The following is a 70,612-nucleotide window of genomic DNA, read 5'->3' on the forward strand; positions in this document are numbered from 1 at the left end:
GCTGGAAAGTATGCGCTCTGTGGAACACCCCTTGTGGAAGACTAGTGTCAACGATTCCCTCTGAGGTGACACAGAACCCTGGCTTCTAAAGGGTACAGGAGGGGACAACTAGGACAAGGGTGCTGCTCCACTCTGAGAAAGGAGTCTTGGCACAAGGCTCTTGTGTTCTGTGTACACCTGAACGCCAGAGCAAAAGGACAGACCCTGGTTATGCCAGGTGTTGGTAGTCTACACAGAGTGCATTCCTGTGCGACGCACGCTGCTGCGAGGTGGTGGCTGTGTCTGCTGTCATTTGAAAGGCACTGTGAACCCAGGACGCAAGTCTTGTGCCCCGGAATGCAAGGCCCAAGAGGCAGCAACTCTCTTGCAAGTCTTCTTCCCTCATGCAGGAGAGCAAACTTCTAAAGCTTTGCTGTGGATGCAGCAGCAAAGTGCTGTTCGCCCCAAGCAGAAAACCTCTGGAAAAGCTCAGCATTCACTGGGAAATCAAGGTCAGTTCTGTGGCCAAGCCAGGCTTGTCTCAGCATAGTCTCCACAGTCTGGACGGTGAAACCCGCATACAGCGAAACCCTCTTACCCAGACTTTCCTTCTGCTCGAGAGATAAGCATGGTTGTGCTTATTGAAAGAGCAATAAGGAGAGGGACTCACCCGTTCACACGCTCCCAAGGAGAAGGTATGGGGAAGGCGCAATACCCGCTTCGGGAGTAGGGAGGAGACTTTCGCTTTGGTGTTGGCAAACAGAAGTATGCTGGAAAGTATGCGCTCTGAGGAACACCCCTTGTGGAAGACTAGTGTCAACGACTCCCTCTGAGGTGACACAGAACCCTGGCTTCTAAAGGGTACAGGAGGGGACAACTAGGACTAGGGTGCTGCTCCACTCTGAGAAAGGAGTCTTGGCAGAAGGCTTTTGTGTTCTGTGTACACCTGAACGCCAGAGCAAAAGGACAGACCCTGGTTAAGCCAGGTGTTGGTAGTCTACACAAAGTGCATTCCTGTGCGACGCACGCTGCTACAGGGTCGTGGCTTTGTCTGCTGTCATTTCAAAGGCACTGTGAACCCAGGACGCGAGTCTTGTGCCCCGGAATGCAAGGCCCAAGAGGCAGCAACTCTCTTGCAAGTCTTCTTCCCTCATGCAGGAGAGCAAACTTCTAAAGCTTTGCTGTGGATGCAGCAGCAAAGTGCTGTTCGCCCCAAGCAGAAAACCTCCGGAAAAGCTCAGCATTCACTGGGAAATCAATGTCAGTTCTGTGGCCAAGCCAGGCTTGTCTCAGCATAGTCTCCACAGTCTGGAGGGTGAAACCCGCATACAGCGAAACCCTCTTTACCCAGACTTTCCTTCTGCTCGAGAGATAAGCATGGTTGTGCTTATGGAAAGAGCAATAAGGAGAGGGACTCACCCGTTCACACGCTCCCAAGGAGAAGGTATGGGGAAGGCGCAATACCCGATTCGGGAGTAGAGAGGAGACTTTGGCTTTGGTGTTAGCAAACAGAAGTGATGCTGGAAAGTATGCGCTCTGAGGATCACCCTTTGTGGAAGACTAGTGTCAACGACTCCCTCTGAGGTGACACAGAACCCTGGCTTCTAAAGGGTACAGGAGGGGACAACTAGGACAAGGGAGCTGCTCCACTCTGAGAAAGGAGTCTTGGGAAAAGGCTCTTGTGTTCTGTGTACACCTGAACGCCAGAGCAAAAGGACAGACCCTGGTTATGCCAGGTGTTGGTAGTCTACACAGAGTGCATTCCTGTGCGACGCACGCTGCTGCAGGGTCGTGGCTGTGTCTGCTGTCATTTGAAAGGCACTGTGAACCCAGTACGCGAGTCTTGTGCCCCGGAATGCAAGGCCCAAGAGGCAGCAACTCTCTTGCATGTCTTCTTCCCTCATGCAGGAGAGCAAACTTCTAAAGCTTTGCTGTGGATGCAGCAGCAAAGTGCTGTTCGCCCCAAGCAGAAAACCTCTGGAAAAGCTCAGCATTCACTGGGAAATCAATGTCAGTTCTGTGACCAAGCCAGGCTTGTCTCAGCATAGTCTCCACAGTCTGGAGGGTGAAACCCGCATACAGCGAAACCCTCTTTACCCAGACTTTCCTTCTTCTCGAGAGATAAGCATGGTTGTGCTTATGGAAAGAGCAATAAGGAGAGGGACTCACCCGTTCACACGCTCCCAAGGAGAAGGTATGGGGAAGGCGCAATACCCGCTTCGGGTGTAGAGAGAGACGGTGGCTTTGGTGTTGGCAAACAGAAGTGATGCTGGAAAGTATGCGCTCTGAGGAAAACCCCTTGTGGAAGACTAGTGTCAACGACTCCATCTGAGGTGACACAGAACCCTGGCTTCTAAAGGGTACAGGAGGGGACAACTAGGACAAGGGAGCTGCTCCACTCTGAGAAAGGTGTCTTGGCACAAGGCTCTTGTGTTCTGTGTACACCTGAACGCCAGAGCAAAGGACAGACCCTGGTTATGCCAGGTGTTGTTAGTCTACACAGAGAGCATTCTTTTGCGACGAACGCTGCTACAGGGTCGTGGCTGTGTCTGCTGTCATTTGAAAGGCACTGTGAACCCAGGACGCGAGTCTTATGCCCCGGAATGCAAGGCCCAAGAGGCAGCAACTCTCTTGCAAGTCTTCTTCCCTCATGCAGGAGAGCAAACTTCTAAAGCATGCTGTGGATGCAGCAGCAAAGTGCTGTTCGCCCCAAGCAGAAAACCTCTGGAAAAGCTCAGCATTCACTGGGAAATCAATGTCAGTTCTGTGGCCAAGCCAGGCTTGTCTCAGCATAGTCTCCACAGTCTGGAGGGTAAAACCCGCATACAGCGAAACCCTCTTTACCCAGACTTTCCTTCTGCTCGAGAGATAAGCATGGTTGTGCTTATGGAAAGAGCAATAAGGAGAGGGACTCACCCGTTCACACGCTCCCAAGGAGAAGGTATGGGGAAGGCGCAATACACGCTTCGGGAGTAGAGAGCAGACGGTGGCTTTGGTGTTGGCAAACAGAAGTGATGCTGGAAAGTATGCGCTCTGTGGAACACCCCTTGTGGAAGACTAGTGTCAACGATTCCCTCTGAGGTGACACAGAACCCTGGCTTCTAAAGGGTACAGGAGGGGACAACTAGGACAAGGGTGCTGCTCCACTCTGAGAAAGGAGTCTTGGCATAAGGCTCTTGTGTTCTGTGTACACCTGAACGCCAGAGCAAAAGGACAGACCCTGGTTATGCCAGGTGTTGGTAGTCTACACAGAGTGCATTCCTGTGCGACGCACGCTGCTGCGAGGTGGTGGCTGTGTCTGCTGTCATTTGAAAGGCACTGTGAACCCAGGACGCAAGTCTTGTGCCCCGGAATGCAAGGCCCAAGAGGCAGCAACTCTCTTACAAGTCTTCTTCCCTCATGCAGGAGAGCAAACTTCTAAAGCTTTGCTGTGGATGCAGCAGCAAAGTGCTGTTCGCCCCAAGCAGAAAACCTCTGGAAAAGCTCAGCATTCACTGGGAAATCAAGGTCAGTTCTGTGGCCAAGCCAGGCTTGTCTCAGCATAGTCTCCACAGTCTGGACGGTGAAACCCGCATACAGCGAAACCCTCTTACCCAGACTTTCCTTCTGCTCGAGAGATAAGCATGGTTGTGCTTATTGAAAGAGCAATAAGGAGAGGGACTCACCCGTTCACACGCTCCCAAGGAGAAGGTATGGGGAAGGCGCAATACCCGCTTCGGGAGTAGGGAGGAGACTTTCGCTTTGGTGTTGGCAAACAGAAGTATGCTGGAAAGTATGCGCTCTGAGGAACACCCCTTGTGGAAGACTAGTGTCAACGACTCCCTCTGAGGTGACACAGAACCCTGGCTTCTAAAGGGTACAGGAGGGGACAACTAGGACTAGGGTGCTGCTCCACTCTGAGAAAGGAGTCTTGGCAGAAGGCTTTTGTGTTCTGTGTACACCTGAACGCCAGAGCAAAAGGACAGACCCTGGTTAAGCCAGGTGTTGGTAGTCTACACAAAGTGCATTCCTGTGCGACGCACGCTGCTACAGGGTCGTGGCTTTGTCTGCTGTCATTTCAAAGGCACTGTGAACCCAGGACGCGAGTCTTGTGCCCCGGAATGCAAGGCCCAAGAGGCAGCAACTCTCTTGCAAGTCTTCTTCCCTCATGCAGGAGAGCAAACTTCTAAAGCTTTGCTGTGGATGCAGCAGCAAAGTGCTGTTCGCCCCAAGCAGAAAACCTCCGGAAAAGCTCAGCATTCACTGGGAAATCAATGTCAGTTCTGTGGCCAAGCCAGGCTTGTCTCAGCATAGTCTCCACAGTCTGGAGGGTGAAACCCGCATACAGCGAAACCCTCTTTACCCAGACTTTCCTTCTGCTCGAGAGATAAGCATGGTTGTGCTTATGGAAAGAGCAATAAGGAGAGGGACTCACCCGTTCACACGCTCCCAAGGAGAAGGTATGGGGAAGGCGCAATACCCGATTCGGGAGTAGAGAGGAGACTTTGGCTTTGGTGTTAGCAAACAGAAGTGATGCTGGAAAGTATGCGCTCTGAGGATCACCCTTTGTGGAAGACTAGTGTCAACGACTCCCTCTGAGGTGACACAGAACCCTGGCTTCTAAAGGGTACAGGAGGGGACAACTAGGACAAGGGAGCTGCTCCACTCTGAGAAAGGAGTCTTGGGAAAAGGCTCTTGTGTTCTGTGTACACCTGAACGCCAGAGCAAAAGGACAGACCCTGGTTATGCCAGGTGTTGGTAGTCTACACAGAGTGCATTCCTGTGCGACGCACGCTGCTGCAGGGTCGTGGCTGTGTCTGCTGTCATTTGAAAGGCACTGTGAACCCAGTACGCGAGTCTTGTGCCCCGGAATGCAAGGCCCAAGAGGCAGCAACTCTCTTGCATGTCTTCTTCCCTCATGCAGGAGAGCAAACTTCTAAAGCTTTGCTGTGGATGCAGCAGCAAAGTGCTGTTCGCCCCAAGCAGAAAACCTCTGGAAAAGCTCAGCATTCACTGGGAAATCAATGTCAGTTCTGTGACCAAGCCAGGCTTGTCTCAGCATAGTCTCCACAGTCTGGAGGGTGAAACCCGCATACAGCGAAACCCTCTTTACCCAGACTTTCCTTCTGCTCGAGAGATAAGCATGGTTGTGCTTATGGAAAGAGCAATAAGGAGAGGGACTCACCCGTTCACACGCTCCCAAGGAGAAGGTATGGGGAAGGCGCAATACCCGCTTCGGGAGTAGAGAGAGACGGTGGCTTTGGTGTTGGCATACAGAAGTGATGCTGGAAAGTATGCGCTCTGAGGAACACCCTTTGTGGAAGACTAGTGTCAACGACTCCCTCTGAGGTGACACAGAACCCTGGCTTCTAAAGGGTACAGGGGGGACAACTAGGAAAAGGGAGCTGCTCCACTCTGAGAAAGGTGTCTTGGCACAAGGCTCTTGTGTTCTGTGTACACCTGAACGCCAGAGCAAAAGGACAGACCCTGGTTATGCCAGGTGTTGTTAGTCTACACAGAGAGCATTCTTGTGCGACGCACGCTGCTACAGGGTCGTGGCTGTGTCTGCTGTCATTTGAAAGGCACTGTGAACCCAGGACGCGAGTCTTGTGCCCCGGAATGCAAGGCCCAAGAGGCAACAACTCTCTTGCAAGTCTTCTTCCCTCATGCAGGAGAGCACACTTCTAAAGCTTTGCTGTGGATGCAGCAGCAAAGTGCTGTTCGCCCCAAGCTGAAAACCTCTGGAAAAGCTCAGCATTCACTGGGAAATCAAAGTCAGTTCGGTGGCCAAGCCAGGCTTGTCTCAGCATAGTCTCCACAGTCTGGAGGGTGAAACCCGCATACAGCGAAACCCTCTTTGCCCAGACTTTCCTTCTACTCCTGAGATAAGCATGATTGTGCTTATGGAAAGAGCAATAAGGAGAAGGGCTTTGCTGTGGATGCAGAAGCAAAGTGCTGTTCGCCCCAAGCAGAAAACCTCTGGAAAAGCTCAGCATTCACTGGGAAATCAATGTCAGTTCTGTGGCCAAGCCAGGCTTGTCTCAGCATAGTCTCCACAGTCTGGAGGGTGAAACACACATACAGCGAAACCCTCTTTACCCAGACTTTCCTTCTGCTCGAGAGTTAAGCATGGTTGTGCTTATGGAAAGAGCAATAAGGAGAGGGACTCACCCGTTCACACGCTCCTTAGGAGAAGGTATGGGGAAGGCGCAATACCCGCTTCGGGAGTAGAGAGGAGACTTTGGCTTTGGTGTTGGCAAACAGAAGTATGCTGGAAAGTATGCGCTCTGAGGAACAACCCTTGTGGATTACTAGTGTAAACGACTCCCTCTGAGGTGACACAGAACCCTGGCTTCTAAAGGGTACAGGAGGGGACAACTAGGACAAGGGAGCTGCTCCACTCTGAGAAAGGTGTCTTGGCACAAGGCTCTTGTGTTCTGTGTACACCTGAACGCCAGAGCACAAGGACAGACCCTGGTTATGCCAGGTGTTGTTAGTCTACACAGAGAGCATTCTTGTGCGACGCACGTTGTTACAGGGTGGTGGCTGTGTCTGCTGTCATTTGAAAGGCACTGTGAACCCAGGAAGCGAGTCTTGTGCCCCGGAATGCAAGGCCCAAGAGGCAGCAACTCTCTTGCAAGTCTTCTTCCCTCATGCAGGAGAGCAAACTTCTAAAGCTTTGCTGTGGATGCAGCAGCAAAGTGCTGTTCGCCCCAAGCAGAAAACCTCTGGAAAAGCTCAGCATTCACTGGGAAATCAATGTCAGTTCTGTGGCCAAGCCAGGCTTGTCTCAGCATAGTCTCCACAGTCTGGAGGGTGAAACCCGCATACAGCGAAATCCTCTTTACCCAGACTTTCCTTCTGCTCGAGAGATAAGCATGGTTGTGCTTATGGAAAGAGCAATAAGGAGAGGGACTCACCCGTTCACACGCTCCCAAGGAGAAGGTATGGGGAAGGCGCAATACCCGCTTCGGGAGTAGAGAGAGACGGTGGCTTTGGTGTTGGCAAACAGAAGTGATGCTGGAAAGTATGCGCTCTGAGGAAAACCCCTTGTGGAAGACTAGTGTCAACGACTCCCTCTGAGGTGACATAGAACCCTGGCTTCTAAAGGGTACAGGAGGGGACAACTAGGACAAGGGAGCTGCTCCACTCTGAGAAAGGTGTCTTGGCACAAGGCTCTTGTGTTCTGTGTACACCTGAACGCCAGAGCAAAAGGACAGACCCTGGTTATGCCAGGTGTTGTTAGTCTACACAGAGAGCATGCTTGTGCGACGCACGCTGCTACAGGGTCGTGGCTGTGTCTGCTGTCATTTGAAAGGCATTGTGAACCCAGGACGCGAGTCTTGTGCCCCGGAATGCAAGGCCCAAGAGGCAGCAACTCTCTTGCAAGTCTTCTTCCCTCATGCAGGAGAGCAAACTTCTAAAGCTTTGCTGTGGATGCAGCAGCAAAGTGCTGTTCGCCCCAAGCAGAAAACCTCTGGAAAAGCTCAGCATTCACTGGGAAATCAAAGTCAGTTCTGTGCCAAGCCAGGCTTGTCTCAGCATAGTCTCCACAGTCTGGAGGGTGAAACCCGCATACAGCGAAACCCTCTTTACCCAGACTTTCCTTCTACTCCTGAGATAAGCATGATTGTGCTTATGGAAAGAGCAATAAGGAGAGGGACTCACCCGTTCACACGCTCCCAAGGAGAAGGTATGGGGAAGGCGCAATACACGCTTCGGGAGTAGAGAGCAGACGGTGGCTTTGGTGTTGGCAAACAGAAGTGATGCTGGAAAGTATGCGCTCTGTGGAACACCCCTTGTGGAAGACTAGTGTCAACGATTCCCTCTGAGGTGACACAGAACCCTGGCTTCTAAAGGGTACAGGAGGGGACAACTAGGACAAGGGTGCTGCTCCACTCTGAGAAAGGAGTCTTGGCACAAGGCTCTTGTGTTCTGTGTACACCTGAACGCCAGAGCAAAAGGACAGACCCTGGTTATGCCAGGTGTTGGTAGTCTACACAGAGTGCATTCCTGTGCGACGCACGCTGCTGCGAGGTGGTGGCTGTGTCTGCTGTCATTTGAAAGGCACTGTGAACCCAGGACGCAAGTCTTGTGCCCCGGAATGCAAGGCCCAAGAGGCAGCAACTCTCTTGCAAGTCTTCTTCCCTCATGCAGGAGAGCAAACTTCTAAAGCTTTGCTGTGGATGCAGCAGCAAAGTGCTGTTCGCCCCAAGCAGAAAACCTCTGGAAAAGCTCAGCATTCACTGGGAAATCAAGGTCAGTTCTGTGGCCAAGCCAGGCTTGTCTCAGCATAGTCTCCACAGTCTGGACGGTGAAACCCGCATACAGCGAAACCCTCTTACCCAGACTTTCCTTCTGCTCGAGAGATAAGCATGGTTGTGCTTATTGAAAGAGCAATAAGGAGAGGGACTCACCCGTTCACACGCTCCCAAGGAGAAGGTATGGGGAAGGCGCAATACCCGCTTCGGGAGTAGGGAGGAGACTTTCGCTTTGGTGTTGGCAAACAGAAGTATGCTGGAAAGTATGCGCTCTGAGGAACACCCCTTGTGGAAGACTAGTGTCAACGACTCCCTCTGAGGTGACACAGAACCCTGGCTTCTAAAGGGTACAGGAGGGGACAACTAGGACTAGGGTGCTGCTCCACTCTGAGAAAGGAGTCTTGGCAGAAGGCTTTTGTGTTCTGTGTACACCTGAACGCCAGAGCAAAAGGACAGACCCTGGTTAAGCCAGGTGTTGGTAGTCTACACAAAGTGCATTCCTGTGCGACGCACGCTGCTACAGGGTCGTGGCTTTGTCTGCTGTCATTTCAAAGGCACTGTGAACCCAGGACGCGAGTCTTGTGCCCCGGAATGCAAGGCCCAAGAGGCAGCAACTCTCTTGCAAGTCTTCTTCCCTCATGCAGGAGAGCAAACTTCTAAAGCTTTGCTGTGGATGCAGCAGCAAAGTGCTGTTCGCCCCAAGCAGAAAACCTCCGGAAAAGCTCAGCATTCACTGGGAAATCAATGTCAGTTCTGTGGCCAAGCCAGGCTTGTCTCAGCATAGTCTCCACAGTCTGGAGGGTGAAACCCGCATACAGCGAAACCCTCTTTACCCAGACTTTCCTTCTGCTCGAGAGATAAGCATGGTTGTGCTTATGGAAAGAGCAATAAGGAGAGGGACTCACCCGTTCACACGCTCCCAAGGAGAAGGTATGGGGAAGGCGCAATACCCGATTCGGGAGTAGAGAGGAGACTTTGGCTTTGGTGTTAGCAAACAGAAGTGATGCTGGAAAGTATGCGCTCTGAGGATCACCCTTTGTGGAAGACTAGTGTCAACGACTCCCTCTGAGGTGACACAGAACCCTGGCTTCTAAAGGGTACAGGAGGGGACAACTAGGACAAGGGAGCTGCTCCACTCTGAGAAAGGAGTCTTGGGAAAAGGCTCTTGTGTTCTGTGTACACCTGAACGCCAGAGCAAAAGGACAGACCCTGGTTATGCCAGGTGTTGGTAGTCTACACAGAGTGCATTCCTGTGCGACGCACGCTGCTGCAGGGTCGTGGCTGTGTCTGCTGTCATTTGAAAGGCACTGTGAACCCAGTACGCGAGTCTTGTGCCCCGGAATGCAAGGCCCAAGAGGCAGCAACTCTCTTGCATGTCTTCTTCCCTCATGCAGGAGAGCAAACTTCTAAAGCTTTGCTGTGGATGCAGCAGCAAAGTGCTGTTCGCCCCAAGCAGAAAACCTCTGGAAAAGCTCAGCATTCACTGGGAAATCAATGTCAGTTCTGTGACCAAGCCAGGCTTGTCTCAGCATAGTCTCCACAGTCTGGAGGGTGAAACCCGCATACAGCGAAACCCTCTTTACCCAGACTTTCCTTCTTCTCGAGAGATAAGCATGGTTGTGCTTATGGAAAGAGCAATAAGGAGAGGGACTCACCCGTTCACACGCTCCCAAGGAGAAGGTATGGGGAAGGCGCAATACCCGCTTCGGGTGTAGAGAGAGACGGTGGCTTTGGTGTTGGCAAACAGAAGTGATGCTGGAAAGTATGCGCTCTGAGGAAAACCCCTTGTGGAAGACTAGTGTCAACGACTCCATCTGAGGTGACACAGAACCCTGGCTTCTAAAGGGTACAGGAGGGGACAACTAGGACAAGGGAGCTGCTCCACTCTGAGAAAGGTGTCTTGGCACAAGGCTCTTGTGTTCTGTGTACACCTGAACGCCAGAGCAAAGGACAGACCCTGGTTATGCCAGGTGTTGTTAGTCTACACAGAGAGCATTCTTTTGCGACGAACGCTGCTACAGGGTCGTGGCTGTGTCTGCTGTCATTTGAAAGGCACTGTGAACCCAGGACGCGAGTCTTATGCCCCGGAATGCAAGGCCCAAGAGGCAGCAACTCTCTTGCAAGTCTTCTTCCCTCATGCAGGAGAGCAAACTTCTAAAGCATGCTGTGGATGCAGCAGCAAAGTGCTGTTCGCCCCAAGCAGAAAACCTCTGGAAAAGCTCAGCATTCACTGGGAAATCAATGTCAGTTCTGTGGCCAAGCCAGGCTTGTCTCAGCATAGTCTCCACAGTCTGGAGGGTAAAACCCGCATACAGCGAAACCCTCTTTACCCAGACTTTCCTTCTGCTCGAGAGATAAGCATGGTTGTGCTTATGGAAAGAGCAATAAGGAGAGGGACTCACCCGTTCACACGCTCCCAAGGAGAAGGTATGGGGAAGGCGCAATACACGCTTCGGGAGTAGAGAGCAGACGGTGGCTTTGGTGTTGGCAAACAGAAGTGATGCTGGAAAGTATGCGCTCTGTGGAACACCCCTTGTGGAAGACTAGTGTCAACGATTCCCTCTGAGGTGACACAGAACCCTGGCTTCTAAAGGGTACAGGAGGGGACAACTAGGACAAGGGTGCTGCTCCACTCTGAGAAAGGAGTCTTGGCATAAGGCTCTTGTGTTCTGTGTACACCTGAACGCCAGAGCAAAAGGACAGACCCTGGTTATGCCAGGTGTTGGTAGTCTACACAGAGTGCATTCCTGTGCGACGCACGCTGCTGCGAGGTGGTGGCTGTGTCTGCTGTCATTTGAAAGGCACTGTGAACCCAGGACGCAAGTCTTGTGCCCCGGAATGCAAGGCCCAAGAGGCAGCAACTCTCTTACAAGTCTTCTTCCCTCATGCAGGAGAGCAAACTTCTAAAGCTTTGCTGTGGATGCAGCAGCAAAGTGCTGTTCGCCCCAAGCAGAAAACCTCTGGAAAAGCTCAGCATTCACTGGGAAATCAAGGTCAGTTCTGTGGCCAAGCCAGGCTTGTCTCAGCATAGTCTCCACAGTCTGGACGGTGAAACCCGCATACAGCGAAACCCTCTTACCCAGACTTTCCTTCTGCTCGAGAGATAAGCATGGTTGTGCTTATTGAAAGAGCAATAAGGAGAGGGACTCACCCGTTCACACGCTCCCAAGGAGAAGGTATGGGGAAGGCGCAATACCCGCTTCGGGAGTAGGGAGGAGACTTTCGCTTTGGTGTTGGCAAACAGAAGTATGCTGGAAAGTATGCGCTCTGAGGAACACCCCTTGTGGAAGACTAGTGTCAACGACTCCCTCTGAGGTGACACAGAACCCTGGCTTCTAAAGGGTACAGGAGGGGACAACTAGGACTAGGGTGCTGCTCCACTCTGAGAAAGGAGTCTTGGCAGAAGGCTTTTGTGTTCTGTGTACACCTGAACGCCAGAGCAAAAGGACAGACCCTGGTTAAGCCAGGTGTTGGTAGTCTACACAAAGTGCATTCCTGTGCGACGCACGCTGCTACAGGGTCGTGGCTTTGTCTGCTGTCATTTCAAAGGCACTGTGAACCCAGGACGCGAGTCTTGTGCCCCGGAATGCAAGGCCCAAGAGGCAGCAACTCTCTTGCAAGTCTTCTTCCCTCATGCAGGAGAGCAAACTTCTAAAGCTTTGCTGTGGATGCAGCAGCAAAGTGCTGTTCGCCCCAAGCAGAAAACCTCCGGAAAAGCTCAGCATTCACTGGGAAATCAATGTCAGTTCTGTGGCCAAGCCAGGCTTGTCTCAGCATAGTCTCCACAGTCTGGAGGGTGAAACCCGCATACAGCGAAACCCTCTTTACCCAGACTTTCCTTCTGCTCGAGAGATAAGCATGGTTGTGCTTATGGAAAGAGCAATAAGGAGAGGGACTCACCCGTTCACACGCTCCCAAGGAGAAGGTATGGGGAAGGCGCAATACCCGATTCGGGAGTAGAGAGGAGACTTTGGCTTTGGTGTTAGCAAACAGAAGTGATGCTGGAAAGTATGCGCTCTGAGGATCACCCTTTGTGGAAGACTAGTGTCAACGACTCCCTCTGAGGTGACACAGAACCCTGGCTTCTAAAGGGTACAGGAGGGGACAACTAGGACAAGGGAGCTGCTCCACTCTGAGAAAGGAGTCTTGGGAAAAGGCTCTTGTGTTCTGTGTACACCTGAACGCCAGAGCAAAAGGACAGACCCTGGTTATGCCAGGTGTTGGTAGTCTACACAGAGTGCATTCCTGTGCGACGCACGCTGCTGCAGGGTCGTGGCTGTGTCTGCTGTCATTTGAAAGGCACTGTGAACCCAGTACGCGAGTCTTGTGCCCCGGAATGCAAGGCCCAAGAGGCAGCAACTCTCTTGCATGTCTTCTTCCCTCATGCAGGAGAGCAAACTTCTAAAGCTTTGCTGTGGATGCAGCAGCAAAGTGCTGTTCGCCCCAAGCAGAAAACCTCTGGAAAAGCTCAGCATTCACTGGGAAATCAATGTCAGTTCTGTGACCAAGCCAGGCTTGTCTCAGCATAGTCTCCACAGTCTGGAGGGTGAAACCCGCATACAGCGAAACCCTCTTTACCCAGACTTTCCTTCTTCTCGAGAGATAAGCATGGTTGTGCTTATGGAAAGAGCAATAAGGAGAGGGACTCACCCGTTCACACGCTCCCAAGGAGAAGGTATGGGGAAGGCGCAATACCCGCTTCGGGTGTAGAGAGAGACGGTGGCTTTGGTGTTGGCAAACAGAAGTGATGCTGGAAAGTATGCGCTCTGAGGAAAACCCCTTGTGGAAGACTAGTGTCAACGACTCCCTCTGAGGTGACACAGAACCCTGGCTTCTAAAGGGTACAGGAGGGGACAACTAGGACAAGGGAGCTGCTCCACTCTGAGAAAGGTGTCTTGGCACAAGGCTCTTGTGTTCTGTGTACACCTGAACGCCAGAGCAAAGGACAGACCCTGGTTATGCCAGGTGTTGTTAGTCTACACAGAGAGCATTCTTTTGCGACGAACGCTGCTACAGGGTCGTGGCTGTGTCTGCTGTCATTTGAAAGGCACTGTGAACCCAGGACCCGAGTCTTATGCCCCGGAATGCAAGGCCCAAGAGGCAGCAACTCTCTTGCAAGTCTTCTTCCCTCATGCAGGAGAGCAAACTTCTAAAGCATGCTGTGGATGCAGCAGCAAAGTGCTGTTCGCCCCAAGCAGAAAACCTCTGGAAAAGCTCAGCATTCACTGGGAAATCAATGTCAGTTCTGTGGCCAAGCCAGGCTTGTCTCAGCATAGTCTCCACAGTCTGGAGGGTGAAACCCGCATACAGCGAAACCCTCTTTACCCAGACTTTCCTTCTGCTCGAGAGATAAGCATGGTTGTGCTTATGGAAAGAGCAATAAGGAGAGGGACTCACCCGTTCACACGCTCCCAAGGAGAAGTTATGGGGAAGGCGCAATACCCGCTTCGGGAGTAGAGAGGAGACTTTGGCTTTGGTGTTGGCAAACAGAAGTGATGCTGGAAAGTATGCGCTCTGTGGAACACCCCTTGTGGAAGACTAGTGTCAACGACTCCCTCTGAGGTGACACAGAACCCTGGCTTCTAAAGGGTACAGGAGGGGACAACTAGGACAAGGGTGCTGCTCCACTCTGAGAAAGGAGTCTTGGCAGAAGGCTCTTGTGTTCTGTGTACACCTGAACGCCAGAGCAAAAGGACAGACCCTGGTTATGCCAGGTGTTGGTAGTCTACACAGAGTGCATTCCTGTGCGACACATGCTGCTACAGGGTGGTGGCTGTGTCTGCTGTCATTTGAAAGGCACTGTGAACCCAGGACGCGAGTCTTGTGCCCCGGAATGCAAGGCCCAAGAGGCAGCAACTCTCTTGCAAGTCTTCTTCCCTCATGCAGGAGAGCAAACTTCTAAAGCTTTGCTGTGGATGCAGCAGCAAAGTGCTGTTCGCCCCAAGCAGAAAACCTCTGGAAAAGCTCAGCATTCACTGGGAAATCAAAGTCAGTTCTGTGCCAAGCCAGGCTTGTCTCAGCATAGTCTCCACAGTCTGGAGGGTGAAACCCGCATACAGCGAAACCCTCTTTCCCCAGACTTTCCTTCTACTCCTGAGATAAGCATGATTGTGCTTATGGAAAGAGAAATAAGGAGAGGGACTCACCCGTTCACACGCTCCCAAGGAGAAGGTATGGGGAAGGCGCAATACACGCTTCGGGAGTAGAGAGCAGACGGTGGCTTTGGTGTTGGCAAACAGAAGTGATGCTGGAAAGTATGCGCTCTGTGGAACACCCCTTGTGGAAGACTAGTGTCAATGATTCCCTCTGAGGTGACACAGAACCCTGGCTTCTAAAGGGTACAGGAGGGGACAACTAGGACAAGGGTGCTGCTCCACTCTGAGAAAGGAGTCTTGGCACAAGGCTCTTGTGTTCTGTGTACACCTGAACGCCAGAGCAAAAGGACAGACCCTGGTTATGCCAGGTGTTGGTAATCTACACAGAGTGCATTCCTGTGCGACGCACGCTGCTGCAAGGTAGTGGCTGTGTCTGCTGTCATTTGAAAGGCACTGTGAACCCAGGACGCAAGTCTTGTGCCCCGGAATGCAAGGCCCAAGAGGCAGCAACTCTCTTGCAAGTCTTCTTCCCTCATGCAGGAGAGCAAACTTCTAAAGTTTTGCTGTGGATGCAGCAGCAAAGTGCTGTTCGCCCCAAGCAGAAAACCTCTGGAAAAGCTCAGCATTCACTGGAAATCAAGGTCAGTTCTGTGGCCAAGCCAGGCTTGTCTCAGCATAGTCTCCACAGTCTGGACGGTGAAACCCGCATACAGCGAAACCCTCTTACCCAGGCTTTCCTTCTGCTCGAGAGATAAGCATGGTTGTGCTTATTGAAAGAGCAATAAGGAGAGGGACTCACCCGTTCACACGCTCCCAAGGAGAAGGTATGGGGAAGGCGCAATACCCGCTTCGGGAGTAGAGAGGAGACTTTGGCTTTGGTGTTGGCAAACAGAAGTATGCTGGAAAGTATGCGCTCTGAGGAACACCCCTTGTGGAAGACTAGTGTCAACGACTCCCTCTGAGGTGACACAGAACCCTGGCTTCTAAAGGGTACAGGAGGGGACAACTAGGACAAGGGTGCTGCTCCACTCTGAGAAAGGAGTCTTGGCAGAAGGCTTTTGTGTTCTGTGTACACCTGAACGCCAGAGCAAAAGGACAGACCCTGGTTAAGCCAGGTGTTGGTAGTCTACACAAAGTGCATTCCTGTGCGACGCACGCTGCTACAGGGTCGTGGCTGTGTCTGCTGTCATTTCAAAGGCACTGTGAACCCAGGACGCGAGACTTGTGCCCCGGAATGCAAGGCCCAAGAGGCAGCAACTCTCTTGCAAGTCTTCTTCCCTCATGCAGGAGAGCAAACTTCTAAAGCTTTGCTGTGGAGGCAGCAGCAAAGTGCTGTTCGCCCCAAGCAGAAAACCTCCGGAAAAGCTCAGCATTCACTGGGAAATCAATGTCAGTTCTGTGGCCAAGCCAGGCTTGTCTCAGCATAGTCTCCACAGTCTGGAGGGTGAAACCCGCATACAGCGAAACCCTCTTTACCCAGACTTTCCTTCTGCTCGAGAGATAAGCATGGTTGTGCTTATGGAAAGAGCAATAAGGAGAGGGACTCACCCGTTCACACGCTCCCAAGGAGAAGGTATGGGGAAGGCGCAATACCCGCTTCGGGAGTAGAGAGGAGACTTTGGCTTTGGTGTTAGCAAACAGAAGTGATGCTGGAAAGTATGCGCTCTGAGGAACACCCCTTGTGGAAGACTAGTGTCAACGACTCCCTCTGAGGTGACACAGAACCCTGGCTTCTAAAGGGTACAGGAGGGGACAACTAGGACAAGGGAGCTGCTCCACTCTGAGAAAGGAGTCTTGGGAGAAGGCTCTTGTGTTCTGTGTACACCTGAACGCCAGAGCAAAAGGACAGACCCTGGTTATGCCAGGTGTTGGTAGTCTACACAGAGTGCATTCCTGTGCGACGCACGCTGCTACAGGGTCGTGGCTGTGTCTGCTGTCATTTGAAAGGCACTGTGAACCCAGTACGCGAGTCTTGTGCCCCGGAATGCAAGGCCCAAGAGGCAGCAACTCTCTTGCAAGTCTTCTTCCCTCATGCAGGAGAGCAAACTTCTAAAGCTTTGCTGTGGATGCAGCAGCAAAGTGCTGTTCGCCCCAAGCAGAAAACCTCTGGAAAAGCTCAGCATTCACTGGGAAATCAATGTCAGTTCTGTGGCCAAGCCAGGCTTGTCTCAGCATAGTCTCCACAGTCTGGAGGGTGAAACCCGCATACAGCGAAACCCTCTTTACCCAGACTTTCCTTCTTCTCGAGAGATAAGCATGGTTGTGCTTATGGAAAGAGCAATAAGGAGAGGGACTCACCCGTTCACACGCTCCCAAGGAGAAGGTATGGGGAAGGCGCAATACCCGCTTCGGGTGTAGAGAGAGACGGTGGCTTTGGTGTTGGCAAACAGAAGTGATGCTGGAAAGTATGCGCTCTGAGGAAAACCCCTTGTGGAAGACTAGTGTCAACGACTCCCTCTGAGGTGACACAGAACCCTGGCTTCTAAAGGGTACAGGAGGGGACAACTAGGACAAGGGAGCTGCTCCACTCTGAGAAAGGTGTCTTGGCACAAGGCTCTTGTGTTCTGTGTACACCTGAACGCCAGAGCAAAGGAAAGACCCTGGTTATGCCAGGTGTTGTTAGTCTACACAGAGAGCATTCTTTTGCGACGAACGCTGCTACAGGGTCGTGGCTGTGTCTGCTGTCATTTGAAAGGCACTGTGAACCCAGGACGCGAGTCTTGTGCCCCGGAATGCAAGTCCCAAGAGTCAGCAACTCTCTTGCAAGTCTTCTTCCCTCATGCAGGAGAGCAAACTTCTAAAGCTTTGCTGTGGATGCAGCAGCAAAGTGCTGTTCGCCCCAAGAAGAAAACCTCTGGAAAAGCTCAGCATTCACTGGGAAATCAATGTCAGTTCTGTGGCCAAGCCAGGCTTGTCTCAGCATAGTCTCCACAGTCTGGAGGGTGAAAGCCGCATACAGCGAAACCCTCTTTACCCAGACTTTCCTTCTGCTCGACAGATAAGCATGTTTGTGCTTATGGAAAGAGCAATAAGGAGAGGGACTCACCCGTTCACACGCTCCCAAGGAGAAGGTATGGGGAAGGAGCAATACCCGCTTCGGGAGTAGAGAGAGACGGTGGCTTTAGTGTTGGCAAACAGAAGTGATGCTGGAACGTATGCGCTCTGAGGAACACCCCTTTTGGAAGACTAGTGTCAACGACTCCCTCTGAGGTGACACAGAAACCTGGCTTCTAAAGGGTACAGGAGGGGACAACTAGGACAAGGGAGCTGCTCCACTCTGAGAAAGGTGTCTTGGCACAAGGCTCTTGTGTTCTGTGTACACCGGAACGCCAGAGCACAAGGACAGACCCTTGTTATGCCAGGTGTTGTTAGTCTACACAGAGAGCATTCTTGTGCGACGCACGCTGCTACAGGGTGGTGGCCGTGTCTTCTGTCATTTGAAAGGCACTGTGAACCCAGGACGCGAGTCTTGTGCCCCGGAATGCAAGGCCCAAGAGGCAGCAACTCTCTTGCAAGTCTTCTTCCCTCATGCAGGAGAGCAAACTTCTAAAGCTTTGCTGTGGATGCAGCAGCAAAGTGCTGTTCGCCCCAAGCAGAAAACCTCTGGAAAAGCTCAGCATTCACTGGGAAATCAATGTCAGTTCTGTGGCCAAGCCAGGCTTGTCTCAGCATAGTCTCCACAGTCTGGAGGGTGAAACCCGCATACAGCGAAACCCTCATTACCCAGACTTTCCTTCTGCTCGATAGATAAGCATGGTTGTGCTTATGGAAAGAGCAATAAGGAGAGGGACTCACCCGTTCACACGCTCCCAAGGAGAAGGTATGGGGAAGGCGCAATACCCGCTTCGGGAGTAGAGAGAGACGGTGGCTTTGGTTTTGGCAAACAGAAGTGATGCTGGAAAGTATGCGCTCTGAGGAAAACCCCTTGTGGAAGACTAGTGTCAACGACTCCCTCTGAGGTGACATAGAACCCTGGCTTCTAAAGGGTACAGGAGGGGACAACTAGGACAAGGGAGCTGCTCCACTCTGAGAAAGGTGTCTTGGCACAAGGCTCTTGTGTTCTGTGTACACCTGAACGCCAGAGCAAAAGGACAGACCCTGGTTATGCCAGGTGTTGTTAGTCTACACAGAGAGCATTCTTGTGCGACGCACGCTGCTACAGGGTGGTGGCCGTGTCTTCTGTCATTTGAAAGGCACTGTGAACCCAGGACGCGAGTCTTGTGCCCCGGAATGCAAGGCCCAAGAGGCAGCAACTCTCTTGCAAGTCTTCTTCCCTCATGCAGGAGAGAAAACTTCTAAAGCATGCTGTGGATGCAGCAGCAAAGTGCTGTTCGCCCCAAGCAGAAAACCTCTGGAAAAGCTCAGCATTCACTGGGAAATCAATGTCAGTTCTGTGGCCAAGCCAGGCTTCTCTCAGCATAGTCTCCACAGTCTGGAGGGTAAAACCCGCATACAGCGAAACCCTCTTTACCCAGACTTTCCTTCTGCTCGATAGATAAGCATGGTTGTGCTTATGGAAAGAGCAATAAGGAGAGGGACTCACCCGTTCACACGCTCCCAAGGAGAAGGTATGGGGAAGGCGCAATACCCGCTTCGGGAGTAGGGAGGAGACTTTCGCTTTGGTGTTGGCAAACAGAAGTATGCTGGAAAGTATGCGCCCTGAGGAACACCCCTTGTGGAAGACTAGTGTCAACGACTCCCTCTGAGGTGACACAGAACCCTGGCTTCTAAAGGGTACAGGAGGGGACAACTAGGACTAGGGTGCTGCTCCACTCTGAGAAAGGAGTCTTGGCAGAAGGCTTTTGTGTTCTGTGTACACCTGAACGCCAGAGCAAAAGGACAGACCCTGGTTAAGCCAGGTGTTGGTAGTCTACACAAAGTGCATTCCTGTGCGACGCACGCTGCTACAGGGTCGTGGCTTTGTCTGCTGTCATTTCAAAGGCACTGTGAACCCAGGACGCGAGTCTTGTGCCCCGGAATGCAAGGCCCAAGAGGCAGCAACTCTCTTGCAAGTCTTCTTCCCTCATGCAGGAGAGCAAACTTCTAAAGCTTTGCTGTGGATGCAGCAGCAAAGTGCTGTTCGCCCCAAGCAGAAAACCTCCGGAAAAGCTCAGCATTCACTGGGAAATCAATGTCAGTTCTGTGGCCAAGCCAGGCTTGTCTCAGCATAGTCTCCACAGTCTGGAGTGTGAAACACGCATACAGCGAAACCCTCTTTACCCAGACTTTCCTTCTGCTCGAGAGATAAGCATGGTTGTGCTTATGGAAAGAGCAATAAGGAGAGGGACTCACCCGTTCACACGCTCCCAAGGAGAAGGTATGGGGAAGGCGCAATACCCGATTCGGGAGTAGAGAGGAGACTTTGGCTTTGGTGTTAGCAAACAGAAGTGATGCTGGAAAGTATGCGCTCTGAGGATCACCCTTTGTGGAAGACTAGTGTCAACGACTCCCTCTGAGGTGACACAGAACCCTGGCTTCTAAAGGGTACAGGAGGGGACAACTAGGACAAGGGAGCTGCTCCACTCTGAGAAAGGAGTCTTGGGAAAAGGCTCTTGTGTTCTGTGTACACCTGAACGCCAGAGCAAAAGGACAGACCCTGGTTATGCCAGGTGTTGGTAGTCTACACAGAGTGCATTCCTGTGCGACGCACGCTGCTGCAGGGTCGTGGCTGTGTCTGCTGTCATTTGAAAGGCACTGTGAACCCAGTACGCGAGTCTTGTGCCCCGGAATGCAAGGCCCAAGAGGCAGCAACTCTCTTGCATGTCTTCTTCCCTCATGAAGGAGAGCAAACTTCTAAAGCTTTGCTGTGGATGCAGCAGCAAAGTGCTGTTCGCCCCAAGCAGAAAACCTCTGGAAAAGCTCAGCATTCACTGGGAAATCAATGTCAGTTCTGTGACCAAGCCAGGCTTGTCTCAGCATAGTCTCCACAGTCTGGAGGGTGAAACCCGCATACAGCGAAACCCTCTTTACCCAGACTTTCCTTCTTCTCGAGAGATAAGCATGGTTGTGCTTATGGAAAGAGCAATAAGGAGAGGGACTCACCCGTTCACACGCTCCCAAGGAGAAGGTATGGGGAAGGCGCAATACCCGCTTCGGGTGTAGAGAGAGACGGTGGCTTTGGTGTTGGCAAACAGAAGTGATGCTGGAAAGTATGCGCTCTGAGGAAAAGCCCTTGTGGAAGACTAGTGTCAACGACTCCCTCTGAGGTGACACAGAACCCTGGCTTCTAAAGGGTACAGGAGGGGACAACTAGGACAAGGGAGCTGCTCCACTCTGAGAAAGGTGTCTTGGCACAAGGCTCTTGTGTTCTGTGTACACCTGAACGCCAGAGCAAAGGACAGACCCTGGTTATGCCAGGTGTTGTTAGTCTACACAGAGAACATTCTTTTGCGACGAACGCTGCTACAGGGTCGTGGCTGTGTCTGCTGTCATTTGAAAGGCACTGTGAACCCAGGACGCGAGTCTTGTGCCCCGGAATGCAAGTCCCAAGAGTCAGCAACTCTCTTGCAAGTCTTCTTCCCTCATGCAGGAGAGCAAACTTCTAAAGCTTTGCTGTGGATGCAGCAGCAAAGTGCTGTTCGCCCCAAGAAGAAAACCTCTGGAAAAGGTCAGCATTCACTGGGAAATCAATGTCAGTTCTGTGGCCAAGCCAGGCTTGTCTCAGCATAGTCTCCACAGTCTGGAGGGTGAAAGCCGCATACAGCGAAACCCTCTTTACCCAGACTTTCCTTCTGCTCGAGAGATAAGCATGGTTGTGCTTATGGAAAGAGCAATAAGGAGAGGGACTCACCCGTTCACACGCTCCCAAGGAGAAGGTATGGGGAAGGCGCAATACCCGCTTCGGGAGTAGAGAGAGACGGTGGCTTTAGTGTTGGCAAACAGAAGTGATGCTGGAACGTATGCGCTCTGAGGAACACCCCTTTTGGAAGACTAGTGTCAACGACTCCCTCTGAGGTGACACAGAACCCTGGCTTCTAAAGGGTACAGGAGGGGACAACTAGGACAAGGGAGCTGCTCCACTCTGAGAAAGGTGTCTTGGCACAAGGCTCTTGTGTTCTGTGTACACCTGAACGCCAGAGCAAAAGGACAGACCCTGGTTATGCCAGGTGTTGGTAGTCTACACAGAGAGCATTCTTGTGCGACGCACGCTGCTACAGGGTCGTGGCTGTGTCTGCTGTCATTTGAAAGGCACTGTGAACCCAGGACGCGAGTCTTGTGCCCCGGAATGCAAGGCCCAAGAGGCAGCAACTCTCTTGCAAGTCTTCTTCCCTCATGCAGGAGAGCAAACTTCTAAAGCTTTGCTGTGGATGCAGCAGCAAAGTGCTGTTCGCCCCAAGCAGAAAACCTCTGGAAAAGCTCAGCATTCACTGGGAAATCAATGTCAGTTCTGTGGCCAAGCCAGGCTTGTCTCAGCATAGTCTCCACAGTCTGGAGGGTGAAACTCGCATACAGCGAAACCCTCTTTACCCAGACTTTCCTTCTGCTCGAGAGATAAGCATGGTTGTGCTTATGGAAAGAGCAATAAGGAGAGGGACTCACCCGTTCACACGCTCCCAAGGAGAAGGTATGGGGAAGGCGCAATACCCGCTTCGGGAGTAGAGAGATACGGTGGCTTTGGTGTTGGCAAACAGATGTGATGCTGGAAAGTATGCGCTCTGAGGAACACCCCTTGTGGAAGACTAGTGTCAACGACTCCCTCTGAGGTGACACAGAACCCTGGCTTCTAAAGGGTACAGGAGGGGACAACTAGGACAAGGGAGCTGCTCCACTCTGAGAAAGGTGTCTTGGCACAAGGCTCTTGTGTTCTGTGTACACCGGGACGCCAGAGCACAAGGACAGACCCTTGTTATGCCAGGTGCTGTTAGTCTACACAGAGAGCATTTTTGTGCGACGCACGCTGCTACAGGGTGGTGGCCGTGTCTTCTGTCATTTGAAAGGCACTGTGAACCCAGGACGCGAGTCTTGTGCCCCGGAATGCAAGGCCCAAGAGGCAGCAACTCTCTTGCAAGTCTTCTTCCCTCATGCAGGAGAGCAAACTTCTAAAGCTTTGCTGTGGATGCAGCAGCAAAGTGCTGTTCGCCCCAAGAAGAAAACCTCTGGAAAAGCTCAGCATTCACTGGGAAATCAATGTCAGTTCTGTGGCCAAGCCAGGCTTGTCTCAGCATAGTCTCCACAGTCTGGAGGGTGAAACCCGCATACAGCGAAACCCTCATTACCCAGACTTTCCTTCTGCTCGATAGATAAGCATGGTTGTGCTTATGGAAAGAGCAATAAGGAGAGGGACTCACCCGTTCACACGCTCCCAAGGAGAAGGTATGGGGAAGGCGCAATACCCGCTTCGGGAGTAGAGAGAGACGGTGGCTTTGGTGTTGGCAAACAGAAGTGATGCTGGAAAGTATGCGCTCTGAGGAACAACCCTTGTGGAAGACTAGTGTCAACGACTCCCTCTGAGGTGACACAGAACCCTGGCTTCTAAAGGGTACAGGAGGGGACAACTAGGACAAGGGAGCTGCTCCACTCTGAGAAAGGTGTCTTGGCACAAGGCTCTTGTGTTCTGTGTACACCTGAACGCCAGAGCAAAAGGACAGACCCTGGTTATGCCAGGTGTTGTTAGTCTACACAGAGAGCATTCTTTTGCGACGAACGCTGCTACAGGGTCGTGGCTGTGTCTGCTGTCATTTGAAAGGCGTGTGAACCCAGGACGCGAGTCTTGTGCCCCGGAATGCAAGTCCCAAGAGTCAGCAACTCTCTTGCAAGTCTTCTTCCCTCATGCAGGAGAGCAAACTTCTAAAGCATGCTGTGGATGCAGCAGCAAAGTGCTGTTTGCCCCAAGCAGAAAACCTCTGGAAAAGCTCAGCATTCACTGGGAAATCAATGTCAGTTCTGTGGCCAAGCCAGGCTTGTCTCAGCATAGTCTCCACAGTCTGGAGGGTAAAACCCGCATACAGCGAAACCCTCTTTACCCAGACTTTCCTTCTGCTCGAGAGATAAGCATGGTTGTGCTTATGGAAAGAGCAATAAGGAGAGGGACTCAACCGTTCACACGCTCCCAAGGAGAAGGTATGGGGAAGGCGCAATACCCGCTTCGGGAGTAGAGAGGAGACTTTGGCTTTGCTGTTGGCAAACAGAAGTGATGCTGGTAAGTATGCGCTCTGTGGAACACCCCTTGTGGAAGACTAGTGTCAACGACTCCCTCTGAGGTGACACAGAACCCTGGCTTCTAAAGGGTACAGGAGGGGACAACTAGGACAAGGGTGCTGCTCCACTCTGAGAAAGGAGTCTTGGCAGAAGGCTCTTGTGTTCTGTGTACACCTGAACGCCAGAGCAAAAGGACAGACCCTGGTTATGCCAGGTGTTGGTAGTCTACACAGAGTGCATTCCTGTGCGACGCATGCTGCTACAGGGTGGTGGCTGTGTCTGCTGTCATTTGAAAGGCACTGTGAACCCAGGACGCGAGTCTTGTGCCCCGGAATGCAAGGCCCAAGAGGCAGCAACTCTCTTGCAAGTCTTCTTCCCTCATGCAGGAGAGCAAACTTCTAAAGCTTTGCTGTGGATGCAGCAGCAAAGTGCTGTTCGCCCCAAGCAGAAAACCTCTGGAAAAGCTCAGCATTCACTGGGAAATCAAAGTCAGTTCTGTGCCAAGCCAGGCTTGTCTCAGCATAGTCTCCACAGTCTGGAGGGTGAAACCCGCATACAGCGAAACCCTCTTTCCCCAGACTTTCCTTCTACTCCTGAGATAAGCATGATTGTGCTTATGGAAAGAGCAATAAGGAGAGGGACTCACCCGTTCACACGCTCCCAAGGAGAAGGTATGGGGAAGGCGCAATACACGCTTCGGGAGTAGAGAGCAGACGGTGGCTTTGGTGTTGGCAAACAGAAGTGATGCTGGAAAGTATGCGCTCTGTGGAACACCCCTTGTGGAAGACTAGTGTCAACGATTCCCTCTGAGGTGACACAGAACCCTGGCTTCTAAAGGGTACAGGAGGGGACAACTAGGACAAGGGTGCTGCTCCACTCTGAGAAAGGAGTCTTGGCACAAGGCTCTTGTGTTCTGTGTACACCTGAACGCCAGAGCAAAAGGACAGACCCTGCTTATGCCAGGTGTTGGTAACCTACACAGAGTGCATTCCTGTGCGACGCACGCTGCTGCAAGGTGGTGGCTGTGTCTGCTGTCATTTGAAAGGCACTGTGAACCCAGGACGCAAGTCTTGTGCCCCGGAATGCAAGGCCCAAGAGGCAGCAACTCTCTTGCAAGTCTTCTTCCCTCATGCAGGAGAGCAAACTTCTAAAGTTTTGCTGTGGATGCAGCAGCAAAGTGCTGTTCGCCCCAAGCAGAAAACCTCTGGAAAAGCTCAGCATTCACTGGGAAATCAAGGTCAGTTCTGTGGCCAAGCCAGGCTTGTCTCAGCATAGTCTCCACAGTCTGGACGGTGAAACCCGCATACAGCGAAACCCTCTTACCCAGACTTTCCTTCTGCTCGAGAGATAAGCATGGTTGTGCTTATTGAAAGAGCAATAAGGAGAGGGACTCACCCGTTCACACGCTCCCAAGGAGAAGGTATGGGGAAGGCGCAATACCCGCTTCGGGAGTAGAGAGGAGACTTTGGCTTTGGTGTTGGCAAACAGAAGTATGCTGGAAAGTATGCGCTCTGAGGAACACCCCTTGTGGAAGACTAGTGTCAACGACTCCCTCTGAGGTGACACAGAACCCTGGCTTCTAAAGGGTACAGGAGGGGACAACTAGGACAAGGGTGCTGCTCCACTCTGAGAAAGGAGTCTTGGCAGAAGGCTTTTGTGTTCTGTGTACACCTGAACGCCAGAGCAAAAGGACAGACCCTGGTTAAGCCAGGTGTTGGTAGGCTACACAAAGTGCATTCCTGTGCGACGCACGCTGCTACAGGGTCGTGGCTGTGTCTGCTGTCATTTCAAAGGCACTGTGAACCCAGGACGCGAGTCTTGTGCCCCGGAATGCAAGGCCCAAGAGGCAGCAACTCTCTTGCAAGTCTTCTTCCCTCATGCAGGAGAGCAAACTTCTAAAGCTTTGCTGTGGATGCAGCAGCAAAGTGCTGTTCGCCCCAAGCAGAAAACCTCCGGAAAAGCTCAGCATTCACTGGGAAATCAATGTCAGTTCTGTGGCCAAGCCAGGCTTGTCTCACCATAGTCTCCACAGTCTGGAGGGTGAAACCCGCATACAGCGAAACCCTCTTTACCCAGACTTTCCTTCTGCTCGAGAGATAAGCATGGTTGTGCTTATGGAAAGAGCAATAAGGAGAGGGACTCACCCGTTCACACGCTCCCAAGGAGAAGGTATGGGGAAGGCGCAATACCCGATTCGGGAATAGAGAGGAGACTTTGGCTTTGGTGTTGGCAAACAGAAGTGATGCTGGAAAGTATGCGCTCTGAGGAACACCCCTTGTGGAAGACTAGTGTCAACGACTCCCTCTGAGGTGACACAGAACCCTGGATTCTAAAGGGTACAGGAGGGGACAACTAGGACAAAGGAGCTGCTCCACTCTGAGAAAGGAGTCTTGGGAGAAGGCTCTTGTGTTCTGTGTACACCTGAACGCCAGAGCAAAAGGACAGACCCTGGTTATGCCAGGTGTTGGTAGTCTACACAGAGTGCATGCCTGTGCGACGCACGCTGCTACAGGGTCGTGGCTGTGTCTGCTGTCATTTGAAAGGCACTGTGAACCCAGGACGCGAGTCTTGTGCCCCGGAATGCAAGTCCCAAGAGTCAGCAACTCTCTTGCAAGTCTTCTTCCCTCAAGCAGGAGAGCAAACTTCTAAAGCTTTGCTGTGGATGCAGCAGCAAAGTGCTGTTCGCCCCAAGCAGAAAACCTCTGGAAAAGCTCAGCATTCACTGGGAAATCAATGTCAGTTCTGAGGCCAAGCCAGGCTTGTCTCAGCATAGTCTCCACAGTCTGGAGGGTGAAACCCGCATACAGCGAAACCCTCTTTCCCCAGACTTTCCTTCTGCTCGAGAGATAAGCATGGTTGTGCTTATGGAAAGAGCAATAAGGAGAGGGACTCACCCGTTCACACGCTCCCAAGGAGAAGGTATGGGGAAGGCGCAATACCCGCTTCGGGAGTAGAGAGAGACGGTGGCTTTGGTGTTGGCAAACAGAAGTGATGCTGGAACGTATGCGCTCTGAGGAACACCCCTTGTGGAAGACTAGTGTCAACGACTCCCTCTGAGGTGACACAGAACCCTGGCTTCTAAAGGGTACAGGAGGGGACAACTAGGACAAGGGAGCTGCTCCACTCTGAGAAAGGTGTCTTGGCACAAGGCTCTTGTGTTCTGTGTACACCTGAACGCCAGAGCAAAAGGACAGACCCTGGTTATGCCAGGTGTTGTTAGTCTACACAGAGAGCATTCTTGTGCGACGCACGCTGCTACAGGGTGGTGGCCGTGTCTTCTGTCATTTGAAAGGCACTGTGAACCCAGGACGCGAGTCTTGTGCCCCGGAATGCAAGGCCCAAGAGGCAGCAACTCTCTTGCAAGTCTTCTTCCCTCATGCAGGAGAGCAAACTTCTAAAGCTTTGCTGTGGATGCAGCAGCAAAGTGCTGTTCGCCCCAAGCAGAAAACCTCTGGAAAAGCTCAGCATTCACTGGGAAATCAATGTCAGTTCTTTGACCAAGCCAGGCTTGTCTCAGCATAGTCTCCACAGTCTGGAGGGTGAAACCCGCATATAGCGAAACCCTCTTTATTAGACTTTCCTTCTGCACGATAGATAAGCATGGTTGTGCTTATGGAAAGAGCAATAAGGAGAGGGACTCACCCGTTCACACGCTCCCAAGGAGAAGGTATGGGGAAGGCGCAATACCCGCTTCGGGAGTAGAGAGAGACGGTGGCTTTGGTGTTGGCAAACAGAAGTGATGCTGGAAAGTATGCGCTCTGAGGAAAACCCCTTGTGGAAGACTAGTGTCAACGACTCCTCTGAGGTGACATAGAACCCTGGCTTCTAAAGGGTACAGGAGGGGACAACTAGGAAAAGGGAGCTGCTCCACTCTGAGAAAGGTGTCTTGGCACAAGGCTCTTGTGTTCTGTGTACACCTGAACGCCAGAGCAAAAGGACAGACCCTGGTTATGCCAGGAGTTGTTTGTCTACACAGAGAGCATTCTTGTGCGATGCACGCTGCTACAGGGTCGGGGCTGTGTCTGCTGTAATTTGAAAGGCACTGTGAACCCAGGACGCGAGTCTTGTGCCCCGGAATGCAAGGCACAAGAGGCAGCAACTCTCTTGCAAGTCTTCTTCCCTCATGCAGGAGAGCAAACTTCTAAAGCATGCTGTGGATGCAGCAGCAAAGTGCTGTTCGCCCCAAGCAGAAAACCTCTGGAAAAGCTCAGCATTCACTGGGAAATCAATGTCAGTTCTGTGGCCAAGCCAGTCTTGTCTCAGCATAGTCTCCACAGTCTGGAGGGTAAAACCCGCATACAGCGAAACCCTCTTTACCCAGACTTTTCTTCTGCTCGAGAGATAAGCATGGTTGTGCTTATAGAAAGAGCAATAAGGAGAGGGACTCACCCGTTCACACGCTCCCAAGGAGAAGGTATGGGGAAGGCGCAATACCCGCTTCGGGAGTAGAGAGGAGACTTTGGCTTTGCTGTTGGCAAACAGAAGTGATGCTGGTAAGTATGCGCTCTGTGGAACACCCCTTGTGGAAGACTAGTGTCAACGACTCCCTCTGAGGTGACACAGAACCCTGGCTTCTAAAGGGTACAGGAGGGGACAACTAGGACAAGGGTGCTGCTCCACTCTGAGAAAGGAGTCTTGGCAGAATGCTCTTGTGTTCTGTGTACACCTGAACGCCAGAGCAAAAGGACAGACCCTGGTTATGCCAGGTGTTGGTAGTCAACACAGAGTGCATTCCTGTGCGAAGCATGCTGCTAAAGGATGGTGGCTGTGTCTGCTGTCATTTGAAAGGCACTGTGAACCCAGGACGCGAGTCTTGTGCCCCGGAATGCAAGGCCCAAGAGGCAGCAACTCTCTTGCAAGTCTTCTTCCCTCATGCAGGAGAGCAAACTTCTAAAACTTTGCTGTGGATGCAGCAGCAAAGTGCTGTTCGCCCCAAGCAGAAAACCTCTGGAAAAGCTCAGCATTCACTGGGATATCAAAGTCAGTTCTGTGCCAAGCCAGGCTTGTCTCAGCATAGTCTCCACAGTCTGGAGGGTGAAACCCGCATACAGCGAAACCCTCTTTCCCCAGACTTTCCTTCTACTCCTGAGATAAGCATGATTGTGCTTATGGAAAGAGCAATAAGGAGAGGGACTCACCCGTACACACGCTCCCAAGGAGAAGGTATCAGGAAGGCGCAATACCCGCTTCGGGAGTAGAGAGGAGACGGTGGCTTTGGTGTTGGCAAACAGAAGTGATGCTGGAAAGTATGCGCTCTGAGGAACACCCCTTGTGGAAGACTAGTGTCATCGACTCCCTCTGAGGTGACACAGAACCCTGGCTTCTAAAGGGTACAGAAGGGGACAACTAGGACAAGGGTGCTGCTCCACTCTGAGAAAGGAGACTTCGCACAAGGCTCTTGTGTTCTGTGTACACCTGAACGCCAGAGCAAAAGGACAGACCCTGGTTATGCCAGGTGTTGGTAGTCTACACAGAGTGCATTCCTGTGCGACGCACGCTGCTACAGGGTCGTGGCTGTGTCTGCTGTCATTTGAAAGGCACTGTGAACCCAGGACGCGAGTCTTGTGCCCCGGAATGCAAGGCCCAAGAGGCAGCAACTCTCTTGCAAGTCTTCTTCCCTCATGCATGAGAGCAAACTTCTAAAGCATGCTGTGGATGCAGCAGCAAAGTGCTCTTCACCCCAAGCAGAAAACCTCTGGAAAAGCTCAGCATTCACAGGGAAATCAATGTCAGTTCTGTGACCAAGCCAGGCTTGTCTCAGCATAGTCTCCACAGTCTGGAGGGTGAAACTCGCATACAGCGAAACCCTCTTTACCCAGACTTTCCTTCTGCTCGAGAGATAAGCATGGTTGTGCTTATGGAAAGAGCAATAAGGAGAGGGACTCACCCGTTCACACGCTCCCAAGGAGAAGGTATGGGGAAGGCGCAATACCCGCTTCGGGAATAGAGAGAGACGGTGGCTTTGGTGTTGGCAAACAGAAGTGATGCTGGAAAGTATGCGCTCTGAGGAACACCCTTTGTGGAAGACTAGTGTCAACGACTCCCTCTGAGGTGACACAGAACCCTGGCTTCTAAAGGGTACAGGAGGGGACAACTAGGACAAGGGAGCTGCTCCACTCTGAGAAAGGTGTCTTGGCACAGGGCTCTTGTGTTCTGTGTACACCTGAACGCCAGAGCAAAAGGACAGACCCTGGTTATGCCAGGTGTTGTTAGTCTACACAGAGAGCATTCTTTTGCGACGAACGCTGCTACAGGGTCGTGGCTGTGTCTGCTGTCATTTGAAAGGCACTGTGAACCCAGGACGCGAGTCTTGTGCCCCGGAATGCAAGGCCCAAGAGGCAGCAACTCTCTTGCAAGTCTTCTTCCCTCATGCAGGAGAGCAAACTTCTAAAGCTTTGCTGTGGATGCAGCAGCAAAGTGCTGTTCGCCCCAAGCAGAAAACCTCTGGAAAAGCTCAGCATTCACTGGGAAATCAAAGTCAGTTCGGTGGCCAAGCCAGGCTTGAATCAGCATAGTCTCCATAGTCTGGAGGGTGAAACCCGCATACAGCGAAACCCTCTTTCCCCAGACTTTCCTTCTGCTCGAGAGATAAGCATGGTTGTGCTTATTGAAAGAGCAATAAGGTGAGGGAATCACCCGTACACACGCTCCCAAGGAGAAGGTATGGGGAAGTAGCAATACCCGCTTCGGGAGTAGAGAGGAGACGGTGGCTTTGGTGTTGGCAAACAGAAGTAATGCTGGAAAGTATGCGCTCTGAGGAACACCCCTTGTGGAAGACTAGTGTCATCGACTCCCTCTGAGGTGACACAGAACCCTCGCTTCTAAAGGGTACAGGAGGGGACAACTAGGACAAGGGTGCTGCTCCACTCTGAGAAAGGAGACTTGGCACAAGGCTCTTGTGTTCTGTGTACACCTGAACGCCAGAGCAAAAGGACAGACCCTGGTTATGCCAGGTGTTGGTAGTCTACACAGAGTGCATTCCTGTGGGACGCACGCTGCTACAGGGTCGTGGCTGTGTCTGCTGTCATTTGAAAGGCACTGTGAACCCAGGACGCGAGTCTTGTGCCCCGGAATGCAAGGCCCAAGAGGCAGCAACTCTCTTGCAAGTCTTCTTCCCTCATGCAGGAGAGCAAACTTCTAAAGCATGCTGTGGATGCAGCAGCAAAGTGCTGTTCGCCCCAAGCAGAAAACCTCTGGAAAAGCTCAGCATTCACTGGGAAATCAATGTCAGTTCTGTGGCCAAGCCAGGCTTGTCTCAGCATAGTCTCCACAGTCTGGAGGGTAAAACCCGCATACAGCGAAACCCTCTTTACCCAGACTTTCCTTCTGCTCGAGAGATAAGCATGGTTGTGCTTATGGAAAGAGCAATAAGGAGAGGGACTCACCCGTTCACACGCTCCCAATGAGAAGGTATGGGGAAGGCGCAATACCCGCCTCGGGAGTAGAGAGGAGACTTTGGCTTTGCTGTTGGCAAACAGAAGTGATGCTGGTAAGTATGCGCTCTGTGGAACACCCCTTGTGGAAGACTAGTGTCAACGACTCCCTCTGAGGTGACACAGAACCCTGGCTTCTAAAGGGTACAGGAGGGGACAACTAGGACAAGGGTGCTGCTCCACTCTGAGAAAGGAGACTTGGCACAAGGCTCTTGTGTTCTGTGTACACCTCAACGCCAGAGCAAAAGGACAGACCCTGGTTATGCCAGGTGTTGGTAGTCTACACAGAGTGCATTCCTGTGCGACGCACGCTGCTACAGGGTCGTGGCTGTGTCTGCTGTCATTTGAAAGGCACTGTGAACCCAGGACGCGAGTCTTGTGCCCCGGAATGCAAGGCCCAAGAGGCAGCAACTCTCTTGCAAGTCTTCTTCCCTCATGCAGGAGAGCAAACTTCTAAAGCTTTGCTGTGGATGCAGCAGCAAAGTGCTCTTCGCCCCAAGCAGAAAACCTCTGGAAAAGCTCAGCATTCACAGGGAAATCAATGTCAGTTCTGTAACCAAGCCAGGCTTGTCTCAGCATAGTCTCCACAGTCTGGAGGGTGAAACCCGCATACAGCGAAACCCTCTTTACCCAGACTTTCCTTCTGCTCGAGAGATAAGCATGGTTGTGCTTATGGAAAGAGCAATAAAGAGAGGGACTCACCCGTTCACACGCTCCCAAGGAGAAGGTATGGGGAAGGCGCAATACCCGCTTCGGGAGTAGAGAGAGACGGTGGCTTTGGTGTTGGCAAACAGAAGTGATGCTGGAAAGTATGCGCTCTGAGGAACACCCTTTGTGGAAGACTAGTGTCAACGACTCCCTCTGAGGTGACACAGAACCCTGGCTTCTAAAGGGTACAGGAGGGGACAACTAGGACAAGGGTGCTGCTCCACTCTGAGAAAGGTGTCTTGGCACAAGGCTCTTGTGTTCTGTGTACACCTGAACGCCAGAGCAAAAGGACAGACCCTGGTTATGCCAGGTGTTGTTAGTCTACACAGAGAGCATTCTTTTGCGACGAACGCTGCTACAGGGTCGTGGCTGTGTCTGCTGTCATTTGAAAGGCACTGTGAACCCAGGACGCGAGTCTTGTGCCCCGGAATGCAAGGCCCAAGAGGCAGCAACTCTCTTGCAAGTCTTCTTCCCTCATGCAGGAGAGCAAACTTCTAAAGCTTTGCTGTGGATGCAGCAGCAAAGTGCTGTTCGCCCCAAGCAGAAAACCTCTGGAAAAGCTCAGCATTCACTGGGAAATCAAAGTCAGTTCGGTGGCCAAGCCAGGCTTGAATCAGCATAGTCTCCACAGTCTGGAGGGTGAAACCCGCATACAGCGAAACCCTCTTTCCCCAGACTTTCCTTCTGCTCGAGAGATAAGCATGGTTGTGCTTATTGAAAGAGCAATAAGGTGAGGGAATCACCCGTACACACGCTCCCAAGGAGAAGGTATGGGGAAGTAGCAATACCCGCTTCGGGAGTAGAGAGGAGACGGTGGCTTTGGTGTTGGCAAACAGAAGTAATGCTGGAAAGTATGCGCTCTGAGGAACACCCCTTGTGGAAGACTAGTGTCATCGACTCCCTCTGAGGTGACACAGAACCCTGGCTTCTAAAGGGTACAGGAGGGGACAACTAGGACAAGGGTGCTGCTCCACTCTGAGAAAGGAGACTTGGCACAAGGCTCTTGTGTTCTGTGTACACATGAACGCCAGAGCAAAAGGACAGACCCTGGTTATGCCAGGTGTTGGTAGTCTACACAGAGTGCATTCCTGTGCGACGCACGCTGCTACAGGGTCGTGGCTGTGTCTGCTGTCATTTGAAAGGCACTGTGAACCCAGGACGCGAGTCTTGTGCCCCGGAATGCAAGGCCCAAGAGGCAGCAACTCTCTTGTAAGTCTTCTTCCCTCATGCAGGAGAGCAAACTTCTAAAGCTTTGCTGTGGATGCAGCAGCAAAGTGCTGTTCGCCCCAAGCAGAAAACCTCTGGAAAAGCTCAGCATTCACTGGGAAATCAATGTCAGTTCTGAGACCAAGCCAGGCTTGTCTCAGCATAGTCTCCACAGTCTGGAGGGTGAAACCCGCATACAGCGAAACCCTCTTTCCCCAGACTTTCCTTCTGCTCGAGAGATAAGCATGGTTGTGCTTATGGAAAGAGCAATAAGGTGAGGGACTCACCCGTACACACACTCCCAAGGAGAAGGTATGGGGAAGGCGCAATACCCGCTTCGGTAGTAGAGAGGAGACGGTGGCTTTGGTGTTGGCAAACAGAAGTAATGCTGGAAAGTATGCGCTCTGAGGAACACCCCTTGTGGAAGACTAGTGTCATCGACTCCCTCTGAGGTGACACAGAACCCTGGCTTCTAAAGGGTACAGGAGGGGACAACTAGGACAAGGATGCTGCTCCACTCTGAGAAAGGAGACTTGGCACAAGGCTCTTCTGTTCTGTGTACACCTGAACGCCAGAGCAAAAGGACAGACCCTGGTTATGCCAGGTGTTGGTAGTCTACACAGAGTCCATTCCTGTGCGACGCACGCTGCTACAGGGTCGTGGCTGTGTCTGCTGTCATTTGAAAGGCACTGTGAACCCAGGACGCGAGTCTTGTGCCCCGGAATGCAAGGCCCAAGAGGCAGCAACTCTCTTGCAAGTCTTCTTCCCTCATGCAGGAGAGCAAACTTCTAAAGCTTTGCTGTGGATGCAGCAGCAAAGTGCTGTTCGCCCCAAGCAGAAAACCTCTGGAAAAGCTCAGCATTCACTGGGAAATCAATGTCAGTTCTGAGACCAAGCCAGGCTTGTCTCAGCATCGTCTCCACAGTCTGGAGGGTGAATCCCGCATACAGTGAAACCCTCTTTACCCAGACTTTCCTTCTGCTCGAGAGATAAGCATGATTGTGCTTATGGAAAGAGCAATAAGGAGAGGGACTCACCCGTTCACACGCTCCCAAGGAGAAGGTATGGGGAAGGCGCAATACCCGCTTCGGGAGTAGAGAGAGACGGTGGCTTTGGTGTTGGCAAACAGAAGTGATGCTGGAAAGTATGCGCTCTGAGGAACACCCCTTGTGGAAGACTAGTGTCAACGACTCCCTCTGAGGTGACACAGAACCCTTGCTTCTAAAGCGTACAGGGGGGACAACTAGGACAAGGGAGCTGCTCCACTCTGAGAAAGGTGTCTTGGCACAAGGCTCTTGTGTTCTGTGTACACCTGAACGCCAGAGCAAAAGGACAGACCCTGGTTATGCCAGGTGTTGTTAGTCTACACAGAGAGCATTCTTGTGCAACGCACGCTGCTACAGGGTCGTGGCTGTGTCTGCTGTCATTTGAAAGGCACTGTGAACCCAGGACGCGAGTCTTGTGCCCCGGAATGCAAGGCCCAAGAGGCAACAACTCTCTTGCAAGTCTTCTTCCCTCATGCAGGAGAGCAAACTTCTAAAGCTTTGCTGTGGATGCAGCAGCAAAGTGCTCTTCGCCCCAAGCAGAAAACCTCTGGAAAAGCTCAGCATTCACTGGGAAATCAAAGTCAGTTCGGTGGCCATGCCAGGCTTGTCTCAGCATAGTCTCCACAGTCTGGGGGGTGAAACCCGCATACAGCGAAACCCTCTTTCCCCAGACTTTCCTTCTACTCCTGAGATAAGCATGATTGTGCTTATGGAAAGAGCAATAAGGAGAGGGACTCACCCGTTCACACGCTCCCAAGGAGAAGGTATGGGGAAGGCGCAATACCCGCTTCGGGAGTAGAGAGAGACGGTGGCTTTGGTGTTGGCAAACAGAAGTGATGCTGGAACGTATGCGCTCTGAGGAACACCCCTTGTGGAAGACTAGTGTCAACGACTCCCTCTGAGGTGACACAGAACCCTCGCTTCTAAAGGGTACAGGAGGGGACAACTAGGACAAGGGAGCTGCTCCACTCTGAGAAAGGTGTCTTGGCACAAGGCTCTTGAGTTCTGTGTACACCTGAACACCAGAGCAAAAGGACAGACCCTGGTTATGCCAGGTGTTGTTAGTCTACACAGAGAGCATTCCTGTGCGACGCACGCTGCTACAGGGTCGTGGCTGTGTCTGCTGTCATTTGAAAGGCACTGTAAACCCAGGACGCGAGTCTTGTGCCCCGGAATGCAAGGCCCAAGAGGCAGCAACTCTCTTGCAAGTCTTCTTCCCTCATGCAGGAGAGCAAACTTCTAAAGCTTTGCTGTGGATGCAGCAGCAAAGTGCTGTTCGCCCCAAGCAGAAAACCTCTGGAAAAGCTCAGCATTCACTGGGAAATCAAAGTCAGTTCGGTGGCCAAGCCAGGCTTGAATCAGCATAGTCTCCATAGTCTGGAGGGTGAAACCCGCATACAGCGAAACCCTCTTTCCCCAGACTTTCCTTCTGCTCGAGAGATAAGCATGGTTGTGCTTATTGAAAGAGCAATAAGGTGAGGGAATCACCCGTACACACGCTCCCAAGGAGAAGGTATGGGGAAGTAGCAATACCCGCTTCGGGAGTAGAGAGGAGACGGTGGCTTTGGTGTTGGCAAACAGAAGTAATGCTGGAAAGTATGCGCTCTGAGGAACACCCCTTGTGGAAGACTAGTGTCATCGACTCCCTCTGAGGTGACACAGAACCCTCGCTTCTAAAGGGTACAGGAGGGGACAACTAGGAAAAGGGTGCTGCTCCACTCTGAGAAAGGAGACTTGGCACAAGGCTCTTGTGTTCTGTGTACACCTGAACGCCAGAGCAAAAGGACAGACCCTGGTTATGCCAGGTGTTGGTAGTCTACACAGAGTGCATTCCTGTGGGACGCACGCTGCTACAGGGTCGTGGCTGTGTCTGCTGTCATTTGAAAGGCACTGTGAACCCAGGACGCGAGTCTTGTGCCCCGGAATGCAAGGCCCAAGAGGCAGCAACTCTCTTGCAAGTCTTCTTCCCTCATGCAGGAGAGCAAACTTCTAAAGCATGCTGTGGATGCAGCAGCAAAGTGCTGTTCGCCCCAAGCAGAAAACCTCTGGAAAAGCTCAGCATTCACTGGGAAATCAATGTCAGTTCTGTGGCCAAGCCAGGCTTGTCTCAGCATAGTCTCCACAGTCTGGAGGGTAAAACCCGCATACAGCGAAACCCTCTTTACCCAGACTTTCCTTCTGCTCGAGAGATAAGCATGGTTGTGCTTATGGAAAGAGCAATAAGGAGAGGGACTCACCCGTTCACACGCTCCCAATGAGAAGGTATGGGGAAGGCGCAATACCCGCCTCGGGAGTAGAGAGGAGACTTTGGCTTTGCTGTTGGCAAACAGAAGTGATGCTGGTAAGTATGCGCTCTGTGGAACACCCCTTGTGGAAGACTAGTGTCAACGACTCCCTCTGAGGTGACACAGAACCCTGGCTTCTAAAGGGTACAGGAGGGGACAACTAGGACAAGGGTGCTGCTCCACTCTGAGAAAGGAGACTTGGCACAAGGCTCTTGTGTTCTGTGTACACCTCAACGCCAGAGCAAAAGGACAGACCCTGGTTATGCCAGGTGTTGGTAGTCTACACAGAGTGCATTCCTGTGCGACGCACGCTGCTACAGGGTCGTGGCTGTGTCTGCTGTCATTTGAAAGGCACTGTGAACCCAGGACGCGAGTCTTGTGCCCCGGAATGCAAGGCCCAAGAGGCAGCAACTCTCTTGCAAGTCTTCTTCCCTCATGCATGAGAGCAAACTTCTAAAGCTTTGCTGTGGATGCAGCAGCAAAGTGCTCTTCGCCCCAAGCAGAAAACCTCTGGAAAAGCTCAGCATTCACAGGGAAATCAATGTCAGTTCTGTAACCAAGCCAGGCTTGTCTCAGCATAGTCTCCACAGTCTGGAGGGTGAAACCCGCATACAGCGAAACCCTCTTTACCCAGACTTTCCTTCTGCTCGAGAGATAAGCATGGTTGTGCTTATGGAAAGAGCAATAAAGAGAGGGACTCACCCGTTCACACGCTCCCAAGGAGAAGGTATGGGGAAGGCGCAATACCCGCTTCGGGAGTAGAGAGAGACGGTGGCTTTGGTGTTGGCAAACAGAAGTGATGCTGGAAAGTATGCGCTCTGAGGAACACCCTTTGTGGAAGACTAGTGTCAACGACTCCCTCTGAGGTGACACAGAACCCTGGCTTCTAAAGGGTACAGGAGGGGACAACTAGGACAAGGGTGCTGCTCCACTCTGAGAAAGGTGTCTTGGCACAAGGCTCTTGTGTTCTGTGTACACCTGAACGCCAGAGCAAAAGGACAGACCCTGGTTATGCCAGGTGTTGTTAGTCTACACAGAGAGCATTCTTTTGCGACGAACGCTGCTACAGGGTCGTGGCTGTGTCTGCTGTCATTTGAAAGGCACTGTGAACCCAGGACGCGAGTCTTGTGCCCCGGAATGCAAGGCCCAAGAGGCAGCAACTCTCTTGCAAGTCTTCTTCCCTCATGCAGGAGAGCAAACTTCTAAAGCTTTGCTGTGGATGCAGCAGCAAAGTGCTGTTCGCCCCAAGCAGAAAACCTCTGGAAAAGCTCAGCATTCACTGGGAAATCAAAGTCAGTTCGGTGGCCAAGCCAGGCTTGAATCAGCATAGTCTCCACAGTCTGGAGGGTGAAACCCGCATACAGCGAAACCCTCTTTCCCCAGACTTTCCTTCTGCTCGAGAGATAAGCATGGTTGTGCTTATTGAAAGAGCAATAAGGTGAGGGAATCACCCGTACACACGCTCCCAAGGAGAAGGTATGGGGAAGTAGCAATACCCGCTTCGGGAGTAGAGAGGAGACGGTGGCTTTGGTGTTGGCAAACAGAAGTAATGGTGGAAAGTATGCGCTCTGAGGAACACCCCTTGTGGAAGACTAGTGTCATCGACTCCCTCTGAGGTGACACAGAACCCTGGCTTCTAAAGGGTACAGGAGGGGACAACTAGGACAAGGGTGCTGCTCCACTCTGAGAAAGGAGACTTGGCACAAGGCTCTTGTGTTCTGTGTACACATGAACGCCAGAGCAAAAGGACAGACCCTGGTTATGCCAGGTGTTGGTAGTCTACACAGAGTGCATTCCTGTGCGACGCACGCTGCTACAGGGTCGTGGCTGTGTCTGCTGTCATTTGAAAGGCACTGTGAACCCAGGACGCGAGTCTTGTGCCCCGGAATGCAAGGCCCAAGAGGCAGCAACTCTCTTGCAAGTCTTCTTCCCTCATGCAGGAGAGCAAACTTCTAAAGCTTTGCTGTGGATGCAGCAGCAAAGTGCTGTTCGCCCCAAGCAGAAAACCTCTGGAAAAGCTCAGCATTCACTGGGAAATCAATGTCAGTTCTGAGACCAAGCCAGGCTTGTCTCAGCATAGTCTCCACAGTCTGGAGGGTGAAACCCGCATACAGCGAAACCCTCTTTCCCCAGACTTTCCTTCTGCTCGAGAGATAAGCATGGTTGTGCTTATGGAAAGAGCAATAAGGTGAGGGACTCACCCGTACACACACTCCCAAGGAGAAGGTATGGGGAAGGCGCAATACCCGCTTCGGTAGTAGAGAGGAGACGGTGGCTTTGGTGTTGGCAAACAGAAGTAATGCTGGAAAGTATGCGCTCTGAGGAACACCCCTTGTGGAAGACTAGTGTCATCGACTCCCTCTGAGGTGACACAGAACCCTGGCTTCTAAAGGGTACAGGAGGGGACAACTAGGACAAGGATGCTGCTCCACTCTGAGAAAGGAGACTTGGCACAAGGCTCTTCTGTTCTGTGTACACCTGAACGCCAGAGCAAAAGGACAGACCCTGGTTATGCCAGGTGTTGGTAGTCTACACAGAGTCCATTCCTGTGCGACGCACGCTGCTACAGGGTCGTGGCTGTGTCTGCTGTCATTTGAAAGGCACTGTGAACCCAGGACGCGAGTCTTGTGCCCCGGAATGCAAGGCCCAAGAGGCAGCAACTCTCTTGCAAGTCTTCTTCCCTCATGCAGGAGAGCAAACTTCTAAAGCTTTGCTGTGGATGCAGCAGCAAAGTGCTGTTCGCCCCAAGCAGAAAACCTCTGGAAAAGCTCAGCATTCACTGGGAAATCAATGTCAGTTCTGAGACCAAGCCAGGCTTGTCTCAGCATCGTCTCCACAGTCTGGAGGGTGAATCCCGCATACAGTGAAACCCTCTTTACCCAGACTTTCCTTCTGCTCGAGAGATAAGCATGGTTGTGCTTATGGAAAGAGCAATAAGGAGAGGGACTCACCCGTTCACACGCTCCCAAGGAGAAGGTATGGGGAAGGCGCAATACCCGCTTCGGGAGTAGAGAGAGACGGTGGCTTTGGTGTTGGCAAACAGAAGTGATGCTGGAAAGTATGCGCTCTGAGGAACACCCCTTGTGGAAGACTAGTGTCAACGACTCCCTCTGAGGTGACACAGAACCCTTGCTTCTAAAGCGTACAGGGGGGACAACTAGGACAAGGGAGCTGCTCCACTCTGAGAAAGGTGTCTTGGCACAAGGCTCTTGTGTTCTGTGTACACCTGAACGCCAGAGCAAAAGGACAGACCCTGGTTATGCCAGGTGTTGTTAGTCTACACAGAGAGCATTCTTGTGCAACGCACGCTGCTACAGGGTCGTGGCTGTGTCTGCTGTCATTTGAAAGGCACTGTGAACCCAGGACGCGAGTCTTGTGCCCCGGAATGCAAGGCCCAAGAGGCAACAACTCTCTTGCAAGTCTTCTTCCCTCATGCAGGAGAGCAAACTTCTAAAGCTTTGCTGTGGATGCAGCAGCAAAGTGCTCTTCGCCCCAAGCAGAAAACCTCTGGAAAAGCTCAGCATTCACTGGGAAATCAAAGTCAGTTCGGTGGCCATGCCAGGCTTGTCTCAGCATAGTCTCCACAGTCTGGGGGGTGAAACCCGCATACAGCGAAACCCTCTTTCCCCAGACTTTCCTTCTACTCCTGAGATAAGCATGATTGTGCTTATGGAAAGAGCAATAAGGAGAGGGACTCACCCGTTCACACGCTCCCAAGGAGAAGGTATGGGGAAGGCGCAATACCCGCTTCGGGAGTAGAGAGAGACGGTGGCTTTGGTGTTGGCAAACAGAAGTGATGCTGGAACGTATGCGCTCTGAGGAACACCCCTTGTGGAAGACTAGTGTCAACGACTCCCTCTGAGGTGACACAGAACCCTCGCTTCTAAAGGGTACAGGAGGGGACAACTAGGACAAGGGAGCTGCTCCACTCTGAGAAAGGTGTCTTGGCACAAGGCTCTTGAGTTCTGTGTACACCTGAACACCAGAACAAAAGGACAGACCCTGGTTATGCCAGGTGTTGTTAGTCTACACAGAGAGCATTCCTGTGCGACGCACGCTGCTACAGGGTCGTGGCTGTGTCTGCTGTCATTTGAAAGGCACTGTAAACCCAGGACGCGAGTCTTGTGCCCCGGAATGCAAGGCCCAAGAGGCAGCAACTCTCTTGCAAGTCTTCTTCCCTCATGCATGAGAGCAAACTTCTAAATCTTTGCTGTGGATGCAGCAGCAAAGTGCTGTTCGCCCCAAGCAGAAAACCTCTGGAAAAGCTCAGCATTCACTGGGAAATCAATGTCAGTTCTGTGGCCAAGCCAGGCTTGTCTCAGCATAGTCTCCACAGTCTGGAGGGTGAAACCCGCATACAGCGAAACCCTCTTTACCCAGACTTTCCTTCTGCTCGAGAGATAAGCATGGTTGTGCTTATGGAAAGAGCAATAAGGAGAGGGACTCACCCGTTCACACGCTCCCAAGGAGAAGGTATGGGGAAGGCGCAATACCCGCTTCGGGAGTAGAGAGATACGGTGGCTTTGGTGTTGGCAAACAGAAGAGATGCTGGAAAGTATGCGCTCTGAGGAACACCCCTTGTGGAAGACTAGTGTCAACGACTCCCTCTGAGGTGACACAGAACCCTGGCTTCTAAAGGGTACAGGGGGGACAACTAGGACAAGGGAGCTGCTCCACTCTGAGAAAGGTGTCTTGGCACAAGGCTCTTGTGTTCTGTGTACACCTGAACGCCAGAGCAAAAGGACAGACCCTGGTTATGCCAGGTGTTGTTAGTCTACACAGAGAGCATTCCTGTGCGACGCACGCTGCTACAGGGTCGTGGCTGTGTCTGCTGTCATTTGAAAGGCACTGTGAACCCAGGACGCGATTCTTGTGCCCCGGAATGCAAGGCCCAAGAGGTAGCAACTCTCTTGCAAGTCTTCTTCCCTCATGCAGGAGAGCAAACTTCTAAAGCTTTGCTGTGGATGCAGCAGCAAAGTGCTGTTCGCCCCAAGCAGAAAACCTCTGGAAAAGCTCAGCATTCACTGGGAAATCAAAGTCAGTTCTGTGGCCAAGCCAGGCTTGTCTCAGCATAGTCTCCACAGTCTGGAGGGTGAAACCCGCATACAGCGAAACCCTCATTCCCCAGACTTTCCTTCTACTCCTGAGATAAGCATGATTGTGCTTATGGAAAGAGCAATAAGGAGAGGGACTCACCCGTTCACACGCTCCCAAGGAGAAGGTATGGGGAAGGCGCAATACACGCTTCGGGAGTAGAGAGAAGACGGTGGCTTTGGTGTTGGCAAACAGAAGTGATGCTGGAAAGTATGCGCTCTGTGGAACACCCCTTGTGGAAGACTAGTGTCAACGACTCCCTCTGAGGTGACACAGAACCCTGGCTTCTAAAGGGTACAGGAGGGGACAACTAGGACAAGGGTGCTGCTCCACTCTGAGAAAGGAGTCTTGGCACAAGGCTCTTGTGTTCTGTGTACACCTGAACGCCAGAGCAAAAGGACAGACCCTGGTTATGCCAGGTGTTGGTAGTCTACACAGAGTGCATTCCTGTGCGACGCACGCTGCTACAGGGTCGTGGCTGTGTCTCCTGTCATTTGAAAGGCACTGTGAACCCAGGACGCGAGTCTTGTGCCCCGGAATGCAAGGCCCAAGAGGCAGCAACTCTCTTGCAAGTCTTCTTCCCTCATGCAGGAGAGCAAACTTCTAAAGCTTTGCTGTGGATGCAGCAGCAAAGTGCTGTTCGCCCCAAGCAGAAAACCTCTGGAAAAGCTCAGCATTCACTGGGAAATCAATGTCAGTTCTGTGACCAAGCCAGGCTTGTCTCAGCATAGTCTCCACAGTCTGGAGGGTGAAACCCGCATACAGCAAAACCCTCTTTACCCAGACTTTCCTTCTGCTCGAGAGATAAGCATGGTTGTGCTTATGGAAAGAGCAATAAGGAGAGGGACTCACCCGTTCACACGCTCTCAAGGAGAAGGTATGGGGAAGGCGCAATACCCGCTTCGGGAGTAGTGAGAGACGGTGGCTTTGGTGTTGGCAAACAGAAGTGATGCTGGTAAGTATGCGCTCTGAGGAACACCCCTTGTGGAAGACTAGTGTCAACGACTCCCTCTGAGGTGACACAGAACCCTGGCTTCTAAAGGGTACAGGGGGGACAACTAGGACAAGGGAGCTGCTCCACTCTGAGAAAGGTGTCTTGGCACAAGGCTCTTGTGTTCTGTGTACACCTGAACGCCAGAGCAAAAGGACAGACCCTGGTTATGCCAGGTGTTGTTAGTCTACACAGAGAGCATTCCTGTGCGACGCACGCTGCTACAGGGTCGTGGCTGTGTCTGCTGTCATTTAAAAGGCACTGTGAACCCAGGACGCGAGTCTTGTGCCCCGGAATGCAAGGCCCAAGAGGCAACAACTCTCTTGCAAGTCTTCTTCCCTCATGCAGGAGAGCAAACTTCTAAAGCTTTGCTGTGGATGCAGCAGCAAAGTGCTCTTCGCCCCAAGCAGAAAACCTCTGGAAAAGCTCAGCATTCACTGGGAAATCAAAGTCAGTTCGGTGGCTAAGCCAGGCTTGTCTCAGCATAGTCTCCACAGTCTGGTGGGTGAGACCCGCATACAGCGAAACCCTCTTTCCCCAGACTTTCCTTCTACTCCTGAGATAAGCATGATTGTGCTTATGGAAAGAGCAATAAGGAGAGGGACTCACCCGTTCACACGCTCCCAAGGAGAAGGTATGGGGAAGGCGCAATACCCGCTTCGGGAGTAGAGAGAGACGTTGGCTTTGGTGAGGCAAACAGAAGTGATGCTGGAACGTATGCGCTCTGAGGAACACCCCTTGTGGAAGACTAGTGTCAACGACTCCCTCTGAGGTGACACAGAACCCTCGCTTCTAAAGGGTACAGGAGGGGACAACTAGGACAAGGGAGCTTCTCCACTCTGAGAAAGGTGTCTTGGCACAAGGCTCTTGAGTTCTGTGTACACCTGAACGCCAGAGCAAAAGGACAGACCCTGGTTATGCCAGGTGTTGTTAGTCTACACAGAGAGCATTCCTGTGCGACGCACGCTGCTACAGGGTCGTGGCTGTGTCTGCTGTCATTTGAAAGGCACTGTGAACCCAGGACGCGAGTCTTGTGCCCCGGAATGCAAGGCCCAAGAGGCAGCAACTCTCTTGCAAGACTTCTTCCCCCATGCAGGAGAGCAAACTTCTAAATCTTTGCTGTGGATGCAGCAGCAAAGTGCTGTTCGCCCCAAGCAGAAAGCCTCTGGAAAAGCTCAGCATTCACTGGGAAATCAATGTCAGTTCTGTGACCAAGCCAGGCTTGTTTCAGCATAGTCTCCACAGTCTGGAGGGTGAAACCCGCATACAGCGAAACCCTCTTTACCCAGACTTTCCTTCTGCTCGAGAGATAAGCATGGTTGTGCTTATGGAAAGAGCAATAAGGAGAGGGACTCACCCGTTCACACGCTCCCAAGGAGAAGGTATGGGGAAGGCGCAATACCCGCTTCGGGAGTAGAGAGATACGGTGGCTTTGGTGTTGGCAAACAGAAGTGATGCTGGAAAGTATGCGCTCTGAGGAACACCCCTTGTGGAAGACTAGTGTCAACGACTCCCTCTGAGGTGACACAGAACCCTGGCTTCTAAAGGGTACAGGAGGGGACAACTAGGACAAGGGTGCTGCTCCACTCTGAGAAAGGAGTCTTGGCAGAAGGCTCTTGTGTTCTGTGTACACCTGAACGCCAGAGCAAAAGGACAGACCCTGGTTATGCCAGGTGTTGGTAGTCTACACAGAGTGCATTCCTGTGCGACGCACGCTACTGCAAGGTGGTCGCTGTGTCTGCTGTCATTTGAAAGGCACTGTGAACCCAGGACGCAAGTCTTGTGCCCCGGAATGCAAGGCCCAAGAGGCAGCAACTCTCTTGCAAGTCTTCTTCCCTCATGCAGGAGAGCAAACTTCTAAAGCTTTGCTGTGGATGCAGCAGCAAAGTGCTGTTCGCCCCAAGCAGAAAACCTCTGGAAAAGCTCAGCATTCACTGGGAAATCAAAGTCAGTTCTGTGGCCAAGCCAGGCTTGTCTCAGCATAGTCTCCACAGTCTGGAGGGTGAAACCCGCATACAGCGAAACCCTCATTCCCCAGACTTTCCTTCTACTCCTGAGATAAGCATGATTGTGCTTATGGAAAGAGCAATAAGGAGAGGGACTCACCCGTTCACACGCTCCCAAGGAGAAGGTATGGGGAAGGCGCAATACACGCTTCGGGAGTAGAGAGAAGACGGTGGCTTTGCTGTTGGCAAACAGAAGTGATGTTGGAAAGTATGCGCTCTGTGGAACACCCCTTGTGGAAGACTAGTGTCAACGACTCCCTCTGAGGTGACACAGAACCCTGGCTTCTAAAGGGTACAGGAGGGGACAACTAGGACAAGGGTGCTGCTCTACTCTGAGAAAGGAGTCTTGGCACAAGGCTCTTGTGTTCTGTGTACACCTGAACGCCAGAGCAAAAGGACAGACCCTGGTTATGCCAGGTGTTGGTAGTCTACACAGAGTGCATTCCTGTGCGACGCACGCTGCTACAGGGTCGTGGCTGTGTCTGCTGTCATTTGAAAGGCACTGTGAACCCAGGACGCGAGTCTTGTGCCCCGGAATGCAAGGCCCAAGAGGCAGCAACTCTCTTGCAAGTCTTCTTCCCTCATGCAGGAGAGCAAACTTCTAAAGCTTTGCTGTGGATGCAGCAGCAAAGTGCTCTTCGCCCCAAGCAGAAAACCTCTGGAAAAGCTCAGCATTCACTGGGAAATCAATGTCAGTTCTGTGACCAAGCCAGGCTTGTCTCAGCATAGTCTCCACAGTCTGGAGGGTGAAACCCGCATACAGCGAAACCCTCTTTACCCAGACTTTCCTTCTGCTCGAGAGATAAGCATGGTTGTGCTTATGGAAAGAGCAATAAGGAGAGGGACTCACCCGTTCACACGCTCCCAAGGAGAAGGTATGGGGAAGGCGCAATACACGCTTTGGGAGTAGAGAGGAGACTTTGGCTTTGGTGTTGGCAAACAGAAGTATGCTGGAAAGTATGCGCTCTGAGGAACACCCCTTGTTGAAGACTAGTGTCAACGACACCCTCTGATGTGACACAGAACCCTGGCTTCTAAAGGGTACAGGAGGGGACAACTAGGACAAGGGAGCTGCTACACTCTGAGAAAGGTGTCTTGGCACAAGGCTCTTGTGTTCTGTGTACACCTGAACGCCAGAGCAAAAGGACAGACCCTGGTTATGCCAGGTGTTGTTAGTCTACACAGAGAGCATTCTTGTGCGACGCACGCTGCTACAGGGTCGTGGCTGTTTCTGCTGTCATTTGAAAGGCACTGTGAACCCAGGACGCGAGTCTTGTGCCCCGGAATGCAAGGCCCAAGAGGCAACAACTCTCTTGCAAGTCTTCTTCCCTCATGCAGGAGAGTGAACTTCTAAAGATTTGCTGTGGATGCAGCAGCAAAGTGCTCTTCGCCCCAAGCAGAAAACCTCTGGAAAAGCTCAGCATTCACTGGGAAATCAAAGTCAGTTCGGTGGCTAAGCCAGGCTTGTCTCAGCATAGTCTCCACAGTCTGGAGGGTGAGACCCGCATACAGCGAAACCCTCTTTGCACTGACTTTCCTTCTACTCCTGAGATAAGCATGATTGTGCTTATGGAAAGAGCAATAAGGAGAGGGGCTTTGCTGTGGATGCAGCAGCAAAGTGCTGTTCGCCCCAAGCAGAAAACCTCTGGAAAAGCTTAGCATTCACAGGGAAATCAATGTCAGTTCTGTGGCCAAGCCAGGCTTGTCTCAGCATAGTCTCCACAGTCTGGAGGGTGAAACCCGCATACAGCGAAACCCTCCTTACCCAGACTTTCCTTCTGCTCGAGAGATAAGCATGGTTGTGCTTATGGAAAGAGCAATAAGGAGAGGGTCTCAACCGTTCACACGCTCCTTAGGAGAAGGTATGGGGAAGGCGCAATAACCGCTTCGGGAGTAGAGAGGAGACTTTGGCTTTGGTGTTGGCAAACAGAAGTATGCTGGAAAGTATGCGCTCTGAGGAACACCCCTTGTGGAAGACTAGTGTCAACGACTCCCTCTGAGGTGACACAGAACCTTGGCTTCTAAAGGGTACAGGAGGGGACAACTAGGACAAGGGTGCTGCTCCACTCTGAGAAAGGAGTCTTGGCAGAAGGCTCTTGTGTTCTGTGTACACCTGAACGCCAGAGCAAAAGGACAGACCCTGGTTATGCCAGGTGTTGGTAGTCTACACAGAGTGCATTCTTGTGCGACGCATGCTGCTACAGGGTGGTGGCTGTGTCTGCTGTCATTTGAAAGGCACTGTGAACCCAGGACGCGAGTCTTGTGCCCCGGAATGCAAGGCCCAAGAGGCAGCAACTCTCTTGCAAGTCTTCTTCCCTCATGCAGGAGAGCAAACTTCTAAAACTTTGCTGTGGATGCAGCAGCAAAGTGCTGTTCGCCCCAAGCAGAAAACCTCTGGAAAAGCTCAGCATTCACTGGGAAATCAAAGTCAGTTCTGTGCCAAGCCAGGCTTGTCTCAGCATAGTCTCCACAGTCTGGAGGGTGAAACCCGCATACAGCGAAACCCTCTTTCCCCAGACTTTCCTTCTACTCCTGAGATAAGCATGATTGTGCTTATGGAAAGAGCAATAAGGAGAGGGACTCACCCGTACACACGCTCCCAAGGAGAAGGTATCAGGAAGGTGCAATACCCGCTTCGGGAGTAGAGAGGAGACGGTGGCTTTGGTGTTGGCAAACAGAAGTGATGCTGGAAAGTATGCGCTCTGAGGAACACCCCTTGTGGAAGACTAGTGTCATCGACTCCCTCTGAGGTGACACAGAACCCTGGCTTCTAAAGGGTACAGAAGGGGACAACTAGGACAAGGGTGCTGCTCCACTCTGAGAAAGGAGACTTGGCACAAGGCTCTTGTGTTCTGTGTACACCTGAACGCCAGAGCAAAAGGACAGACCCTGGTTATGCCAGGTGTTGGTAGTCTACACAGAGTGCATTCCTGTGCGACGCACGCTGCTACAGGGTCGTGGCTGTGTCTGCTGTCATTTGAAAGGCACTGTGAACCCAGGACGCGAGTCTTGTGCCCCGGAATGCAAGGCCCAAGAGGCAGCAACTCTCTTGCAAGTCTTCTTCCCTCATGCATGAGAGCAAACTTCTAAAGCATGCTGTGGATGCAGCAGCAAAGTGCTCTTCACCCCAAGCAGAAAACCTCTGGAAAAGCTCAGCATTCACAGGGAAATCAATGTCAGTTCTGTGACCAAGCCAGGCTTGTCTCAGCATAGTCTCCACAGTCTGGAGGGTGAAACTCGCATACAGCGAAACCCTCTTTACCCAGACTTTCCTTCTGCTCGAGAGATAAGCATGGTTGTGCTTATGGAAAGAGCAATAAGGAGAGGGACTCACCCGTTCACACGCTCCCCAGGAGAAGGTAACGGGAAGGCGCAATACCCGCTTCGGGAGTAGAGAGGAGACGGTGGCTTTGGTGTTGGCAAACAGAAGTAATGCTGGAAAGTATGCGCTCTGAGGAACACCCCTTGTGGAAGACTAGTGTCATCGACTCCCTCTGAGGTGACACAGAACCCTCGCTTCTAAAGGGTACAGGAGGGGACAACTAGGACAAGGGTGCTGCTCCACTCTGAGAAAGGAGACTTGGCACAAGGCTCTTGTGTTCTGTGTACACCTCAACGCCAGAGCAAAAGGACAGACCCTGGTTATGCCAGGTGTTGGTAGTCTACACAGAGTGCATTCCTGTGCGACGCACGCTGCTACAGGGTCGTGGCTGTGTCTGCTGTTATTTGAAAGGCACTGTGAACCCAGGACGCGAGTCTTGTGCCCCGGAATGCAAGGCCCAAGAGGCAGCAACTCTCTTGCAAGTCTTCTTCCCTCATGCAGGAGAGCAAACTTCTAAAGCTTTGCTGTGGATGCAGCAGCAAAGTGCTGTTCGCCCCAAGCAGAAAACCTCTGGAAAAGCTCAGCATTCACTGGGAAATCAATGTCAGTTCTGTGACCAAGCCAGGCTTGTCTCAGCATAGTCTCCACAGTCTGGAGGGTGAAACCCGCATACAGCAAAACCCTCTTTACCCAGACTTTCCTTCTGCTCGAGAGATAAGCATGGTTGTGCTTATGGAAAGAGCAATAAGGAGAGGGACTCACCCGTTCACACGCTCCCAAGGAGAAGGTATGGGGAAGGCGCAATACCCGCTTCGGGAGTAGTGAGAGACGGTGGCTTTGGTGTTGGCAAACAGAAGTGATGCTGGTAAGTATGCGCTCTGAGGAACACCCCTTGTGGAAGACTAGTGTCAACGACTCCCTCTGAGGTGACACAGAACCCTGGCTTCTAAAGGGTACAGGGGGGACAACTAGGACAAGGGAGCTGCTCCACTCTGAGAAAGGTGTCTTGGCACAAGGCTCTTGTGTTCTGTGTACACCTGAACGCCAGAGCAAAAGGACAGACCCTGGTTATGCCAGGTGTTGTTAGTCTACACAGAGAGCATTCCTGTGCGACGCACGCTGCTACAGGGTCGTGGCTGTGTCTGCTGTCATTTAAAAGGCACTGTGAACCCAGGACGCGAGTCTTGTGCCCCGGAATGCAAGGCCCAAGAGGCAACAACTCTCTTGCAAGTCTTCTTCCCTCATGCAGGAGAGCAAACTTCTAAAGCTTTGCTGTGGATGCAGCAGCAAAGTGCTCTTCGCCCCAAGCAGAAAACCTCTGGAAAAGCTCAGCATTCACTGGGAAATCAAAGTCAGTTCGGTGGCTAAGCCAGGCTTGTCTCAGCATAGTCTCCACAGTCTGGTGGGTGAGACCCGCATACAGCGAAACCCTCTTTCCCCCAGACTTTCCTTCTACTCCTGAGATAAGCATGATTGTGCTTATGGAAAGAGCAATAAGGAGAGGGACTCACCCGTTCACACGCTCCCAAGGAGAAGGTATGGGGAAGGCGCAATACCCGCTTCGGGAGTAGAGAGAGACGTTGGCTTTGGTGAGGCAAACAGAAGTGATGCTGGAACGTATGCGCTCTGAGGAACACCCCTTGTGGAAGACTAGTGTCAACGACTCCCTCTGAGGTGACACAGAACCCTCGCTTCTAAAGGGTACAGGAGGGGACAACTAGGACAAGGGAGCTGCTCCACTCTGAGAAAGGTGTCTTGGCACAAGGCTCTTGAGTTCTGTGTACACCTGAACGCCAGGGCAAAAGGACAGACCCTGGTTATGCCAGGTGTTGTTAGTCTACACAGAGAGCATTCCTGTGCGACGCACGCTGCTACAGGGTCGTGGCTGTGTCTGCTGTCATTTGAAAGGCACTGTGAACCCAGGACGCGAGTCTTGTGCCCCGGAATGCAAGGCCCAAGAGGCAGCAACTCTCTTGCAAGACTTCTTCCCCCATGCAGGAGAGCAAACTTCTAAATCTTTGCTGTGGATGCAGCAGCAAAGTGCTGTTCGCCCCAAGCAGAAAGCCTCTGGAAAAGCTCAGCATTCACTGGGAAATCAATGTCAGTTCTGTGACCAAGCCAGGCTTGTTTCAGCATAGTCTCCACAGTCTGGAGGGTGAAACCCGCATACAGCGAAACCCTCTTTACCCAGACTTTCCTTCTGCTCGAGAGATAAGCATGGTTGTGCTTATGGAAAGAGCAATAAGGAGAGGGACTCACCCGTTCACACGCTCCCAAGGAGAAGGTATGGGGAAGGCGCAATACCCGCTTCGGGAGTAGAGAGAGACGGTGGCTTTGGTGTTGGCAAACAGAAGTGATGCTGGAAAGTATGCGCTCTGAGGAACACCCTTTGTGGAAGACTAGTGTCAACGACTCCCTCTGAGGTGACACAGAACCCTGGCTTCTAAAGGGTACAGGAGGGGACAACTAGGACAAGGGAGCTGCTCCACTCTGAGAAAGGTGTCTTGGCACAAGGCTCTTGTGTTCTGTGTACACCTGAACGCCAGAGCAAAAGGACAGACCCTGGTTATGCCAGGTGTTGTTAGACTACACAGAGAGCATTCTTTTGCGACGAACGCTGCTACAGGGTCGTGGCTGTGTCTGCTGTCATTTGAAAGGCACTGTGAACCCAGGACGCGAGTCTTGTGCCCCGGAATGCAAGGCCCAAGAGGCAACAACTCTCTTGCAAGTCTTCTTCCCTCATGCAGGAGAGCAAACTTCTAAAGATTTGCTGTGGATGCAGCAGCAAAGTGCTGTTCGCCCCAAGCAGAAAACCTCTGGAAAAGCTCAGCATTCACTGGGAAATCAAAGTCAGTTCGGTGGCTAAGCCAGGCTTGTCTCAGCATAGTCTCCACAGTCTGGAGGGTGAGACCCGCATACAGCGAAACCCTCTTTGCCCAGACTTTCCTTCTACTCCTGAGATAAGCATGATTGTGCTTATGGAAAGAGCAATAAGGAGAGGGGCTTTGCTGTGGATGCAGCAGCAAAGTGCTGTTCGCCCCAAGCAGAAAACCTCTGGAAAAGCTTAGCATTCACAGGGAAATCAATGTCAGTTCTGTGGCCAAGCCAGGCTTGTCTCAGCATAGTCTCCACAGTCTGGAGGGTGAAACCCGCATACAGCGAAACCCTCTTTACCCAGACTTTCCTTCTGCTCGAGAGATAAGCATGGTTGTGCTTATGGAAAGAGCAATAAGGAGAGGGTCTCAACCGTTCACACGCTCCTTAGGAGAAGGTATGGGGAAGGCGCAATAACCGCTTCGGGAGTAGAGAGGAGACTTTGGCTTTGGTGTTGGCAAACAGAAGTATGCTGGAAAGTATGCGCTCTGAGGAACACCCCTTGTGGAAGACTAGTGTCAACGACTCCCTCTGAGGTGACACAGAACCTTGGCTTCTAAAGGGTACAGGAGGGGACAACTAGGACAAGGGTGCTGCTCCACTCTGAGAAAGGAGTCTTGGCAGAAGGCTCTTGTGTTCTGTGTACACCTGAACGCCAGAGCAAAAGGACAGACCCTGGTTATGCCAGGTGTTGGTAGTCTACACAGAGTGCATTCTTGTGCGACGCATGCTGCTACAGGGTGGTGGCTGTGTCTGCTGTCATTTGAAAGGCACTGTGAACCCAGGACGCGAGTCTTGTGCCCCGGAATGCAAGGCCCAAGAGGCAGCAACTCTCTTGCAAGTCTTCTTCCCTCATGCAGGAGAGCAAACTTCTAAAACTTTGCTGTGGATGCAGCAGCAAAGTGCTGTTCGCCCCAAGCAGAAAACCTCTGGAAAAGCTCAGCATTCACTGGGAAATCAAAGTCAGTTCTGTGCCAAGCCAGGCTTGTCTCAGCATAGTCTCCACAGTCTGGAGGGTGAAACCCGCATACAGCGAAACCCTCTTTCCCCAGACTTTCCTTCTACTCCTGAGATAAGCATGATTGTGCTTATGGAAAGAGCAATAAGGAGAGGGACTCACCCGTACACACGCTCCCAAGGAGAAGGTATCAGGAAGGCGCAATACCCGCTTCGGGAGTAGAGAGGAGACGGTGGCTTTGGTGTTGGCAAACAGAAGTGATGCTGGAAAGTATGCGCTCTGAGGAACACCCCTTGTGGAAGACTAGTGTCATCGACTCCCTCTGAGGTGACACAGAACCCTGGCTTCTAAAGGGTACAGAAGGGGACAACTAGGACAAGGGTGCTGCTCCACTCTGAGAAAGGAGACTTGGCACAAGGCTCTTGTGTTCTGTGTACACCTGAACGCCAGAGCAAAAGGACAGACCCTGGTTATGCCAGGTGTTGGTAGTCTACACAGAGTGCATTCCTGTGCGACGCACGCTGCTACAGGGTCGTGGCTGTGTCTGCTGTCATTTGAAAGGCACTGTGAACCCAGGACGCGAGTCTTGTGCCCCGGAATGCAAGGCCCAAGAGGCAGCAACTCTCTTGCAAGTCTTCTTCCCTCATGCATGAGAGCAAACTTCTAAAGCATGCTGTGGATGCAGCAGCAAAGTGCTCTTCACCCCAAGCAGAAAACCTCTGGAAAAGCTCAGCATTCACAGGGAAATCAATGTCAGTTCTGTGACCAAGCCAGGCTTGTCTCAGCATAGTCTCCACAGTCTGGAGGGTGAAACTCGCATACAGCGAAACCCTCTTTACCCAGACTTTCCTTCTGCTCGAGAGATAAGCATGGTTGTGCTTATGGAAAGAGCAATAAGGAGAGGGACTCACCCGTTCACACGCTCCCCAGGAGAAGGTAACGGGAAGGCGCAATACCCGCTTCGGGAGTAGAGAGGAGACGGTGGCTTTGGTGTTGGCAAACAGAAGTAATGCTGGAAAGTATGCGCTCTGAGGAACACCCCTTGTGGAAGACTAGTGTCATCGACTCCCTCTGAGGTGACACAGAACCCTCGCTTCTAAAGGGTACAGGAGGGGACAACTAGGACAAGGGTGCTGCTCCACTCTGAGAAAGGAGACTTGGCACAAGGCTCTTGTGTTCTGTGTACACCTGAACGCCAGAGCAAAAGGACAGACCCTGGTTATGCCAGGTGTTGGTAGTCTACACAGAGTGCATTCCTGTGCGACGCACGCTGCTACAGGGTCGTGGCTGTGTCTGCTGTCATTTGAAAGGCACTGTGAACCCAGGACGCGAGTCTTGTGCCCCGGAATGCAAGGCCCAAGAGGCAGCAACTCTCTTGCAAGTCTTCTTCCCTCATGCAGGAGAGCAAACTTCTAAAGCTTTGCTGTGGATGCAGCAGCAAAGTGCTCTTCGCCCCAAGCAGAAAACCTCTGGAAAAGCTCAGCATTCACAGGGAAATCAATGTCAGTTCTGTGACCAAGCCAGGCTTGTCTCAGCATAGTCTCAACAGTCTGGAGGGTGAAACTCGCATACAGCGAAACCCTCTTTACCCAGACTTTCCTTCTGCTCGAGAGATAAGCATGGTTGTGCTTATGGAAAGAGCAATAAGGAGAGGGACTCACCCGTTCACACGCTCCCCAGGAGAAGGTAACGGGAAGGCGCAATACCCGCTTCGGGAGTAGAGAGGAGACGGTGGCTTTGGTGTTGGCAAACAGAAGTAAAGCTGGAAAGTGTGCGCTCTGAGGAACACCCCTTGTGGAAGACTAGTGTCATCGACTCCCTCTGAGGTGACACAGAACCCTCGCTTCTAAAGGGTACAGGAGGGGACAACTAGGACAAGGGTGCTGCTCCACTCTGAGAAAGGAGACTTGGCACAAGGCTCTTGTGTTCTCTGTACACCTCAACGCCAGAGCAAAAGGACAGACCCTGGTTATGCCAGGTGTTGGTAGTCTACACAGAGTGCATTCCTGTGCGACGCACGCTGCTACAGGGTCGTGGCTGTGTCTGCTGTCATTTGAAAGGCACTGTGAACCCAGGACGCGAGTCTTGTGCCCCGGAATGCAAGGCCCAAGAGGCAGCAACTCTCTTGCAAGTCTTCTTCCCTCATGCAGGAGAGCAAACTTCTAAAGCTTTGCTGTGGATGCAGCAGCAAAGTGCTGTTCGCCCCAAGCAGAAAACCTCTGGAAAAGCTCAGCATTCACAGGGAAATCAATGTCAGTTCTGTAACCAAGCCAGGCTTGTCTCAGCATAGTCTCCACAGTCTGGAGGGTGAAACCCGCATACAGCGAAACCCTCTTTACCCAGACTTTCCTTCTGCTCGAGAGATAAGCATGGTTGTGCTTATGGAAAGAGCAATAAGGAGAGGGACTCACCCGTTCACACGCTCCCAAGGAGAAGGTATGGGGAAGGCGCAATAACCGCTTCGGGAGTAGAGAGAGACGGTGGCTTTGGTGTTGGCAAACAGAAGTGATGCTGGAAAGTATGCGCTCTGAGGAACACCCCTTGTGGAAGACTAGTGTCATCGACTCCCTCTGAGGTGACACAGAACCCTCGCTTCTAAAGGGTACAGGAGGGGACAACTAGGACAAGGGTGCTGCTCCACTCTGAGAAAGGAGACTTGGCACAAGGCTCTTGTGTTCTGTGTACACCTGAACGCCAGAGCAAAAGGACAGACCCTGGTTATGCCAGGTGTTGGTAGTCTACACAGAGTGCATTCCTGTGGGACGCACGCTGCTACAGGGTCGTGGCTGTGTCTGCTGTCATTTGAAAGGCACTGTGAACCCAGGACGCGAGTCTTGTGCCCCGGAATGCAAGGCCCAAGAGGCAGCAACTCTCTTGCAAGTCTTCTTCCCTCATGCAGGAGAGCAAACTTCTAAAGCATGCTGTGGATGCAGCAGCAAAGTGCTGTTCGCCCCAAGCAGAAAACCTCTGGAAAAGCTCAGCATTCACTGGGAAATCAATGTCAGTTCTGTGGCCAAGCCAGGCTTGTCTCAGCATAGTCTCCACAGTCTGGAGGGTAAAACCCGCATACAGCGAAACCCTCTTTACCCAGACTTTCCTTCTGCTCGAGAGATAAGCATGATTGTGCTTATGGAAAGAGCAATAAGGAGAGGGACTCACCCGTTCACACGCTCCCAAGGAGAAGGTATGGGGAAGGCGCAATACCCGCTTCGGGAGTAGAGAGAGACGGTGGCTTTGGTGTTGGCAAACAGAAGTGATGCTGGAAAGTATGCGCTCTGAGGAACACCCTTTGTGGAAGACTAGTGTCAACGACTCCCTCTGAGGTGACACAGAACCCTGGCTTCTAAAGGGTACAGGAGGGGACAACTAGGACAAGGGAGCTGCTCCACTCTGAGAAAGGTGTCTTGGCACAAGGCTCTTGTGTTCTGTGTACACCTGAACGCCAGAGCAAAAGGACAGACCCTGGTTATGCCAGGTGTTGTTAGTCTACACAGAGAGCATTCTTTTGCGACGAACGCTGCTACAGGGTCGTGGCTGTGTCTGCTGTCATTTGAAAGGCACTGTGAACCCAGGACGCGAGTCTTGTGCCCCGGAATGCAAGGCCCAAGAGGCAACAACTCTCTTGCAAGTCTTCTTCCCTCATGCAGGAGAGTGAACTTCTAAAGATTTGCTGTGGATGCAGCAGCAAAGTGCTGTTCGCCCCAAGCAGAAAACCTCTGGAAAAGCTCAGCATTCACTGGGAAATCAAAGTCAGTTCGGTGGCTAAGCCAGGCTTGTCTCAGCATAGTCTCCACAGTCTGGAGGGTGAGACCCGCATACAGCGAAACCCTCTTTGCCCATACTTTCCTTCTACTCCTGAGATAAGCATGATTGTGCTTATGGAAAGAGCAATAAGGAGAGGGGCTTTGCTGTGGATGCAGCAGCAAAGTGCTGTTCGCCCCAAGCAGAAAACCTCTGGAAAAGCTTAGCATTCACAGGGAAATCAATGTCAGTTCTCTGGCCAAGCCAGGCTTGTCTCAGCATAGTCTCCACAGTCTGGAGGGTGAAACCCGCATACAGCGAAACCCTCTTTACCCAGACTTTCCTTCTGCTCGAGAGATAAGCATGGTTGTGCTTATGGAAAGAGCAATAAGGAGAGGGACTCACCCGTTCACACGCTCCTTAGGAGAAGGTATGGGGAAGGCGCAATAACCGCTTCGGGAGTAGAGAGGAGACTTTGGCTTTGGTGTTGGCAAACAGAAGTATGCTGGAAAGTATGCGCTCTGAGGAACACCCCTTGTGGAAGACTAGTGTCAACGACTCCCTCTGAGGTGACACAGAACCTTGGCTTCTAAAGGGTACAGGAGGGGACAACTAGGACAAGGGTGCTGCTCCACTCTGAGAAAGGAGTCTTGGCAGAAGGCTCTTGTGTTCTGTGTACACCTGAACGCCAGAGCAAAAGGACAGACCCTGGTTATGCCAGGTGTTGGTACTCTACACAGAGTGCATTCTTGTGCGACGCATGCTGCTACAGGGTGGTGGCTGTGTCTGCTGTCATTTGAAAGGCACTGTGAACCCAGGACGCGAGTCTTGTGCCCCGGAATGCAAGGCCCAAGAGGCAGCAACTCTCTTGCAAGTCTTCTTCCCTCATGCAGGAGAGCAAACTTCTAAAACTTTGCTGTGGATGCAGCAGCAAAGTGCTGTTCGCCCCAAGCAGAAAACCTCTGGAAAAGCTCAGCATTCACTGGGAAATCAAAGTCAGTTCTGTGCCAAGCCAGACTTGTCTCAGCATAGTCTCCACAGTCTGGAGGGTGAAACCCGCATACAGCGAAACCCTCTTTCCCCAGACTTTCCTTCTACTCCTGAGATAAGCATGATTGTGCTTATGGAAAGAGCAATAAGGAGAGGGACTCACCCGTACACACGCTCCCAAGGAGAAGGTATCAGGAAGGCGCAATACCCGCTTCGGGAGTAGAGAGGAGACGGTGGCTTTGGTGTTGGCAAACAGAAGTGATGCTGGAAAGTATGCGCTCTGAGGAACACCCCTTGTGGAAGACTAGTGTCATCGACTCCCTCTGAGGTGACACAGAACCCTCGCTTCTAAAGGGTACAGGAGGGGACAACTAGGACAAGGGTGCTGCTCCACTCTGAGAAAGGAGACTTGGCACAAGGCTCTTGTGTTCTGTGTACACCTGAACGCCAGAGCAAAAGGACAGACCCTGGTTATGCCAGGTGTTGGTAGTCTACACAGAGTGCATTCCTGTGCGACGCACGCTGCTACAGGGTCGTGGCTGTGTCTGCTGTCATTTGAAAGGCACTGTGAACCCAGGACGCGAGTCTTGTGCCCCGGAATGCAAGGCCCAAGAGGCAGCAACTCTCTTGCAAGTCTTCTTCCCTCATGCATGAGAGCAAACTTCTAAAGCATGCTGTGGATGCAGCAGCAAAGTGCTCTTCACCCCAAGCAGAAAACCTCTGGAAAAGCTCAGCATTCACAGGGAAATCAATGTCAGTTCTGTGACCAAGCCAGGCTTGTCTCAGCATAGTCTCCACAGTCTGGAGGGTGAAACTCGCATACAGCGAAACCCTCTTTACCCAGACTTTCCTTCTGCTCGAGAGATAAGCATGGTTGTGCTTATGGAAAGAGCAATAAGGAGAGGGACTCACCCGTTCACACGCTCCCCAGGAGAAGGTAACGGGAAGGCGCAATACCCGCTTAGGGAGTAGAGAGGAGACGGTGGCTTTGGTGTTGGCAAACAGAAGTAATGCTGGAAAGTATGCGCTCTGAGGAACACCCCTTGTGGAAGACTAGTGTCATCGACTCCCTCTGAGGTGACACAGAACCCCTCGCTTCTAAAGGGTACAGGAGGGGGACAACTAGGACAAGGGTGCTGCTCCACTCTGAGAAAGGAGACTTGGCACAAGGCTCTTGTGTTCTGTGTACACCTGAACGCCAGAGCAAAAGGACAGACTCTGGTTATGCCAGGTGTTGTTAGTCTACACAGAGAGCATTCTTTTGCGACGAACGCTGCTACAGGGTTGTGGCTGTGTCTGCTGTCATTTGAAAGGCACTGTGAACCCAGGACGCGAGTCTTGTGCCCCGGAATGCAAGGCCCAAGAGGCAGCAACTCTCTTGCAAGTCTTCTTCCCTCATGCAGGAGAGCAAACTTCTAAAGCTTTGCTGTGGATGCAGCAGCAAAGTGCTGTTCGCCCCAAGCAGAAAACCTCTGGAAAAGCTCAGCATTCACTGGGAAATCAATGTCAGTTCTGTGGCCAAGCCAGGCTTGTCTCAGCATAGTCTCCACAGTCTGGAGTGTGAAACTCGCATACAGCGAAACCCTCTTTACCCAGACTTTCCTCTGCTCGAGAGATAAGCATGGTTGTGCTTATGGAAAGAGCAATAAGGAGAGGGACTCACCCGTTCACGACGCTCCCAAGGAGAAGGTATGGGGAAGGCGCAATACCCGCTTCGGGAGTAGAGAGAGACGGTGGCTTTGGTGTTGGCAAACAGAAGTGATGCTGGAAAGTATGCGCTCTGAGGAACACCCCTTGTGGAAGACTAGTGTCAACGACTCCCTCTGAGGTGACACAGAACCCTGGCTTCTAAAGGGTACAGGAGGGGACAACTAGGACAAGGGAGCTGCTCCACTCTGAGAAAGGTGTCTTGGCACAAGGCTCTTGTGTTCTGTGTACACCGGAACGCCAGAGCACAAGGACAGACCCTTGTTATGCCAGGTGTTGTTAGTCTACACAGAGAGCATTCTTGTGCGACGCACGCTGCTACAGGGTGGTGGCCGTGTCTTCTGTCATTTGAAAGGCACTGTGAACCCAGGACGCGAGTCTTGTGCCCCGGAATGCAAGGCCCAAGAGGCAGCAACTCTCTTGCAAGTCTTCTTCCCTCATGCAGGAGAGCAAACTTCTAAAGCTTTGCTGTGGATGCAGCAGCAAAGTGCTGTTCGCCCCAAGCAGAAAACCTCTGGAAAAGCTCAGCATTCACTGGGAAATCAATGTCAGTTCTGTGGCCAAGCCAGGCTTGTCTCAGCATAGTCTCCACAGTCTGGAGGGTGAAACCCGCATACAGCGAAACCCTCATTACCCAGACTTTCCTTCTGCTCGATAGATAAGCATGGTTGTGCTTATGGAAAGAGCAATATGGAGAGGGACTCACCCGTTCACACGCTCCCAAGGAGAAGGTATGGGGAAGGCGCAATACCCGCTTCGGGAGTAGAGAGAGACGGTGGCTTTGGTGTTGGCAAACAGAAGTGATGCTGGAAAGTATGCGCTCTGAGGAACACCCCTTGTGGAAGACTAGTGTCAACGACTCCCTCTGAGGTGACACAGAACCCTCGCTTCTAAAGGGTACAGGAGGGGACAACTAGGAAAAGGGAGCTGCTCCACTCTGAGAAAGGTGTCTTGGCACAAGGCTCTTGTGTTCTGTGTACACCTGAACGCCAGAGCAAAAGGACAGACCCTGGTTATGCCAGGTGTTGTTAGTCTACACAGAGAGCATTCTTTTGCGACGAACGCTGCTACAGGGTCGTGGCTGTGTCTGCTGTCATTTGAAAGGCACTGTGAACCCAGGACGCGAGTCTTGTGCCCCGGAATGCAAGTCCCAAGAGTCAGCAACTCTCTTGCAAGTCTTCTTCCCTCATGCAGGAGAGCAAACTTCTAAAGCATGCTGTGGATGCAGCAGCAAAGTGCTGTTCGCCCCAAGCAGAAAACCTCTGGAAAAGCTCAGCATTCACTGGGAAATCAATGTCAGTTCTGTGGCCAAGCCAGGCTTGTCTCAGCATAGTCTCCACAGTCTGGAGGGTAAAACCCGCATACAGCGAAACCCTCTTTACCCAGACTTTCCTTCTGCTCGAGAGATAAGCATGGTTGTGCTTATGGAAAGAGCAATAAGGAGAGGGACTCAACCGTTCACACGCTCCCAAGGAGAAGGTATGGGGAAGGCGCAATACCCGCTTCGGGAGTAGAGAGGAGACTTTGGCTTTGCTGTTGGCAAACAGAAGTGATGCTGGTAAGTATGCGCTCTGTGGAACACCCCTTGTGGAAGACTAGTGTCAACGACTCCCTCTGAGGTGACACAGAACCCTGGCTTCTAAAGGGTACAGGAGGGGACAACTAGGACAAGGGTGCTGCTCCACTCTGAGAAAGGAGTCTTGGCAGAAGGCTCTTGTGTTCTGTGTACACCTGAACGCCAGAGCAAAAGGACAGACCCTGGTTATGCCAGGTGTTGGTAGTCTACACAGAGTGCATTCCTGTGCGACGCATGCTGCTACAGGGTGGTGGCTGTGTCTGCTGTCATTTGAAAGGCACTGTGAACCCAGGACGCGAGTCTTGTGCCCCGGAATGCAAGGCCCAAGAGGCAGCAACTCTCTTGCAAGTCTTCTTCCCTCATGCAGGAGAGCAAACTTCTAAAGCTTTGCTGTGGATGCAGCAGCAAAGTGCTGTTCGCCCCAAGCAGAAAACCTCTGGAAAAGCTCAGCATTCACTGGGAAATCAAAGTCAGTTCTGTGCCAAGCCAGTCTTGTCTCAGCATAGTCTCCACAGTCTGGAGGGTGAAACCCGCATACAGCGAAACCCTCTTTCCCCAGACTTTCCTTCTACTCCTGAGATAAGCATGATTGTGCTTATGGAAAGAGCAATAAGGAGAGGGACTCACCCGTTCACACGCTCCCAAGGAGAAGGTATGGGGAAGGCGCAATACACGCTTCGGGAGTAGAGAGCAGACGGTGGCTTTGGTGTTGGCAAACAGAAGTGATGCTGGAAAGTATGCGCTCTGTGGAACACCCCTTGTGGAAGACTAGTGTCAACGATTCCCTCTGAGGTGACACAGAACCCTGGCTTCTAAAGGGTACAGGAGGGGACAACTAGGACAAGGGTGCTGCTCCACTCTGAGAAAGGAGTCTTGGCACAAGGCTCTTGTGTTCTGTGTACACCTGAACGCCAGAGCAAAAGAACAGACCCTGCTTATGCCAGGTGTTGGTATCCTACACAGAGTGCATTCCTGTGCGACGCACGCTGCTGCAAGGTGGTGGCTGTGTCTGCTGTCATTTGTAAGGCACTGTGAACCCAGGACGCAAGTCTTGTGCCCCGGAATGCAAGGCCCAAGAGGCAGCAACTCTCTTGCAAGTCTTCTTCCCTCATGCAGGAGAGCAAACTTCTAAAGTTTTGCTGTGGATGCAGCAGCAAAGTGCTGTTCGCCCCAAGCAGAAAACCTCTGGAAAAGCTCAGCATTCACTGGGAAATCAAGGTCAGTTCTGTGGCCAAGCCAGGCTTGTCTCAGCATAGTCTCCACAGTCTGGACGGTGAAACCCGCATACAGCGAAACCCTCTTTCCCCAGACTTTCCTTCTGCTCGAGAGATAAGCATGGTTGTGCTTATTGAAAGAGCAATAAGGAGAGGGACTCACCCGTTCACACGCTCCCAAGGAGAAGGTATGGGGAAGGCGCAATACCCGCTTCGGGTGTAGAGAGGAGACTTTGGCTTTGGTGTTGGCAAACAGAAGTATGCTGGAAAGTATGCGCTCTGAGGAACACCCCTTGTGGAAGACTAGTGTCAACGACTCCCTCTGAGGTGACACAGAACCCTGGCTTCTAAAGGGTACAGGAGGGGACAACTAGGACAAGGGTGCTGCTCCACTCTGAGAAAGGAGTCTTGGCAGAAGGCTTTTGTGTTCTGTGTACACCTGAACGCCAGAGCAAAAGGACAGACCCTGGTTAAGCCAGGTGTTGGTAGGCTACACAAAGTGCATTCCTGTGCGACGCACGCTGCTACAGGGTCGTGGCTGTGTCTGCTGTCATTTCAAAGGCACTGTGAACCCAGGACGCGAGCCTTGTGCCCCGGAATGCCAGGCCCAAGAGGCAGCAACTCTCTTGCAAGTCTTCTTCCCTCATGCAGGAGAGCAAACTTCTAAAGCTTTGCTGTGGATGCAGCAGCAAAGTGCTGTTCGCCCCAAGCAGAAAACCTCCGGAAAAGCTCAGCATTCACTGGGAAATCAATGTCAGTTCTGTGGCCAAGCCAGGCTTGTCTCAGCATAGTCTCCACAGTCTGGAGGGTGAAACCCGCATACAGCGAAACCCTCTTTACCCAGACTTTCCTTCTGCTCGAGAGATAAGCATGGTTGTGCTTATGGAAAGAGCAATAAGGAGAGGGACTCACCCGTTCACACGCTCCCAAGGAGAAGGTATGGGGAAGGCGCAATACCCGATTCGGGAGTAGAGAGGAGACTTTGGCTTTGGTGTTGGCAAACAGAAGTGATGCTGGAAAGTATGCGCTCTGAGGAACACCCCTTGTGGAAGACTAGTGTCAACGACTCCCTCTGAGGTGACACAGAACCCTGGCTTCTAAAGGGTACAGGAGGGGACAACTAGGACAAGGGAGCTGCTCCACTCTGAGAAAGGTGTCTTGGCACAAGGCTCTTGTGTTCTGTGTACACCTGAACGCCAGAGCAAAAGGACAGACCCTGGTTATGCCAGGTGTTGTTAGTCTACACAGAGAGCATTCTTGTGCGACGCACGCTGCTACAGGGTGGTGGCCGTGTCTTCTGTCATTTGAAAGGCACTGTGAACCCAGGACGCGAGTCTTGTGCCCCGGAATGCAAGGCCCAAGAGGCAGCAACTCTCTTGCAAGTCTTCTTCCCTCATGCAGGAGAGCAAACTTCTAAAGCTTTGCTGTGGATGCAGCAGCAAAGTGCTGTTCGCCCCAAGCAGAAAACCTCTGGAAAAGCTCAGCATTCACTGGGAAATCAATGTCAGTTCTGTGACCAAGCCAGGCTTGTCTCAGCATAGTCTCCACAGTCTGGAGGGTGAAACCCGCATATAGCGAGACCCTCTTTATTAGACTTTCCTTCTGCACGATAGATAAGCATGGTTGTGCTTATGGAAAGAGCAATAAGGAGAGGGACTCACCCGTTCACACGCTCCCAAGGAGAAGGTATGGGGAAGGCGCAATACCCGCTTCGGGAGTAGAGAGAGACGGTGGCTTTGGTGTTGGCAAACAGAAGTGATGCTGGAAAGTATGCGCTCTGAGGAAAACACCTTGTGGAAGACTAGTGTCAACGACTCCCTCTGAGGTGACATAGAACCCTGGCTTCTAAAGGGTACAGGAGGGGACAACTAGGAAAAGGGAGCTGCTCCACTCTGAGAAAGGTGTCTTGGCACAAGGCTCTTGTGTTCTGTGTACACCTGAACGCCAGAGCAAAAGGACAGACCCTGGTTATGCCAGGAGTTGTTAGTCTACACAGAGAGCATTCTTGTGCGATGCACGCTGCTACAGGGTCGGGGCTGTGTCTGCTGTCATTTGAAAGGCACTGTGAACCCAGGACGTGAGTCTTGTGCCCCGGAATGCAAGGCCCAAGAGGCAGCAACTCTCTTGCAAGTCTTCTTCCCTCATGCAGGAGAGCAAACTTCTAAAGCATGCTGTGGATGCAGCAGCAAAGTGCTGTTCGCCCCAAGCAGAAAACCTCTGGAATAGCTCAGCATTCACTGGGAAATCAATGTCAGTTCTGTGGCCAAGCCAGTCTTGTCTCAGCATAGTCTCCACAGTCTGGAGGGTAAAACCCGCATACAGCGAAACCCTCTTTACCCAGACTTTCCTTCTGCTCGAGAGATAAGCATGGTTGTGCTTATGGAAAGAGCAATAAGGAGAGGGACTCACCCGTTCACACGCTCCCTAGGAGAAGGTATGGGGAAGGCGCAATACCCGCTTCGGGAGTAGAGAGGAGACTTTGGCTTTGCTGTTGGCAAACAGAAGTGATGCTGGTAAGTATGCGCTCTGTGGAACACCCCTTGTGGAAGACTAGTGTCAACGACTCCCTCTGAGGTGACACAGAACCCTGGCTTCTAAAGGGTACAGGAGGGGACAACTAGGACAAGGGTGCTGCTCCACTCTGAGAAAGGAGTCTTGGCAGAAGGCTCTTGTGTTCTGTGTACACCTGAACGCCAGAGCAAAAGGACAGACCCTGGTTATGCCAGGTGTTGGTAGTCAACACAGAGTGCATTCCTGTGCGACGCTCGCTGCTACAGGGTCGTGGCTGTGTCTGCTGTCATTTGAAAGGCACTGTGAACCCAGGACGCGAGTCTTGTGCCCCGGAATGCAAGGCCCAAGAGGCAGCAACTCTCTTGCAAGTCTTCTTCCCTCATGCAGGAGAGCAAACTTCTAAAACTTTGCTGTGGATGCAGCAGCAAAGTGCTGTTCGCCCCAAGCAGAAAACCTCTGGAAAAGCTCAGCATTCACTGGGAAATCAAAGTCAGTTCTGTGCCAAGCCAGGCTTGTCTCAGCATAGTCTCCACAGTCTGGAGGGTGAAACCCGCATACAGCGAAACCCTCTTTCCCCAGACTTTCCTTCTACTCCTGAGATAAGCATGATTGTGCTTATGGAAAGAGCAATAAGGAGAGGGACTCACCCGTACACACGCTCCCAAGGAGAAGGTATCAGGAAGGCGCAATACCCGCTTCGGGAGTAGAGAGGAGACGGTGGCTTTGGTGTTGGCAAACAGAAGTGATGCTGGAAAGTATGCGCTCTGAGGAACACCCCTTGTGGAAGACTAGTGTCATCGACTCCCTCTGAGGTGACACAGAACCCTGGCTTCTAAAGGGTACAGAAGGGGACAACTAGGACAAGGGTGCTGCTCCACTCTGAGAAAGGAGACTTGGCACAAGGCTCTTGTGTTCTGTGTACACCTGAACGCCAGAGCAAAAGGACAGACCCTGGTTATGCCAGGTGTTGGTAGTCTACACAGAGTGCATTCCTGTGCGACGCACGCTGCTACAGGGTCGTGGCTGTGTCTGCTGTCATTTGAAAGGCACTGTGAACCCAGGACGCGAGTCTTGTGCCCCGGAATGCAAGGCCCAAGAGGCAGCAACTCTCTTGCAAGTCTTCTTCCCTCATGCATGAGAGCAAACTTCTAAAGCATGCTGTGGATGCAGCAGCAAAGTGCTCTTCACCCCAAGCAGAAAACCTCTGGAAAAGCTCAGCATTCACAGGGAAATCAATGTCAGTTCTGTGACCAAGCCAGGCTTGTCTCAGCATAGTCTCCACAGTCTGGAGGGTGAAACTCGCATACAGCGAAACTCTCTTTACCCAGACTTTCCTTCTGCTCGAGAGATAAGCATGGTTGTGCTTATGGAAAGAGCAATAAGGAGAGGGACTCACCCGTTCACACGCTCCCAAGGAGAAGGTATGGGGAAGGCGCAATACCCACTTCGGGAATAGAGAGAGACGGTGGCTTTGGTGTTGGCAAACAGAAGTGATGCTGGAAAGTATGCGCTCTGAGGAACACCCTTTGTGGAAGACTAGTGTCAACGACTCCCTCTGAGGTGACACAGAACCCTGGCTTCTAAAGGGTACAGGAGGGGACAACTAGGACAAGGGAGCTGCTCCACTCTGAGAAAGGTGTCTTGGCACAAGGCTCTTGTGTTCTGTGTACACCTGAACGCCAGAGCAAAAGGACAGACCCTGGTTATGCCAGGTGTTGTTAGTCTACACAGAGAGCATTCTTTTGCGACGAACGCTGCTACAGGGTCGTGGCTGTGTCTGCTGTCATTTGAAAGGCACTGTGAACCCAGGACGCGAGTCTTGTGCCCCGGAATGCAAGGCCCAAGAGGCAGCAACTCTCTTGCAAGTCTTCTTCCCTCATGCAGGAGAGCAAACTTCTAAAGCTTTGCTGTGGATGCAGCAGCAAAGTGCTGTTCGCCCCAAGCAGAAAACCTCTGGAAAAGCTCAGCATTCACTGGGAAATCAAAGTCAGTTCGGTGGCCAAGCCAGGCTTGAATCAGCATAGTCTCCACAGTCTGGAGGGTGAAACCCGCATACAGCGAAACCCTCTTTCCCCAGACTTTCCTTCTGCTCGAGAGATAAGCATGGTTGTGCTTATTGAAAGAGCAATAAGGTGAGGGAATCACCCGTACACACGCTCCCAAGGAGAAGGTATGGGGAAGTAGCAATACCCGCTTCGGGAGTAGAGAGGAGACGGTGGCTTTGGTGTTGGCAAACAGAAGTAATGCTGGAAAGTATGCGCTCTGAGGAACACCCCTTGTGGAAGACTAGTGTCATCGACTCCCTCTGAGGTGACACAGAACCCTCGCTTCTAAAGGGTACAGGAGGGGACAACTAGGACAAGGGTGCTGCTCCACTCTGAGAAAGGAGACTTGGCACAAGGCTCTTGTGTTCTGTGTACACCTGAACGCCAGAGCAAAAGGACAGACCCTGGTTATGCCAGGTGTTGGTAGTCTACACAGAGTGCATTCATGTGGGACGCACGCTGCTACAGGGTCGTGGCTGTGTCTGCTGTCATTTGAAAGGCACTGTGAACCCAGGACGCGAGTCTTGTGCCCCGGAATGCAAGGCCCAAGAGGCAGCAACTCTCTTGCAAGTCTTCTTCCCTCATGCCGGAGAGCAAACTTCTAAAGCATGCTGTGGATGCAGCAGCAAAGTGCTGTTCGCCCCAAGCAGAAAACCTCTGGAAAAGCTCAGCATTCACTGGGAAATCAATGTCAGTTCTGTGGCCAAGCCAGGCTTGTCTCAGCATAGTCTCCACAGTCTGGAGGGTAAAACCCGCATACAGCGAAACCCTCTTTACCCAGACTTTCCTTCTGCTCGAGAGATAAGCATGGTTGTGCTTATGGAAAGAGCAATAAGGAGAGGGACTCACCCGTTCACACGCTCCCAAGGAGAAGGTATGGGGAAGGCGCAATACCCGCTTCGGGAGTAGAGAGGAGACTTTGGCTTTGCTGTTGGCAAACAGAAGTGATGCTGGTAAGTATGCGCTCTGTGGAACACCCCTTGTGGAAGACTAGTGTCAACGACTCCCTCTGAGGTGACACAGAACCCTGGCTTCTAAAGGGTACAGGAGGGGACAACTAGGACAAGGGTGCTGCTCCACTCTGAGAAAGGAGACTTGGCACAAGGCTCTTGTGTTCTGTGTATACCTCAACGCCAGAGCAAAAGGACAGACCCTGGTTATGCCAGGTGTTGGTAGTCTACACAGAGTGCATTCCTGTGCGACGCACGCTGCTACAGGGTCGTGGCTGTGTCTGCTGTCATTTGAAAGGCACTGTGAACCCAGGACGCGAGTCTTGTGTCCCGGAATGCAAGGCCCAAGAGGCAGCAACTCTCTTGCAAGTCTTCTTCCCTCATGCATGAGAGCAAACTTCTAAAGCTTTGCTGTGGATGCAGCAGCAAAGTGCTCTTCGCCCCAAGCAGAAAACCTCTGGAAAAGCTCAGCATTCACAGGGAAATCAATGTCAGTTCTGTAACCAAGCCAGGCTTGTCTCAGCATAGTCTCCACAGTCTGGAGGGTGAAACCCGCATACAGCGAAACCCTCTTTACCCAGACTTTCCTTCTGCTCGAGAGATAAGCATGGTTGTGCTTATGGAAAGAGCAATAAGGAGAGGGACTCACCCGTTCACACGCTCCCAAGGAGAAGGTATGGGGAAGGCGCAATACCCGCTTCGGGAGTAGAGAGAGACGGTGGCTTTGGTGTTGGCAAACAGAAGTGATGCTGGAAAGTATGCGCTCTAAGGAACACCCTTTGTGGAAGACTAGTGTCAACGACTCCCTCTGAGGTGACACAGAACCCTGGCTTCTAAAGGGTACAGGAGGGGACAACTAGGACAAGGGTGCTGCTCCACTCTGAGAAAGGTGTCTTGGCACAAGGCTCTTGTGTTCTGTGTACACCTGAACGCCAGAGCAAAAGGACAGACCCTGGTTATGCCAGGTGTTGTTAGTCTACACAGAGAGCATTCTTTTGCGACGAACGCTGCTACAGGGTCGTGGCTGTGTCTGCTGTCATTTGAAAGGCACTGTGAACCCAGGACGCGAGTCTTGTGCCCCGGAATGCAAGGCCCAAGAGGCAGCAACTCTCTTGCAAGTCTTCTTCCCTCATGCAGGAGAGCAAACTTCTAAAGCTTTGCTGTGGATGCAGCAGCAAAGTGCTGTTCGCCCCAAGCAGAAAACCTCTGGAAAAGCTCAGCATTCACTGGGAAATCAAAGTCAGTTCGGTGGCCAAGCCAGGCTTGAATCAGCATAGTCTCCACAGTCAGGAGGGTGAAACCCGCATACAGCGAAACCCTCTTTCCCCAGACTTTCCTTCTGCTCGAGAGATAAGCATGGTTGTGCTTATTGAAAGAGCAATAAGGTGAGGGAATCACCCGTACACACGCTCCCAAGGAGAAGGTATGGGGAAGTAGCAATACCCGCTTCGGGAGTAGAGAGGAGACGGTGGCTTTGGTGTTGGCAAACAGAAGTGATGCTGGAAAGTATGCGCTCTGAGGAACACCCCTTGTGGAAGACTAGTGTCATCGACTCCCTCTGAGGTGACACAGAACCCTGGCTTCTAAAGGGTACAGGAGGGGACAACTAGGACAAGGGTGCTGCTCCACTCTGAGAAAGGAGACTTGGCACAAGGCTCTTGTGTTCTGTGTACACATGAACGCCAGAGCAAAAGGACAGACCCTGGTTATGCCAGGTGTTGGTAGTCTACACAGAGTGCATTCCTGTGCGACGCACGCTGCTACAGGGTCGTGGCTGTGTCTGCTGTCATTTGAAAGGCACTGTGAACCCAGGACGCGAGTCTTGTGCCCCGGAATGCAAGGCCCAAGAGGCAGCAACTCTCTTGCAAGTCTTCTTCCCCCATGCAGGAGAGCAAACTTCTAAAGTTTTGCTGTGGATGCAGCAGCAAAGTGCTGTTCGCCCCAAGCAGAAAACCTCTGGAAAAGCTCAGCATTCACTGGGAAATCAAGGTCAGTTCTGTGGCCAAGCCAGGCTTGTCTCAGCATAGTCTCCACAGTCTGGACGGTGAAACCCGCATACAGCGAAACCCTCTTACCCAGACTTTCCTTCTGCTCGAGAGATAAGCATGGTTGTGCTTATTGAAAGAGCAATAAGGAGAGGGACTCACCCGTTCACACGCTCCCAAGGAGAAGGTATGGGGAAGGCGCAATACCCGCTTCGGGAGTAGAGAGGAGACTTTGGCTTTGGTGTTGGCAAACAGAAGTATGCTGGAAAGTATGCGCTCTGAGGAACACCCCTTGTGGAAGACTAGTGTCAACGACTCCCTCTGAGGTGACACAGAACCCTGGCTTCTAAAGGGTACAGGAGGGGACAACTAGGACAAGGGTGCTGCTCCACTCTGAGAAAGGAGTCTTGGCAGAAGGCTTTTGTGTTCTGTGTACACCTGAACGCCAGAGCAAAAGGACAGACCCTGGTTAAGCCAGGTGTTGGTAGGCTACACAAAGTGCATTCCTGTGCGACGCACGCTGCTACAGGGTCGTGGCTGTGTCTGCTGTCATTTCAAAGGCACTGTGAACCCAGGACGCGAGCCTTGTGCCCCGGAATGCCAGGCCCAAGAGGCAGCAACTCTCTTGCAAGTCTTCTTCCCTCATGCAGGAGAGCAAACTTCTAAAGCTTTGCTGTGGATGCAGCAGCAAAGTGCTGTTCGCCCCAAGCAGAAAACCTCCGGAAAAGCTCAGCATTCACTGGGAAATCAATGTCAGTTCTGTGGCCAAGCCAGGCTTGTCTCAGCATAGTCTCCACAGTCTGGAGGGTGAAACCCGCATACAGCGAAACCCTCTTTACCCAGACTTTCCTTCTGCTCGAGAGATAAGCATGGTTGTGCTTATGGAAAGAGCAATAAGGAGAGGGACTCACCCGTTCACACGCTCCCAAGGAGAAGGTATGGGGAAGGCGCAATACCCGATTCGGGAGTAGAGAGGAGACTTTGGCTTTGGTGTTGGCAAACAGAAGTGATGCTGGAAAGTATGCGCTCTGAGGAACACCCCTTGTGGAAGACTAGTGTCAACGACTCCCTCTGAGGTGACACAGAACCCTGGCTTCTAAAGGGTACAGGAGGGGACAACTAGGAAAAGGGAGCTGCTCCACCCTGAGAAAGGTGTCTTGGCACAAGGCTCTTGTGTTCTGTGTACACCTGAACGCCAGAGCAAAAGGACAGACCCTGGTTATGCCAGGAGTTGTTAGTCTACACAGAGAGCATTCTTGTGCGATGCACGCTGCTACAGGGTCGGGGCTGTGTCTGCTGTCATTTGAAAGGCACTGTGAACCCAGGACGCGAGTCTTGTGCCCCGGAATGCAAGGCCCAAGAGGCAGCAACTCTCTTGCAAGTCTTCTTCCCTCATGCAGGAGAGCAAACTTCTAAAGCATGCTGTGGATGCAGCAGCAAAGTGCTGTTCGCCCCAAGCAGAAAACCTCTGGAAAAGCTCAGCATTCACTGGGAAATCAATGTCAGTTCTGTGGCCAAGCCAGTCTTGTCTCAGCATCGTCTCCACAGTCTGGAGGGTAAAACCCGCATACAGCGAAACCCTCTTTACCCAGACTTTCCTTCTGCTCGAGAGATAAGCATGGTTGTGCTTATGGAAAGAGCAATAAGGAGAGGGACTCACCCGTTCACACGCTCCCTAGGAGAAGGTATGGGGAAGGCGCAATACCCGCTTCGGGAGTAGAGAGGAGACTTTGGCTTTGCTGTTGGCAAACAGAAGTGATGCTGGTAAGTATGCGCTCTGTGGAACACCCCTTGTGGAAGACTAGTGTCAACGACTCCCTCTGAGGTGACACAGAACCCTGGCTTCTAAAGGGTACAGGAGGGGACAACTAGGACAAGGGTGCTGCTCCACTCTGAGAAAGGAGTCTTGGCAGAAGGCTCTTGTGTTCTGTGTACACCTGAACGCCAGAGCAAAAGGACAGACCCTGGTTAGGCCAGGTGTTGGTAGTCAACACAGAGTGCATTCCTGTGTGACGCATGCTGCTACAGGATGGTGGCTGTGTCAGCTGTCATTTGAAAGGCACTGTGAACCCAGGACGCGAGTCTTGTGCCCCGGAATGCAAGGCCCAAGAGGCAGCAACTCTCTTGCAAGTCTTCTTCCCTCATGCAGGAGAGCAAACTTCTAAAACTTTGCTGTGGATGCAGCAGCAAAGTGCTGTTCGCCCCAAGCAGAAAACCTCTGGAAAAGCTCAGCATTCACTGGGAAATCAAAGTCAGTTCTGTGCCAAGCCAGGCTTGTCTCAGCATAGTCTCCACAGTCTGGAGGGTGAAACCCGCATACAGCGAAACCCTCTTTCCCCAGACTTTCCTTCTACTCCTGAGATAAGCATGATTGTGCTTATGGAAAGAGCAATAAGGAGAGGGACTCACCCGTACACACGCTCCCAAGGAGAAGGTATCAGGAAGGCGCAATACCCGCTTCGGGAGTAGAGAGGAGACGGTGGCTTTGGTGTTGGCAAACAGAAGTGATACTGGAAAG

The sequence above is a fragment of the Neovison vison genome, chromosome 9 (genome assembly GCF_020171115.1).
Source record: "Neovison vison isolate M4711 chromosome 9, ASM_NN_V1, whole genome shotgun sequence".
Classification (NCBI taxonomy): domain Eukaryota; kingdom Metazoa; phylum Chordata; class Mammalia; order Carnivora; family Mustelidae; genus Neogale; species Neogale vison.